Source organism: Lathyrus oleraceus, chromosome 3 (genome assembly GCF_024323335.1).
Source record: "Lathyrus oleraceus cultivar Zhongwan6 chromosome 3, CAAS_Psat_ZW6_1.0, whole genome shotgun sequence".
In the NCBI taxonomy this organism is placed as follows: Eukaryota; Viridiplantae; Streptophyta; class Magnoliopsida; order Fabales; family Fabaceae; genus Lathyrus; species Lathyrus oleraceus.
The window spans coordinates 426,863,640-426,935,728 of record NC_066581.1 but is presented as its reverse complement, the minus strand read 5'-3'; the positions used below and the strand labels follow the sequence as shown (position 1 = coordinate 426,935,728).

Sequence of the window (72,089 nt, the reverse complement as noted above, 5' to 3'; positions counted from 1 at the left end):
ACAACCTTGCAAGAGACAAAGCCAATGCTACTCAGAACCAAACACTACCGAGAAAGATGGAACTTTCATCAGGAGACGAACTCCTCTAGGGAATACCAGAGATAAAACTCTGAGTGGGGAAATGAGGCAATACTGGGGATGGTGTGATCTTAAAGACCAACAGATTCCTCAATAATCATCGAATTCTTCTTGGAAATTGCAAAATAAACCAATCCTCAGGCAAAGATAATTGGACCTGACTCACGCATGGGAGAAACTATTGTTGTTATGCAACACAAATAAATGCAAACGGGGATCTGGAAACCAAAATAAAGGTTTCGGATATCCAGGGTCCAACCATTCAAATCACAAACTAGGGGATACAAAACATGAGCACCTCAACTGGGGAATATGAATTTGCAAAGGGGATCAATCATCAGCTCAACCAGAGCTGAGACCCACCAAATCTATTGGGGAGAGGAATCACTTGGAGAAACTCATCGACCAAGCTGGGGATGAATGATGAACTGTTAGGGAAGAAAATAGTTACCAAACCAACTACTTGGGGATGACCAACAATGCTTCACACTTCAGTACTTACCTGTCCTTAGACTGATGTTGACATTTCTTGCTGAAATCGATTATTCTTAAAGTAAATGCTTTTATTATTTTAAGAAAAATAATTATTCATTAATTTATTTCAAAATTATCATTATAAAAATTCAATTTTATTTAACATAAGTAAATAAGAATATAAATAATTAGATAAAAGCTCAATTTTATTTAATAGAATGGTAGTCCGTGAATGGCGGGACTCTATGGATCTTTACAAAGTTTGAGAATGGTAATTTATATGGAAAATGGTTAAATTGAATATAATAATCACTACTTTTCCTACCAACTTTGAAATCTGCCATGCTCTTGGCTTTGGTTGAGAATGATGAACCAGAACCAAATGACTGCTCAAAACTGCTTCAAAGATTAGGACCAGCCGAATGCAGTTACTTGCCACAATCACTAATTTTTTCCTAGATTGCCCCAAGGTGGGGTACTCAATCTACCAGAATAAAGTTTCTGTTTTATGTCTCTACTGGATCGCCCTTTCGGGTTTTCAATCCACCGAGACACTTATTTTTGCCTAAGCCGCCCTTTCGGGTTTTCAACATAGCGAGTTGTTCTATTATTTTTTTAGGCGAAGCATTTCTTGACTGAATCGGCATTCACAGGACGCATGAACTCTTCACCATCCATAGTTGTAAGAATCAATGCACCACCTGAAAAGACTCTCTTAACAACACACGAGCCTTCATAATTAGGAGTCCATTTGCCCCTAGCATCGGGTTTGAAAGATAGAATCTTCTTAAGCACGAGGTCACCTTCTCTGATCACACGAGCATTGAACTTCTTATCAAAAGCTTTCATCACTCTCTGTTGATACAACTGACCATGACATATGGCAGTCAATCTTTTCATTTCAATTAAATTCAACTAATCATACCTGGTCTGACACCATTCAGCTTCTGTCAATTTCGCTTCCATCAAGACACACAATGATGGGATCTCAACCTCCACGAGGAACACAACTTCCATTCCATAAACGAGAGAGAAAGGGGTTGCCCCTGTTGAAATGCGGATGGATGTACGGTACCCATGCAAAGCAAATGGGAGCATCTCATGCCAATCTTTGTATGTTACATCCATCTTCTGAATGATCTTCTTAATGTTCTTATTCGCAGCTTCAACATCCCCATTCATCTTGGGTGTGTAGGGAGAAGAATTATGATGCACAATCTTGAAGTCTTTGCAAAGAGCTTCCACCATATTAATTTTCAAGTTAGATCCATTATTAGTAATGATCTTACTTGGCACACCATAACGGCATATAATCTGATTCTTGATAAATCGGACCACAACCTGCTTGGTCACATTTGCATATGATGCCGCTTCATCCCACTTTGTGAAGTAGTCAATAGCCACCAGAATGAAACGATGTCCGTTCGAAGCTTTGGGCTCAATCATACCAATCATATTAATTCCCCATATGGAGAAGGGCCATGGAGAGGAAATGATATTTAACAGTGTCGGAGGAACATGAATCTTATCTGCATAAATCTGACACTTGTGGCATTTTTTCACAAACTTACAACAGTCATATTCCATTGTCCTCCAATAGTAACCTACTCTTAACATCTTCTTTGCCATAGCATGTCCATTGGAATGAGTACCAAAGGAACCTTCATGGACTTTTGTCATCAATAGGTCTACTTCGTGTCTATCCACGCATCTGAGTAAAACCATATCGAAGTTTCTCTTATAAAGCACATCATCATTCAAGTAGAAGTTGCCAGCTAGTCTTCTCAAAGTCTTCTTATCTTTCAAAGATGCCCCAGGCGGGTAAATCTGACTTTGAAGGAAACATTTAATATCAAAATACCATGGCTTTTCATCTTTGACTTTTTCAATAGCAAACACATGAGTTGACCTATCAAGACGCATCATAGTCAAATTAGGAACTTCATTCCAAAAATTCACCACAATCATGGAAGCTAAAGTTGGAAGATCATCTGCCATCCAATTTTCATCTCGAGGGATATGATGAAACTCAACCTTTGTAAAGAAAGTTGAAATCCTCCTTGCATAATATCTATATGGTATCAAACCAGGTTGATTCGTCTCCCATTCACCTTTGATCTGATTCACAACCAAAGATGAATCTCCATAGACGTCAAGATATTTGATTTTGAGATCAATGGCCTCTTTAAGCCCCATAATACAGGCTTCATACTCAGTCGTATTGTTTGTACATTTGAAGGTCAATCTTGCTGTAAATGGAAAATGAGTGTCGTGAGAAGTAATAATCACTACCCCAATGCCATTACCATAAGAATTAACAGCTCCATCAAATACCATGCCCCAATGGGAACCAGGTTCTAGCCCTTCTTCAAGTAATGGTTCATCACAATCTTTCATCTTCAAGTACAAAATATCTTCGTCAGGAAAATCATATTGCACTGACTGATAATCTTCAATAGGTTGATGAGCCAAATGGTCAGCCAAGACACTACCTTTAATAGTTTTTTGAGATCGTTATTCAATATCATACTCAGATAACAACATTTGCCAACGGGAAATCCTCCCAGTTAAAGCAGGCTTCTCAAAAATGTACTTGATTGGATCCATTTTGGATATCAACCAAGTAGTATGATTCAACATATACTGGTGCAGACGCCTAGCAGCCCAAGCTAATGCGCAACATGTCTTCTCAAGCATAGAATACAGAGTCTCACAGTCGGTGAACTTCTTACTGAGGTAGTAAATTGCATATTCTTTCTTTCCAGATTCATCTTGCTGACCAAGAACACAACCCGTACTCTCATCAAGCACATTCAAATACATGATCAACGGTCTTCCTTCAACATATGAAGAAAAAATTCAAGGCTCAAGTAAATACTCTTTGATACTGTCAAAAGCTTTCTGGCGATCTTCGGTCCAATCACAAGACTGGTCTTTCCGAAAAAGCTTAAATATAGGTGCACATGTGGCAGTCATATGCGATATGAATCTTGAGATATAGTTCAAGCGACTGAGAAATCCTCTTACTTTCTTCTCAGTTTTGGGCGCAGATATCTCTTGTATTGCTTTGACCTTGGCAGGATCAACTTCAATACCCTTCTCACTGACAATAAAGCCCAACAACTTCCCAGAACGAACACCAAAAGTACACTTATTGGGATTCAAGCGGAGTTTATACTTCCTCAAACTTTGGAATAACTTCAATAAATGCTCAACATGCTCTTCTTCATCACTTGATTTAGCAATCATGTCATCAACAAAGACTTCAATTTCTTTATGCATCATATCATGGAAAAGAGTGGTCATAGCTCTCTGGTATGTTGCACTAGAATTCTTTAAATCGAAAGGTATCACTGTATAACAGAATGTTCCCCAGGGTGTAATGAATGTGGTCTTCTCCATATCTTCAGGTGCCATATTGATTTGATTGTAACCGGAAAACTCGTCCATAAACGAAAAGACTTTTAATTTAGCCATATTGTCTACCAACATATCAATGTGTGGCAGAGGAAAATAATCTTTTGGACTAGCTTTATTCAAATCTCTATAATCAACACACATACATACTTTTCCATCTTTCTTTGGAACGGGCACCCACTACGAATATTCGGAGGTAACAAGAAAACCAACATCAATTTGCTTCTCCACTTCCTCTTTGATCTTTACTGCCATATCAGGATGAGTTATTCTCAATTTCTTCTTGAAAGACGACATTCTGGATTCAACGGCAATCTATGCTCCACAATCTCAGAATCTAAACCAGGCATGTCTTCATAGGACCAGGCAAACACATCAAAATAATCTCGAATAAGAACAATCAACCCCTTCTTAGCTTCTGGACACAAGTGAGACCCAATCTTGACTTCCTTCACATCATCCTCGGAACCCAAGTTGACTAATTCAATCTGCTCTTCAAACGGCTGAATGTATTTTTCCTCATGCTCAAGCAAAAGGGATAACTTATAAGATATTTCTTCATCGTCATTCTCTTCCTCAGCTTCAAACACAGGGAAATCAAAGTTTGGAGAGGGAGTAGGATCGTTGTATTCAATGCGTTTAAAAACCAACCTGCATAAGGATTTGATATTTTTATTTTAGAGAAGGGGAGTGCAAACAAATATTATGCAGATGGAAAGATTATTATTTATTTATGTTTTTTTGTGATTACCATTTTCAGAAAAAGCAAAAGGTAAAAATAAAACATCATAGATGTGGTTGAATAAAATTTTATTTGATTAATGATAATAATAAAATACCCAACAATGTTCACTTCTCCCTTAGGCATGGGAGAAGGATTGTTCTTGAAAATAATAAAACAAATTACTTAGAACAGTGAGTGACAGCAGGAACATCAACAATAACCCAATTGTTGCAAGTCTGGCCATGCGTCACAAAGTTGGCGTAAGATTCGTCTTCATCACTGCTATCCTCAATAATGGCAGCTGAGTGTTGATCATTCTCATGAATGAACCCTCCACTGTGGAATACTGGTTGCATAACCTTGACATTGGCATTGAACGACCCTGGTCAAAATCCTAGCCCGACTCTGTTCTTGTTCTCAGCGACCTCCACAACACCGCCACATTTATCAATGCTGCCAACCTGAATAGCTTCTTGTGCATCCTTCAAAGAAGACATGGGTGCCCCAGCCTTCTTCAAATCATCAGCAGCAGACAAATCTTGGAATGGTGTTCCAACTTCCTCCTCAGCATCAACATAAGTGAAAGATGACAAATGGCTCACCAATAATGCCTTCTCTCCACCACCAACAACAAGCTTTCCGTTCTTCACAAATTTTAACTTCTAGTGAAGAGTAGACGTCACAACTCCAACTTCATGAATCCATTGCCTACCTAACAAGTATCTATAGGCCAGGTGGATATCCATCACTTGGAAAGTAATTTGGAAATCACTCGGACCTATCTTTACCGGAAGGTCCACTTTTCCGATGACAGTTTTACAAGAACCGTCAAACGCTTTGACAACTATGCCGATATACCTCATCGGGGCGCCTTGATAGAAGAGTCTTGATAGAGTTGACTTTGGCAACACATTCAATGATGATCCTATATCAACCAAAACATTGGACAGAATGTGCTCCTTGCAATTCATCATAATGTGTAGCGCCAAATTATGATTCCTACCTTCCTCAGGAAGCTCTTCATCACAAAAATCAAATTATTACAAGAAGTAATATTGGCAACTATGTGGTCAAGCTGATCCACAGTAACATCATGTTCAACATAGGCATGTTTCAACACTCTCTGCAATGTTTCTCTGTGCACTTCAGAATTCATTAACAATGATACCATATATATTTTTGACGGCGTCTGGAGCAGCTGCTATGCAACATTGAATTCACTTCTCTTGATCAATCTTAACACTTCATCATTATCGTTAGTCTTCAATTTGCTGGATTCACCAGACTGACACATTGGAGCACTAACTAGATTCACTACAGGAATCTCTGCCTTCTTACCTACGGAAATATCTTCTACCCCATTCGGAAACACTGGACTGAAGAGACGACCACTACGGGTCACCTTTGCAATATCAGCAATATTCACCACCGAGTCTGCAACTGGTAGAGGAACCTCTTGACCATTCTCAATCATGGTGGCATTATACTAATATGGCACAACTTTATTGGGTGAGTAGGGGACGGGGCCCGCCAACCTTATAACTAACGGCGATACTAATCTATTGACATTATTGATGTTGCTCCTATCAAATTGAATGACTACCCGCTCAGGGGTTTTGAATATTGGTACAATTCCGTTCACATCATTACCCAAATGTCGAGACTGGAAAATTTGGATAAGACCTTCATCCATCAGCCTTTGAATATCCCTCTTGATAATTACACATCCGCGAGGGTTCACGCTACATATCACACAACCATCATGGTCATGTTCGCAATCACTTACTAAGAAAATATCTTTATGCATTTCCACTAAAGATCTTCTGATATAGTGGATATCATAAATCTTAAACTCACCAGGATAACCGTCCACCATGTTCATTGATGCGTTACCATGAGGAGGCAAAGAATTTTCTTTCACGTTCGGTGCTATGTCCTCAAAGGACACCATACCACTCTTCACAAGTTTCTGAACTTCGTACTTCAAAGGATAACAATTTTCAATGTCATGACCAGGGGATCTCTGGTGAAAAGCACAACAAAGATCAGGCTTGAACCACCATGGTAGTGGCTCAGGAACTCGCGAAGGGTTTCTCGGCTAAATAAGATTTTTGAGTACCAAGGACGGGTACAATTCTATGTATGTCATAGTTATAGGGTCAAATGAGACATTCTTCCTCTCAAAATTTTGTTAATGATTATTGTTGTTGTTGTAGCTGGTTCTTTGTTGCGGTTGTTACTGATGTTGTTGCTGAATTGGAACTGATTGATTGTTGGAAAAAATTGGAATTATTGAAGAAACTTGGTGTTGATATTGATGGGATTGAGAATTTTTCCTGACATGAGGCGTCCCCTGCCTCCCCACTGACACTGAATTAGTTTCTCCTTCCTTCCTCTTAGAGAAATTACCACCGTATTTCTTGCTAGCTGACGCCTCTTCTTTAGTCAACTTCACAGACTCCTTCTTATAGCCTCATTCCCATGTTTACCATTTCGGTAGAATCATTGGGGATACTTGCAATCATGAGTTCGTAGTAAAACAAACTCAGCGTCTTCAGGAAAATTAAGTTTCCTAGGTACTCCTAGGGAGCCCTTTGTTGTGTGCATATATGTTTTGTACAAAAATGATATTTACAAACAAATGGAGTGAGGAGATGAGAAAAAATTCATTAATTATATTTTTGTGTTTGACAAGACCTTCGGACTTATGCCTACGTACCAACATAAAAATGAGGGATCAAAACCTCGTAGTTCGTGATACAAATTTCAAAGTGGATGCATTGCTTTTATCAAAAATTAAGTTTGAAAGGCACAAAGGCCTAAAAATGGTTTGAATGAGTTATTTCTTTTTTGGATTTTTAAAAGTTTAGGTCAAGTATAGTTAAGTCTATTTACAAGTTTGATTAAGAAAAGAAGTTTGAAAATGCAATGGCATAAGGCCAAAGTTTCTAGTTTGCAAAGTGATCAAAATTTAGAAAAATAACAAGTTCAAACAAAGAAGTTTTTAAAAGGGGGGAGAGATTTTGAAATTAAAGAGATGGGGAGGAGATGAAGAGACTAATCCTATGCACAAAATTAAAAGTTAAGAGTTAAAAAGATCTGACCGATAGGTAGCAATCCAATAGACAAGAATGTCAATAGAAACTCAAATTCCCTTGGATATTAGAATCAAGCAACAAACAATGCATACAATATTAACTTGAAGAGCAAGGCATCAAATAAAGATAGCCACATCCAAGCTTTAGCCATTCCATGATCTTCTTCAAATTTGCCCATGTAACAGATGAATTCCACAAGTCATAGGTTTAAAATAACAGCTTCACAGTGATCAAGTTGCAGATGAACTCAAAGGGATCTTGAGTGATGTATCAGATGAAGTTTCAAATTGCAATCACTTGGTTTCACAAAAAGTTGGCATTGTCCAAGTCCTTTAACATATGGAGGTTGCCTAAATTCTAAGTCCAATTTGTCCAAGATCAAGTCAACAGTCCACACAAAAGTTTTTTAGGGTTTTTGTTCTCATTATGTACATTAATGGTCCAGGATCACACAAACAAACAAAATATACACAAGCAAGATATATCACACAATATGGTCCAAATGGACAAAAGGGAAAATGACATTAACATAAACAATTAGAATGGTATGAATAATGGCGAATGAATAGAACTTAAAAATTAAAGTGCATTAAAAATAAATGACTTGAAATAAAATGTTAGTTGTTAATGAGTTAGAAGTTAATATTGTTTTGCTTTTACTTTTCATTTTAAGTCATTCTTTGGAGAACACTCAACCCACTTATCACAAGCATGGATCCTTGAACCAAGACATCTTCCAAAGAAAGGAAAAAAGGCCAAGTTTCCACACAATACCATGAAAGAGGGAAGACTTACAATCTCAATAACTTGAATGCTATGCCTTTTTGTGTCACAAATTTAGCGTTATGTTAAGCAATCGTAATTGGACTTATGTAGAAGTCACAACTATTTGAGGTCGGGCAATAGAATTTTGGTGTTAATGCATGTTAGAGACATAGTATAATGGACTATGCTCATGAAGCATACCACACACAAAAAGGATAGGCAAAATAGGTGGCCTAATCTCATCCATACTTATGTTGATTTTACAGTCAACTAGCCTTAGGACTTAGAGATATCATAGACCAAATGAGATGAATGCATAAGGAATGGGAATGAGATGAAGAGGGAGGAGAATGGATCAAAACTCAAATTGGTCAAAGGAGGACTTTTACCAAATTAATATCATCCATTCATTTTGGGAGATAGAATGTACATTCCATCAATCCCCTAAATCCAATGATATTAACTTGACAAAGTCAAATCAACCTTGACCAAGGCCCAACAACAAAAGTCAAATCATACAAGTCATCACAATAGGTCAACACAATTAATTGGCATTTATTCAAATTAAAAATACTAAAATAATACATTTAAATTAAATATGGTTTATCAAATTCCTAAAACCTCATCAAAACACCAAAGAAATGACCATGAGATTTATCATAGGTCAAACAAGGTCAAAGGACCTTGGAGAAAAAATTTCAGAATTTTTAAAGACTTAAAAGTATTTTTAAATAATTAAAATTAATCACAAAATCAATTAAATCATGAAAAATATTAATAATGATCCAAAAAATAATTTAAATTCAAAATATGAAAGAGGAAATTATTTGAAATTATTTGGTGTAACTCTCATAGTTTTTGGATCAATATTAAAATTAATATGAATTAATGAAAATAAAAGAAATAAAAGAAAAATCAGAAAATAACAAAAAAACATGGACCACTTGATCTCCCTCATTAATTGAGGTGGCAGATCAAGTGGATCATCGTGTGTGTTCCTTGGTGCACTGCAGTCAACGCGGCATAGGCTTGGTATTTAAAAGCAACGCACGAGATCAAAACATTTCAAACTCATATAATGGCTCTGAACACTTCCAGCTCATCGCCGGAGCCAGAGGTCGGTCATCTTCTCCGATGACCCTGGCCGAACTTGTTCAGTCATCACCACATCATAAATGACAAAAGAGGACATGATCTGAAAGATAAAATGGTGTAGATAACGAATATCACCTCAATTTTAACTAACTCCACATATATAGAAAGATATGAGGAGTTGAATTTTGAGGTGTGTCAATTGAGTTGCTTCGATTTGACCTCTACGTAACTCAATCTTCTTGCCTACATTGGTAGGACTTCAGACAACCAAAGATCCAAAAGAATTGATGAGAATTGAGTGAGAACCGAAGAGATGAAGTTTTCTGAAAATTACCTTCAATGTTGTGCAGAACCTGATGTTGCTTGTTTCAAACACAATCTGACCACACTTGAGAAGCTTGCAGGAAGTGATTAGCAAGGGTGCAAGGCTTTGGATCCTGGAGTTTTTGAATCTCCAACAGTTGAGATTCAAACTCAATTTTCAAATTGAAAATTCTCAGGTTTTCCTTTAGAATGAGAGAGTTTAAATTGGGGGGCAAAGATGGCGAACAAGGGGTGTTTGAATTGAGCACAAAGGTCATGTATTTATAACATGAGGGAGCGATATTTGCACACTTGAAATTTTGTCCAAATTTAGCAATGTGAATGGCACGAGTGCATGGTCATGTACAGGCCCATGAGGCAATGCATTAAGGTCCAAAATCAATCATGTTGAAGTCTAAATGAAGCTTGATTGGCAAGGCAATGTGAAATGAAATTTGTACATTTGATTTCCTCCAATGATGCAGCTCTATTAAAGCCATGCGCAGCCCTAGCAAACCTCATCCAAAATGCATGAACTTGAGTTCTTTGGAAATCTTGAATCAAGAGGAACAAGTTTTATGTTGAACACTTTTTCATTTGGTGCTTGGATCATGGTGAATTTTGAGGTGGAAGTTTGGAAATTTCAACATGTTGAAATTTTTTCTAAGTGTAAAGTCATATATCTCAATATTCCACCTTACTTAACTTTTTATGTGAGCTTCAAATTAGAAAAGTGTCTTCATCAAAGTTGTATCTATTTCAAGGCCATTCAAAATGGTCACCAATTTCATGTCATTTGGATTTATAATGATAGAGTTATGCATTTTTGAAGTTTGGAAAAATAACTTGTTCAATGGTATAGGTCAAAAATAACCTATAATGTATCCTCATATCACATGCTCATAAAAGTTGAATTTGCTTCCACTCCAAACATAAAAGTTGAAGTAGACATCTTGAATTTGATTTTGAAACTTGGAAATCTCTCATATCATAAAAATAGAGCATGTTATGGCCTTGGGAAGTTGACTTTCAAATTAGGGTTTAGACAAAATGACCTATAATGTTTCAACATAGAAGATGACTTTCCAAGCAAACCTAGTTCTAGGTATTAACATGAAAGTCGTTTGGAATGTCATTTAGAGTAACATTTCTCTTGGAATCATTTTCATATGGTGAAAATTGTAGGAGATAGGGTCTAGGGAGACCCAGTTTTGATCAGATGAATTCATCTGGCCAACCACCATCAACCAACTTGCTAACCTTCAATTATCTAGACTTTCTTGGCTAATGGTAGATCAAAGTATGCATAAGATGATGAATTTTGAAGTGTCCCTTGAAAAATTTGATCAATTGGTGAGATAGTTTGTTGGAGAAGTTACTCAAGATACCCAGTCAAACTAGGGTTTCCAAGGCAAATCACCCTCAAACTCTTGAAGAAACTTGGTCAATAAGTAGGAATCATTGGGACTCATATATGATGCTCATAACCATTCTTGGATCAATTCATGGTTGTGCTCCTTGTCATGAGGGTCTCAAACCCTAGATATGAACTTGATAGATCAATGGTGATCATGCCCTACCTACAAAAGAGTTAGGCAAATACAAAGACATATTTTTGGTATTTTAGTTAGTAAAATGATAAAATACAGGTATGATACAATCACATGGTGCTTGGTGATCTCTCCCAAAACAATCCCAATGAAAGAGGGGTAAGGAGGATGCCAAGGTATGATCCCATTGCTAATGCATATAATGAAATCACATTAGGGATCTTAGGGTCAAAATTGGGGTATTACAATATTTCTTGACAAAGTCCTCGCATATGTCATTGAAAGTACGAATGCTAGCACTGTCCAGACCCGTGTACCATCTCAGGGCGGCTCTAGTTAAACTGTCTTGGAAATAGTGAATCAACAACCGATCATTATCAGTTTGAGTAGACATTTTCCTAGCATACATAACAAGATGGCTCAGTGGGAAAGTATTCCCTTTGTACTTTTCGAAGTTTAATTTCGTCGGAATCTTAACATTGGGAACCAAACAGAGTTCAGTAGCACTCTTTCCAAATAGATCCTTCCCTCTCAGAATTTTCAATTCTTTGTGCAGCTCAAGGAATTGATATTTCATCTTATCCATCTTCTCATATACATTTGGACCTTTAGACGACTCAGAGTGGTAGATAGTGTCCTTAACACGAGGAAGAGTGTGAACGACAGGAGGTGGCACTGACATGACCGGGTTAAATGCCGGCAGAGAAACAAATGTGGGCGCATACCCCTCTGGTACGAAGTTTGGTGGCATTCCCCAAGGGAATCTAGCAGGCATAACAGGAATGGGTTGGCTGGAAGCAGCAACAAGAATGGTTGATGGAACAATCTCAAAAATGGTAGTCCTTTGAGGAGGAGGACTTGCAGGAGACGATGACGACTGATTCTGAGCAGTAATCACTAACTCCATTAGTGCCATAAGTCTGGAGATCTCATCCTTCAGATCTCTGTTCTCTTTCTCTAGATGCTTCATTCTATTTGGTTGATTAGCACGAGTATTATAGTGGTGACTCAGCTTGGCTGATGCACAGAAGAAGACCTGATAAGACATCTGGTGAAAGAAACCTGTCATGCAAATTATGCATGTAATGCAATGTTTTGATTGTTTTTAATTTCAAGGAATATATGAAGTCTCATTTGTAAATATGTATTAAAATAATAATAATTAATAGTAACAATTCGATTGACCATAAAACCACTTTTTATTCATGAAAATTGGAAGGATTACACTGAGTAAAATTTCAAAAACCATAAATACAAGAGAAAAGGAAACTATCATCCTAAGGATCCCTAGCAACTACATTAGATGATCTGGCTATAGGTGCATACTTCCTTTGGATGCGTCGAATCTCAGACTCAAAGGATGTCTTCATCCGAGCCTTCTCAAGAACTAGTTGATCAACAATCTTCTTCCAAGCACCGGAAGGTTGAGGCGCGCTAGAGGAAGATAAACCCTCTGACTCTCTCTGTCTCTTCACTACACGGTCTTCAAGAATCTCAATAAGTGCATCCTTGTCCTTAGACTCAGGCTAAACTTTTCATGCTTTCGGCTCAAAGCATGGAACCACTCTTCCCACATATCTTTCTCTTGCTTCATCTTCGCAAGTGCGTCTTCCAACTCCTATATATCTTGGTTAGGGAGAGTTGATGGCTCATCCACAACCATTACATAGGTCTTTCACAAGTGTGTGACATATTTAGATCCAAAGCTCTTTTCTTCACCCAAATAGTGTAAGCTTCCAAAGCTACACAGTTGCATGGACCAAGCTCGGATCTTCCTTTCCTATGCATATTATGCCAAGCATGTATCATCCTTTTCTTCAAAAGTTGGGGATATTTACCCTCTTGATAGAATAGACCTTCTAACTGAGTGTTATTAAGTTTATCTTTCAAGGGTAACCCAAGCTAACGACGAGCCAAAGCAAGGTTGTAGTTGATTCCTCCTTGTGTACCGATAAGAGGCACATTAGAGAACTCACCATAACTATCAATAATATTTAAGCTACCTAATGCAGAATCATACCAAACAATATCATCATTAGTGAAAGACATAAGTCTCTAGGACCATCATAGACATTGTCGGTTCTCCACGAAAGTAGGCGTCTGAGGCAAGTGCGAAATAAACCACTTGTACAAAAGAGGAACACAACACACAATAGTTTCACCACCTTAAAAATTCCTCAAATGCAAAGAGAAATACATGTCACCTGACAGAGTCAGAACATGTTCCCAATCAAGAAGAATCTAATGGCGTTAACACAACAAAACCGTTAATGTTAGGGAACAAAGCTAGATCATAGATAAGCATACAAAGATGGCTTCAAAAGCATCAATGTTACTGGCCTGAGCAAAAACAGTAGCTTTACCAATGAGGAACTCAAAAGTAAACCCAAGAATACCTCCTTTCTTCACCAAATGAGCATCAATCTCAGATTTCTTCAAATGAAGAGCTTCAGCTATGATATGAGATATGGGAATCTCCTCTAATCCACTGAAAGGTACTTTGTTAGATACGGGCATACCCAAGATATTGGCATACTCTTCTAATGTAGGCACAAGCTGATAATCGGGAAAAGTGAAGCACTTGTAAAGGGGATCATAAAACTGCACCAAAACACTTAAGAGTCCTTCAACCATATCAGTAGATAATACCGAAAAAAGCTTCCCATGACGTTGCTTAAAATCCAAGGGATCTAATACAAAGGATGACATCTTCCTTAATTCCTTCAAATCAAAACATCTGAAACTGTACTTCTTAGTGTTCCTTCGTCCACAATCCATGGTCTGAAAATATTTATAAATGAGACCTTAGTTTCCTTGAAATTTACTTTTCTATGATGAATGTTATGATGTGCATGTATGCATGAATGCAACAATAAAAAACAAGGGATCACACACAAGGAAAACACAAACAAAGGTCAAGGGGTGGATCAAGTTATCATCAAGATCAATCATCCATTTTGGTGGATTTAGGTTTTCACTTTATCAACACCCAAGTTCCATTAATATTGATGAGACTTTATCAGATTAATCAAGAATCAAAGGGTTTGTTGTGAGTCACGAGCATGGAGTCAGGTTAAGAGCCATCCGAAAGGAGTGTACTAAGGGTAAAAACCTGTAGATCATGTTCTAAACAAAATTGCCCAGAGTCTTAATCCCATCTATCAGATATTATAGGTTAGGATGACTGACTCATCAACCCATAATATTCTCAAGAGAAACTCGTATAAGTGTAGTATCGTGTAACAACTGTTATCAAGTCTACACTTGAATAGTCTCCACACTATGTCCTAAATAAGCCAAGTTGGGTTAAATGTTCTACGGTGCTTAGCTTCTTGGAACCCAAATCAGAGAAAGTAATGCCTATCCACAAATAACTTGTGTGGCATCAGTAACTCCAAAGAGGTCTCCACTGAGTAGATGGGTCTCAAGCCAACTTGTTAAGGACTACTCCACACAAGTTGAACATGACTATACCATCTTCATATCTTAATTGCACTCAAGTTCGGGTTTGAACTTATCTCACCACTAAGAGATCACCAAGCATAATAGACAGATTATATCACACAAACAATATGCAAAGATTAAATATACAAATATATACACATAAAAAATTAGGCTAAACCCACTAAGGACTACTCCCTAGCAGAGTCGCCACTTAATTTCTGTAGCGGTAAATTCATGATCGTCGGGCTATGGATAAACTTGACGTCAATCAAACCAGAGTCTCCACCGTGATTATATTATTTTCAAATTAAAACTAATAAAATACCAAAGATTACAGGTAAGGGGGTTGGTTACATAGAGGTAAGGTGTTAGCACCCAAAGTGTAATAGGTACTCCTAAGGAGCCCTTTTTTATGCGTGCATATGTTTTTGGTATAAAAGATGTTTGATAAAATAGAGTGTAGGGATGAGAAAAGAATTCATTGATTATATTTTTGTGTTTGACAAGACCTTCGGTCTTATGCCTATGTACCAACATAAAAATGAGGGATCAAAACCCCGTAGTTCTTGGTAAAAATTTCAAAGTGAGTTGATGAATTGATTTTAACAAAAGTTCAATAAGAGGGCACAAAAAGGCCAAAGTTTTGAATGGGGTTGTTAATTCTCTTTTGTCTTTTGAAATTTAAGGTCAATATGGTTAAATTTATTTACAAGTTTGGTTTAAGAAAAGGTTTTAAAAATTCAATGGCATAAGGCCAAAGTTTCTAATTGTTAAAACATGTCTAAATTTGGAATCACAAGCAAAGAAAGTTTTTGAAAGGAGGGAGATATTTTGAAATTAAAGAAATGGGAGGAGATGAAGAGGCTATCCTAAGCACAAATTTAAAAGTTAAGAGTTGAAAAGATTTGACCAATGGGATCTAATCCAATAGACAAGAAGGTCATATAGAAACCCATTTTCCTTTGGACTTTGACCAAGCAATAAGCAATATGCAATAAACAATATCCAGACATCATAAAGATTAAGTCATCAAATAAAGATAGCCACATCCAAGCAAGCATTTCAATAGCTAGCAGTCTTTAAATGTCTCCCAATGTAACAAATGAAATATTCTTTGATCAACTCAGAACAAAACAACAAACATGGACAATAATAATAAAATAGAAAATAAGCAAGAAGACAAAGTAGCATATGGATCAATGGTGCTCACAAGTCTTACATCAAATGAAGGCACAATTCAAGATAGCTCAGTCTCAAAATGTTGGCATTGGCCAAGTCCTTTAGCATAAGGAATGTTGCCTAATTCTAAGTCCAAAAGTTCATATCAAGTCTAACATTCCACCAAATATTGTTTAGGGTTTTTGTTGTTAATATGTGTTTTAAGGTCCTAAGACCACAAACAACACAAAGACAAACAAACAAATATATACAATCACAAGATATGGCTCAAATGAGCAAAGTGAAAAGGACTTGAAACATAAACAAGTTGCATGAAATGTAAACAACAATAAATGATAAAGGTACTGAATTTTAAATTGCATAAAAGTAAATGACTTGAAAGTAAAACAATATTAATAAGAGTTAGTCAATGGTTAGTCAAATGTCAGTATTGAGTTTTAGTTGATTAAGTCATTCTTTGGAGAACACTTCATTCATTCACAAGTATGGATCTTTAAACCAAGACATATTCCATGAGAAGGGCTCCAACTTGGATAATTCAACAAGTATGCCACTAGCTCCCATGAAAGGAAAAAAGGTCAAGTATCCATACAATGCCATGAAGAATGGGAGACTTACAATCTCACTTACTAGAATGTTATGTCTTGGGGGTCAAATTTAGCTTTATGTTAAGCAATCGTAATTGGACTTATGTAGAAGTCACAACTATTTGAGGTCGAGCAATAAAAATATAGGTGTTAATGCATGTTAGAGATTTGGTACAAAGAACTAAACTCCTAAAACATACCACACACTAAAAGAATATGGGAGGGACTTATCTCAGTCACACTTGTATTGATTCATGTGACACAAGGTCATTGATGAATCAATTAGCATTTAGACATTAGAGATTGCATTGGTCAAATGAGGGAATGGGGAAGAATAGGGATGAAGATGAAGAGGGAAGGGGAGATAGAAACACAAATTGATTAAGAGAGGAATTTCATCTGATAAAAACCATCCATTCATTTTGGGAGATGAAATGTACATTTCATCAATTCCCTAAATCCAATGGCTTTGATCCAACAAAAGTTAAATCAACCATGACCAAGGACAAAACAGAAAGTCATACATCACAAGACCATAAAAATGGCTCAACATAATTTTTAAACATTTAATCAATTAAAAATCACATTAAAAATGAATTGAAATACATTTTAATTTGGATAAAACCTCAAATCCCTTCAAAACACCAAATAAATGACCAAGGGATTTATCCTAGGTTAAACAAGGTCAAAGGACCTTAGACAAAAAATTTCACAATTTTTAGAAAGTTAAAAGTATTTTTAAATAATTAAAAAGAAGCACAAACATATTTAATTCATGAAAAATACCAAAATTAAACCAAAAAATAATTTTAATTAAGAATATCGAAGAAAAAATATTTAAATATTTTAGGTGTAAGTCTCATATTTTTTGGATTAAAGATGAATTTATCATGAATTAAACAAAATAATGTAAATAAATGAAAAATCAGAAAATACCAAAAATCAAGGCCCATCAGATGTTCCTCATTAATTGAGGTGGCAGATCTGATGGCCAAGCGCACACTATCCATGATACACCTCAGTCAAAGCATCACATGCGTGGTAATTAAAAGGAAAGGCCAGGATTAAAACATTTCAAAGGGATCTGATGGTTTGGAAGGTGCCAACGAACCACCGGAGCCCTAACTCCGGTCATCTTATCTGGTGGACCTCACCAGACTGGTCCACTACAAACCACCACAAAAATGAAAAGTAAGGACATGGTTTTAAAGGAAAAAATGCTCAGGAGCACGAATATGACCTCCATTTCATCCAATTCCAAGTATATTTAAAGATACATGGATTTGAAAATTGAGGTTCATGATTTGAGTTGCTTCGATTTAACCTCAAAGCAACTCAATCTTATTGCCTACATTGGTAGGACTTCAGCAAACCTAAAATCTATCAAAATAGTTGAGAAATAAGGAAAAATCGAAGAAGAGAAGTTTCTGAAATTTCACCTTTGGGTAGCTTCAATTCAGCTAGATCTTGCTTCCAATTTGACTTGGCTTGACTCTAGAAGCTTGTAGGAAGTGAAATGGATCAAAGAGAGGTTTGGACTCTTGGAGTTTCAATCTCAAAACAAAAGGAGATTTGAAACTCGATTTCAAGTGAAATCTTCAAGTTTATCCTTTAATGGAGGTTAGGGAGGCAATGGTTCAAAGCTTAGGCAAGCAAGGTTCCTTCTTCTGATCACCAAGGTCATGTATATATAGCCTAGCAAGTTGCTTTTCACACACTTTCAATTTTTGCCAAAATTAGCAAGTTTGCTTGCATGGATGCATGGGTGTGTACAAGGACCAATTCATGATGCCAAATGATCCAACACTCTGTGCTACCAACCTGAAATGATATCACATGGTCATGCATTATGGAAATGAATTTTGAACATAGATCTTACCAAATGAAACCTTGTAAAGAAGCCATGCACAAGTCCTTCAAATCTTGTCCAAATGAAGTGATCTTGGACTTTTTGGAAAGGTGACATCAAGTGGAACAACTTTCAATTTGAACACTTTTACATTTGGAGCTTGGATCACTATGAATTTTGAGGGGTACGTTTGAGAAATCAAACATATTTGAAGATTTTCTATGTACCAAGTCAGATGACCACTTCTTCCACCTTGAATAACTTTTTCTGTGAGCTTCAAATGGAAATAGTTCCTTCATCAACTTTGTAGATCTTTCATCCCTATTCAATTTGGTCACAAATATGACCTCATTTGGATTTGGCATGAGGGTGTTATGTATTTGAGAAGTTGAGGAAAATTGCTTGTTCAATGGTGATGGCCCAAAATGACCTATAATGTTTCCTCTTGGCACATGCCATTGCAAGTTGAATTTGACATTTCTCAAATAATATAAGTTGGAGAGGAAATATTTAAATTTAACATGGAACTTAGATGGCCTTCATCTCATAAAAATTGAGCAAGTTATGGTCCTTGTAAGTTGACCTCCTAACTAGGGCACAGACAAAATGACCTATAATCTTTCACCATACAAAATGACTTTACAAGCAAACATAGATCTTGATGCCAACATGAAAGTTGTTTGTAATGTCATAAATAGTAAATTTTCTCTTTGAATCATTTTCATATGACAAATATTGTAGGAGATAGGGTATAGGGAACCCCATATTTGACTAGTTGACTTTCTCTGGCCAACCAACTTGGATCAACTTACAAACTTGGAATTTTATTGATCTTTGGGACTCATGGAGGATCACATATGTGTAATATAATTTAATACGAAGTATCCCTTGAAATATTTGATCAAATGTTGAAGAAAATTGTCGAGGAAGTCACACAAGATACCCAGATGAATTAGGGCTTCCAAGGAAAACAAGCTTTAAACTCTTGATGAATTCTTCATCAAAATAATAAATGAAGATCATGGGGATCTATATATGATGTCTAGAACCAATGTGAACCATATCTTGATTCATCTCCTTGCATTGAGGGTCTCAAACCCTAGATATGAGCTTGATGAGGCATAGGTGGATGCACACACTACCTACAAAAGAAACAAAGCTATACATAGACATATTTTTGGTATTTTGGTTAGTAAAGAATGAAAAACAAAGTATGATACAATCAAATGTTCTTGGTGATCTCTCCCAATGCAAACCCAATGAATGAGGGTTAAGGAGGATGCCAAGGTGTGATCCTAAAGCCTATGCATATGATGAGATAACATGAAGGATCTTAGGGTCAAAATTAGGGTCTTACAGGTATTAGCACCCAAAGTGTCCTAGGTACTCCTAGGGAGCCCTTTTTGTGTGCAAGTGTTTTGGTCAAAATGATGTTTGATAAAAATGGAATGGGGGGATGAGAAAAGAATTCATTAATTATATTTTTGTGTTTGACAAGACCTTCGGTCTTATGTCTATGTACCAACATAAAAATGAGGGATCAAAACCCTGTAGTTTGTGGTAAAAAATTTAAAGAAGTTGGTGAATTGATTTTAACAAAAGGTTTACAGAAAAAGGCACAAAGATGGCAAAAGATTTGAATGGGGTTGTTAGTTCTTTTTGACCAATTTTCCTTTGGACTTTTGAGCAAGCAACAAGCATAAGCAATATCCAAGCAAACCATATGAAGACCAAGGCATCAAATAAAGATAGCCATAATATCCAAGAAAACACTCCAATAGCTAGCAATCTTATATATCATCCAATGTATCAGATGAAAATATTCCTTGGAAAATTCTCATAAAATAATCATCAGATAATAACAATAATAACAGTATAACAATCAAGCACATAGACAAAGTATCAAATGAACCAAGAGCACTTAGGGTTTGCATCAAATGAAAGGCATAGTCAAAGGTATCTTAGTCTCAGATATTGGCATTGGCCATGTCCTCAAAGCATAGGGAAGTTGCTTATTCTTAGTCCAAAAGTTCATATCAAGTCCAACAGTCCACCAAGATATTTTTTAAGTTTTTTTTGTTGTTATTAAGTATTTTAATGTCCTAAGACCACAAAAAGGACAAAATCACAAGAAAACAATATATACAATCACAAGATAGGGCTCAAGTGAGCAAGGTGAAAATGAATGAAACATAAACAAGTTGCATGAAATGTAAATGGGAATGAATGATAAAGGTGCTGAAATTTGAATTGCATTAAGTAAATGACTTGAAAGTAAAGCAATATTAATAAGTTAGTCAATGGTTAGTGAAGAGTTCAACTTTTAAAGTCATTCTTTGGAGAACACTCAACCATTCATTCACAAGTATGAATACATGAACTAAGACATCATCCATGAGAAGGGCTCCAACTTAGATAAATCAACAAGTATGCCATTAGCTCTCATGAATGGAAACAAGGTCAAGTTTTCACATAATGCCATGAAGAAGGGGAGACTTACAATCTCACTTACAAGAATGCTATGCCTTTTGGGACAAATTTAGCTCTATGTTAAGCAATCGTAATTGGACTTATGTAGAAGTCACAATTATCTGAGGTCGGATAATAAAAATATGGGTATTAATGCATGTTAGAGGCTTGGACAGAGAACCAAGCTCCTAAAACATACCACACACAAAAATAAAGATGGGATAAACTTATATAATAGGTGACTAACCAAAAAGAGAGACAATCGATACCAAGCATCCGGGTAAACGAAAGACAACTCAAAGGGATAAATTGCAAGTGAAATTCTGGTGTAGTCAGAATTCAGATGTTATACTCCACGTCATGACATCCGATCTAACATTGTACCTAATACAGCAAGATAGTTATTAACCACTGTACTAATATGCACAGGTTCACAGATGTCACGACATCTCATTCTATGTCACCCTAGAATGTATGAACCCCTGGTTCTGTGCATCAGGAAGAAGGACTCAACAGAAATCAAACCTAGCACTCACTTCTGTTGTTTTCTTCCATAGTTATCAGCATGATGTCTTACTGTTGTTTGTGGACATCATCTGTTACATTGTTCCAGTGTGTGTATCTTTTACTTGTATTTCCTGAATTAAAGGTTGAACATGTTAATCTAATTTCCACTTATTAGATTGCTAACAATTTGGCTATTTGTTAGGTTCATTAATTGTAGGTTAGTAGTTGGTTTCCTGGTTTTTCTCTAAGCTTATTGAAACCCTGAGAAAAATACTGAACCAGAAAAACCAATCATCCTACACTTTAGCACCTGCTGTTGGGAATGAATGTCACACCATTCAGTTCGACATCCAGAACCTATGCTGATTCTGATATGTTCCTGGAAACGTGCTGTGCTAAGTTTGCAATACTGTAAAAGACCAACTAGTCTCTACTTCAGTATCAGCCTTCAGTATCAACTGTCAAAACATCCAGTTTGACAGTTTCACTATGATCCTTCAGCCAGGTCTGTTATCCTTGAAAAGAACAGACTTAAATAAGTACTGAACTAAAGTTAACCTACTCATCATTCAGTATGCACTGTCCCTGATGAATGTTACAACTTTCTGATTGACATTCAAACAGAAGTCTATATGCCAGGTCAGTTATCATCTTGATAAGCTAACTGGAATACCTGCAGAGTTCTGACAGTAATAAACACATGCAGAAGGAAAACAAACACAGGAAATTGTTAACCCAGTTCAGTCCAACATGACCTACATCTGGGGGCTACCAAGCCAGGAAGAAGATCCACTATTAGTAGTATCAATTCAGAGTTAAACTCACCCGTTTACAACTCATCACTTAATCCCTACCCAATGCAATCTATACCTAGGAACTCCTAGATAGAAACCTCCAGTTTCCATTCCTATCACTACAAATACAATGTAATGTTAACACACCTTGAACTTGCTTCACAGCTTCATTCAAGAACAAAATCACTCTTGCCTACAGGCTTTGAGTTACAAAAACTCTCAGGATTTACCACTGAGATACACATGGTAACCTTCCCACAGATTGGGAGGTTTACCTTACACACACCCCTAAAAATTCATTCTAAGAGGCTTACATAAACTAGGTTACAATCAGCTATTTATAACCTAATCACCCAACTGGATTTGGGCCTTCAGAAATCGCAGCAGACTTGTTCTTTGCTGTTACAACTTCAGCAGAAAAATTCTGCTACAAACAAGGTCTTCAATCCTAGAATCTCTCCATATATATCTCCATATTTTGAGCCTATATATCTTCTGATTGAGTCTTCAAGACCTCCACATGGGAGTTAGGATATTCACCAGATATCCTTGCTGATCCCAGAATATATACTGAATTAATTAATTCAGTTTTCTACACATGTGCGATGTCACAGACCTGATGTCGTGACATCGTACATGACATGTTGGTCCAGATGTTGAATTTCTTCAACCCAACATATTAAAACAACAGAGATGATTACATTATTTGTTTTCTAAAATTAATGCCAATCCTAAGGAATTAACAGCAAGCATCCGGCAATTATCCAACAACAGAGAATATTCGATTCCACAAAGGGAAATACGAAACTTACTCGACCAGGGAAACACAAAAGGCTTCGACTGAAGAGTGCATGAGATATATTATTCATTACCGGCAGACCGTGAATAACATACTCGCATGGAAGATTATCCACAACCGGTATAAGGGTTAAATAAAGGATAAATCGACCGAAAAGAAAGGTATCGGGATACCAAACTAGGTATATAATGATGACCAATCAAAGGGGAGCAATAACATTACCAACACAAGGGTAAATGAAAGGAGACCCGCTGGGGATAAATTGCAAGCATCCGGCAATTATCCAACTGTACCACAAGGCACAAACTCCGCTGGGGAGAAAAATCAACATTTGGGATTTACAATCTACCGAATACGGGGTAGAAGACCACAAACTCAACTGGGGATAGAAATCACCACAGGGAGACACCAACTCTGTTAGGGATAAAACCACAACAACAGAAATCCACTTAAAATCAGGACGAACCACAAAGGTTACTCTGTAAGGGGAAAAGAGATAGGACTTACAATTACCGAATACGGGGTAATAGCCATACTCTGATGGGAATAACCACGAATTAGGGTTTACATCTACCGAATAAGGGGTAGAAAACCAAAAACTCTGCGTGGGGATAGAACAAATCACAAATCCGCATGGGAAACCAAAAATAAGGTTTATAACAAATTACAAACTCTGTTGGAGAGTAAGAAACAGGATTTACGACTACCCCGTATTGGGTAGAAAACCAACAATTCTTGCCGAGGAATCAAAGGTATATAACCACCAATTCCGCTGAAAAGGCAAAGAAAACAGGACTTACAACTACCGGTATAAGGGTAGAGGCCCGAAAAAACTCCGCTGGGGAACAACCCACTGGGAAGCACAAGACAGTTGACAAATAGCCAATCCGGGAATAATCCGAAAGGACAGACTGAATCAAAAGACGTCCTAATGAGGATGTAACTCAAATAGGAAAATCCATCCCAATATATATGTTGGGAGGAAACGGAAGAAACCGTCATCCACGAGGATATATCTCAGTGGGGAACTGCAGAAGGAAAGATAACAGACACTTTCTGCTTATGGGGTTGACTCTATATGGAGAGATTTAACACCCGTCAATCTGCTAGGGGAGATCTATTGGGGATCTGCACCACCATAGCAAGGAATAATCAACAAGAGATACATGGCAAGAAATGCAACATGAATATCTGAATGTTTATGAATATGCATGAATATGCGTGATTTATGTTTGATGAATGCTGACAAAACAGACATATCTAACACAAACAAGTCCAGGAATCAAACGCCCGGTATTATACTTCCAGGGAAAAACCAACTGGAAAGTCAATCTGCGGAGATCTACAGGCTATAAAGCATAGATCTGCGGGTACTGCTGGGGAGCAGAGGATTAGAGATATCAGGAAACACCAAATCTCTGAGTGCTGGATCAGCAAACAAACCAACCTGGGTACAGAAAGTCACAACGGGCAAAACAGCCACCAAGACGAATCTGTTGGGGAACAAGAGAGAATCTCAAAGATCCGCAGGGGATCTCAGCATCAACTGAGAAACAAAAAGCTTTGCAACTTCAAACAACTCCGGGGAACAACCCACTGGGAGAAGAACATCATCCAAGTAGAATCCAACTGCATAAGCAACTCTACTGGGGAAAATTGCTGTTGGAGAAGACTGAGTCTTCAACAACACTCTGCTTGCAACTATGCTGGGGAACAACCCCATCACAAGATCTGGAGACAGAAGATACAACCAAACCAGGAATATGAACCAAATGTCTTACCTGTTGGAGATCATGCCACCCTTGGGAGAGCACTGAGATATTCTTGAGTATCCTTTCAACCTTACGAATATTCACTTTGTTTAAAACAACAATTTTGAAAAATTTGACTTGTTTAAAAACAATGATATTTTATCAATTAAAACATGAAAAACATTCGTTGAATTGAAACAAATAAGAGTGCAAATAATTGGATAAAAAGCTCAAATTGATTTGATAGAATGGTAGCCTGCAAATGGCAAGACTCCATAGATCTGTACAAATTTGAAATCAGTAATATATATTGGAAGAGGGCTACATTGAACATAATGATCCTTTCTCTACCAATTTGAATCTCGATGTATTCGAAGCTTCAGTTTGACGACGACTCGAGAATCCTCTGACGAAATGACAGTTGTGGAACAGAAAGTCTTGTCAGGATGCAGTTACTTGCCAAATCCCTAATTTTTGCCTAGATTGCCCCAGAGTGAGGTACTCAATCTAGCGGGATGCAAATATATATTTTTTCACTTCTCTTCAATCAAATTCAACTGGTCATAACGACTCTGCATCCATTCAGCATCAGTCAACTTGGCTTCCATCAAGACTCTCATTGATGGGATCTCCACCTCTACTGGGAGAACAGCTTCCATGCCGTAAACAAGAGAGAAAGGGGTTGCCCATGTTGAAGTGCGTACAGACGTACGATATCCATGCAAATCAAATGGCAGCATCTCATGCCAATCTTTGTATGTAACAGTCATCTTCGGGATAATCTTCTTGATATTCTTATTAGCAGCTTCAACAGCCCCATTCATCTTAGGTCTGTAGGGAGAGGAATTATGGTGTGCAATCTTAAATTCAGCGCACAACTCATCCATCATCTTGTTATTCAGATTAGATCCATTATCAGTAATGATCCTCTCTGGCACACCATAACGGCAAATCAGCTGGTTTTTGATAAACTTCACAATCACCTGTCTGGTTACATTTGCGTATGAAGCGGCTTCGACCCATTTGGTGAAGTAATCAATTGCTACGAGAATAAACCGGTGTCCGTTGGACGCTTTCGGCTCGATCATGCCGATCATGTCGATTCCCCACATAGAGAAAGGCCATGGTGACGAAATCACATTCAGGAGTGTCGGAGGAATATGAATCTTATCCGCATAAATTTGACACTTGTGACATTTCTTCACATACTTGCAACAGTCAGACTTTATTGTCAGCCAATAGTAGCCTGCTCTCAACATCTTCTTAGCCATGGCATGTCCATTGGAATGAGTACCAAACGAACCCTCATGGACCTCAGTCATCAATAGGTTTGCTTCGTGTCTATCCACGCATCTGAGCAAAACCATATCGAAATTTCTCTTATACAGCACTTCTCCACTGAGGTAGAAACTGCCTGACAACCTTCTCAAAGTTTTCCTATCTTTCACAGATGCCCCAGGCGGGTAGACCTGGTTCTGGAGGAAATTCTTGATATCAAAATACCAAGGCTTGTCATCTCTCACTTCTTCGATTGCAAATATGTGAGCTGGTCTGTCCAAGCGCATCACAGTAATATTGGGGACATCATTCCACCATCTGACCACAATCATGGAAGCAAGCGTAGCAAGAGCATCTGCCATCCGATTATCCTCTCGAGGAATGTGATAAAATTCAATTTCTGTGAAGAATGTTGAAATCCTTCTTGCATAATCTCTGTATGGGATAAGACCAGGTTGATTCGTCTCCCATTCACCCTTGATCTGATTAATAACCAGGGTCGAATCACCATACACATCAAGATACTTGATTCTCAAATCAATGCATTCTTCGAGTCCCATAATACAAGCTTCATACTCCGCCATATTATTCGTGCATTTGAAAGTTAGCCTTGCTGTAAACGGAATGTGTGAACCTTGAGGAGTAATGATCACTGCCCCAATTCCATTTCCATATTGATTAACAGCGCCATCAAACACCATCGTCCATCTGGAACCAGGTTCTGGACCTTCATCAAGTGTAGGCTCATCGCAATCTTTCATCTTCAAATACAGAATTTCCTCATCAGGGAAGTCATACTGAACAGACTGATGATCTTCGATTGGCTGGTGCGCTAAATGGTCAGCCAAGATACTACCTTTGATAGCTTTTTGAGCTCGATACTCAATATCATACTCAGACAACAACATCTGCCAACGGGCAATCCTCCCAGTTAAAGCAGGCTTCTCGAAGATATACTTAATTGGATCCATTCTGGATATCAACCAAGTTGTATGATTTATCATGTACTGGCGCAAACGCTTAGCAGCCCAAGCCAAAGCACAGCACGTCTTCTCAAGTATAGAGTACCGAGACTCACAATCAGTAAACTTCTTACTGAGGTAGTATATAGCAAATTCCTTCTTCCCTGATTCATCTTGTTGACCGAGTACACAACCCATCGAGTCTTCAAGAACTGTCAAATACATGATCAGAGGTCTTCCTTCTACAGGCGGAGACAATATCGGAGGTTCAGACAGATATTCTTTAATGCTGTCGAAAGCTTTCTGGCAATCCTCGGTCCAATCATGAGACTGATCTTTCCGGAGGAGCTTGAATATCGGCGCACATGTGGCAGTCATGTGGGATATAAATCTGGAAATGTAATTCAAGCGGCCAAGAAAACCTCGGACTTGCGTCTCAGTTTTGGGTGCAGGCATCTCTTGTATTGCTTTGACCTTTGCAGGATCAACCTCAATACCTCTTTCACTTACCACAAAACCCAACAACTTGCCGGAACGGACTCCAAATGTACATTTGTTCGGATTCAGGCGAAGTCTAAACTTCCTCAAACGCTGAAAAAGCTTCAGCAAATGCTCAATATGCTCAACTTCCGTTCGGGATTTAGCAATCATATCATCAACATAGACCTCTATCTCCTTGTGCATCATATCATGAAACAAGGTAGTCATAGCTCGTTGATACGTGGCTCCGGCGTTCTTCAAATCGAAGGGCATCACTCGATAACAGAATGTTCCCCAAGGTGTGATGAATGTTGTCTTCTCCATATCCTCTGGTGCCATCTTGATTTGATTATATCCGGAAAATCCGTCCATAAAGGAAAAGACTTTGAATTTGGCTGTATTGTCTACCAACATGTCAATGTGTGGTAGAGGAAAATCATCTTTTGGACTAGCCTTATTCAAATCTCTATAATCAACGCACATACGGACTTTTCCGTCCTTCTTAGGAACAGGCACAATATTGGCCACCCATTGAGGATATGTAGAAGTCACCAGAAACCCCGCATCAATTTGCTTCTGAACTTCCTCTTTGATCTTCACTGCCATATCTGGATGAGTTCTTCTGAGCTTCTGCTTCACAGGCACGCACTCAGGCTTCAAAGGCAGGAAATGTTGCACAATATCTGTATCCAAACCCGGCATGTCTTCATAGGACCAAGCAAAGATATCTGAATATTCTCGTAGCAAACTGATCAAATCTTCCTTGACAGACCCTTCAAGAAGTGCCCCAATCTTCACCAGACGAACACAATCCTCAGACCCCAAGTTGACTGTTTCCAAGTCTTCGAGATGCGGCTGAATGATCTTCTCTTCGTGCTCAAGGAGACGGGTAATCTCATCAGGAATCCCCTCAACGTCATCTTCCTCTGCCTCAAATACAGGGAATTCAAAATTGGGAGATGGCGTTGGATCATTATGTTCAATGGGTTTTAGGATCAACCTGCATAATGATTTTGGTTAATGAAAAAACTTTAGAATTTAAACAAGCAAACCATTATGCAGATGAAAAAGATTGCTTTTATTCTTGTTTTTATGGGTTTTTTGTGATCACTGATTTCATGCAAAAAAGCAAAAAGTGAAAACAAAGGAAAAACAAATGTTTAACAATGCATTAATTGAATGAAAACATCATTGTATATATGCTTTGCCAAAAATGTCATCACTTCTCCTTTTGGCATGGGAGAAGGGTTTCAAACAAAGTGAACAATTACTCTGATCTATGGATGACCGTAGGAACATCTACAGCGACCCAATTGTGGCAGACACCACCAGGAATAACGAAGTTGTTCACGTCCTCTGCATCCTCTTCCAAGATAGCAGCAGCTTCCTCTTCAGGTTGATCATCATGGATGAATCCTCCACTTGTGAACAAACCTTGCTCATTACATGCCCCAGAACAGTAGCCAATGCCAGCCCGGGATCTATTGTCTTCAAGTTCAATCACCTTCCCTAATCCAGCAACTGCACCACATTCAATGGCCAGCTTCGCATCACGGTAGGAAGTGAATGAAGGAGACTTCTTCTCGATTGGTTCATCGATAGATAAAGCTTGGAATGGCGTTCCAACTTCATCTTCAGCGTCAATATACGAGAAAGAAGACAGATGACTAACCAGGAGAGCCTTTTCTCCCCCTACTACAACCAATTTCTTATTTTTCACAAATTTCAACTTCTGGTGTAGGGTGGATGTCACGACGCCAGCCTCGTGAATCCATGGTCTGCCTAAGAGACAGCTATAAGATGGGTGGATATCCATTACCTGAAAGGTAACTTGGAAATCACTTGGTCCAATTTTGATTGGGAGATCAACTTCCCCAATCACTGTCTTACGCGACCCATCGAATGCTTTCACAACAACCCCACTCTGCCTCATAGGAGGACCTTGATATGACAATCTGGAGAGTGTGGTTTTTGGCAATACATTTAGAGAAGATCCAGTGTCCACCAACACATTGGACATTGCATCAGATTTTCAATTCATGGAGATATGTAAAGCCATGTTGTGGTCTCTTCCCTCCTCAGGGAGATCAGCGTCACAAAAGCTCAAAGTGTTGCAAGCGGTAATGTTTGCAACAATACTATCAAATTGCTCAATGGTGACGTCGTGATCAACATACGCCAGATCCAAGACTTTCTGCAGAGCCTCCCTATGGGGTTCTGAATTCAGCAGCAGAGAAAGAATGGAAATCTTGGATGGCATTTGTAGAAGCTGGTCTACAACATTGTACTCACTCTTTCTGATGAGCTTCAGCATCTCATCAGATTCTTCATCTACAATGCCACTCGGGCCAACTGAAGAAACGGGAGTCTTTTGTACAGAGGAGGATGGTTTGGCAACATCACGTGCCTGATTCTGAATATTCACAGCGGTCCCAACCGGACGCTCAACCGTATCAGAAGCAACAGCCTTAGGAGGCACAGAAAACACACGACCACTTCGGGTCAACCCACTTACATCAGCGACGTTGGTCACAGAAGTTGAAGGTAAAGGCACTTCTACCCCATCTTGCTCAGCGACAGGATTATATCTGAATGGTACGGCTTTGTCAGATGAATAGGGCACAGGGCCTGCAGGTTTAATGACCAAGGAAGGGGAAACCTTCGGCTTGCTGCTATTGTAACGAACAACAACAGGCTCGGGCAGCTTGAACACTGGTGAAATCACATTCACTTCAGGCTCGTCTTTATCAACATTGCGATTCTGCAGAATCTCAACGGTACCCTCATTCAACAGCTTTTGGAGTTCTCTTCGTACTTGATCGCAACCCAAGCGGTTAACCGAGCAGACGCGGCACTTGTCGTGGTTATGCTCTAAGTAGCTGTACTGACACAGCAAACGATGTAATTCAACCAACGACTTCCTAATGTGGCTTACATATCTGACCTTGTACTTCCCAAGGCATTCCTGAACCATATTAACTGACTTCCCATGCGCAGGCAATGGGTTCTTGGTGACATTCGGGCCTGAATCTTCAAAGCTCAGAATCCCACATCTCATAAGGTCTTGAACCTTAGTCTTGAGTGGGTAGCAATTGTCTATATTATGACCCGGAGCACCGGAATGGTAAACACAATATTGATCTGGTTTGTACCACCATTGTGGATTTGCAGGAATGGCAGGGGGATCCCTGGGAGAAACCAATTTCCTTTCCAACAAGGAAGGATAAAGCTCTGCATATGTCATAGGAATTGGATCGAAGCTGATCTTCTTCCTATCATAATTCACATTAGCTTGATTGGTTGTACTGCCACGAGGCTGGTAAGCCTGTTGCTGTGGACGGTGTTGTTGCTGATATTGAGGTTGTTGATATTGTTGCTGATGCTGATATTGCTGATGTTGCTGAGCATTGTCTTTAAAAACAGGTGCTATATGAGCCACCTGGTGCTGATGACCGGCACGACGTGCGGGCTTCCTCTGAGCAGAGGGTCTTCTTTGCTTGGGATGGGATTGCACAGCATGTGCTTCCCCATCCTTCCTCTTAAATGCTCCATATCGTTTAGAGGAAGAGCTCTCATCCTTCGCCAATCGTCCTTCGCGGACACCTTCTTCGAGACGCATCCCCATGTTCACCATCTCGGTGAAATCAGAGGGAGCGCTTGCTACCATCCGCTCATAATAGAATGAGCCAAGAGTCTTCAAAAAGATTTTGGTCATTTCCTTCTCCTCAAGCGGTGGAGTAATCTGAGCTGCCAGCTCTCGCCACCTCTGGGCGTACTCCTTGAACGTTTCCTTGTCCTTCTGCGACATGGACCTGAGTTGATCTCGGTCAGGCGCCATATCGACGTTGTACTTATATTGCTTGACGAAAGCTTCGCCAAGGTCGTTGAAGGATCTGATATTGGCACTGTCCAAGCTCATGTACCATCTGAGCGCAGCACCGGACAAGCTGTCCTGGAAATAATGAATCAACAGCTGATCATTATCAGTCTGGGTGGACATCTTCCTGGCGTACATGACCAGGTGAGCGAGTGGACAGGTGTTCCCTTTGTACTTTTCAAAGTCAGGTACTTTGAATTTGATCGGTATCTTCACACTGGGAACAAGGCACAACTCGGCAGCAGACTTGCCGAACAAATATTTGCCTCGAAGAGTCCTCAATTCCTTTCTCAGCTCGAGGAATTGGTCGTTCATGGCGTCCATCTTTTCATGAACATCTGAGCCCTCAGATGGCTCGGAGTGATAGATGGTGTCGTCTACCCTTGGCGTGGTATGCACGACAGGAGGAGCGGGAACAGGGACCGGGCTAGATGCCGGCATATGAGCAAAAGTTGGCGCGGGAATATCCGGCATAAAACCTGGAGGCATCCCCCAAGGGAACCCGGTTGGCATAGCATTGGGCACATGAGCACTGGCTGGCACAGTCGAAGTGGAGACTTCTGAAATGACCGTCCTCTGGACAGGAGTTGCGGGCGGTTGAGCAGGTTGATTTTGAGCAGCGAGGAGTTGCTCCATCAAAGCGCCAAGTCTGGCGACCTCTTCTTTCAGTTCTCTGTTCTCTTGTTCTAGCTGCTCCATGACTCTCGCAGAATTGACTCGCGTATAATACCGGTGAGTCAGCTTGTCTTCAAAATAAATGAAGAACACAGTTAGGACAAGAAGACCAGAAACAAAGGGTACCTGCTTATGCAAAAATGATGCATGAAATGCTTGTGCAGATGCTTTATTTATTTTCAAGGAACCCTTAGGGTATTATTTGCAATATTTTGAATAGTTAAAGCATTTTAATTTCGTACGGAAAATATTTCATTCAATATATCAAGACAAAGAAGTACAGCATTTTTGATCATTACAAAGAGAAAAGGGAAATAAACATCCTATGGATCCCTAGAAGCTCGGGATGCTGGAAGACGAGAAGTACACAGCTTCTTGATCTCTCTCTCATAGGCCGCTTCCATATCTGCTTTCTCCTTTGCAAGTGGATCATACCTCCTCTTCCAGAATTTAGAAGACTGAGGAAGCAGAGAGGTCCAAGCGTCGTTCGGATCGTCGATCACTCGATGCTCGAGGAACTCAATCATAACGTCCTTCTCCTTAAGCTGCTGCAGCAATTCTTCTCTTTCACGGATCCAAGCACGTGAAAGGTCTTCTTCTCTCAACTCCTCTACACGTTGGGTAGGGAGGGTTGAAGGCCCAGCCACATCCAACGGTGTAGGTCTCGGATGATCATATGGCATTAAGTACACGGCAGCTCTCTGTCTGACCCAAGAGGTGTATGGCTCCAAAGCAATGCAGTTCTTTGGACCCAACTACTCTTCTTGTGAATACTGCGCCAAGCACGGACAAATCTGGCTTTCAGGCCTTGGGGATCTTTACCCTCCTGAAAGAATACACCTTCTAACAGAATGTTATGAGGTTTATCCTTTAGGGGGAACCCAAGCTGACATCGTGCGAGAATAGGATTGTAGTTGATCCCACCACATGTGCCAAGAAGAGGCACATTAGGGAATTCACCACAATAGTCAATGATCTGGACGGTATCATACACGCGATCATACCAGGTGATATCATCATTGGTGAGAGACATAAGTCTCTGAGACCACCGTAGACATCCCTTGTTCTCCTTGAAAGCAACTGTCTGCGGCAAGTGCGAAATAAACCACTTGTATAGCAGGGGTAGACAGCAGACAATAACTCCTCCACCCTTTGCGTTCCTCAGATGCAAAGAGACATAGGCATCGCCCAACAAAGTCGGAACGGGATTAAGAACTGAGAAGATCCTAATAGCGTTCATGTCCACGAACTTGTCGAAGTTGGGAAACAACACAAATCCATAGATGAGCAGCACAAACAAAGCCTCAAAGGCATCCTCACTCATGGCTTTCCCATAAAAGGTAGCTTGATCAATGAGGAACTCGGAAGGAAAACCCTGAATTCCGCCTTTGGTAGTCAGATTAGCCCTAATCAACTCTTCATCTATGTGCAACAAGCTCGCAATCTCTCGAGCGGTCGAAATACTCTCTAGGCCACTGAACGACACTTGATCCAGAATCGGAATCCCAATAAGGTGAGAATACTCCTCCAAAGTTGGCAACAACTGGAAGTCCGGAAATGAGAAGCAATGATACAGCGGATCATAAAACTGAGCTAGAGTACTCATCAACCCTTCATCAACCTGAGTAGTCAGCAGAGGTAGAAGCTTCCCATAGCGAGCTTTGAAACTCAAGGGATCTAATACATAAGATGTCAGATTCCTTAACTCTTTTACATCGGGTTGTCTAAAGCTGTACTTCTTTGTATGCCTTTTTGGTCTTTCCATGTCTGAAAATTTTGCAAATAAACCCTTTTAAGTTCCTTGAAAATTTTCTTTTTTCTGATGACATGAAGTGCAGATGAATGCATGGATGCATGAATGCAACAATCACACTCAAGGATCAAACAAGGCACACCAAACAAAGGTCATGGGAAAGCCCAATGTATCCCTAATATCAATCACCCATTTTGGTGGATTTAGGTTTTCACCTTATCGACACCCAAGTTCCATTGATATTAACGGTACATGAACCGGCTCAAACATCCTTAATATCAACCATCCGTTTTGGGGGATTTAGGTTTTATACTTGATCAACGCCCAGGTTCCATTGATATTAAGGTTGTCTGAACGACTCAACCACGAATCACGGGTTTGTTGAGAGTCACGAGCATGGAGTCTCGGTTAAGAACCACCCAAAGGGAGTGTACTAGGGTTTAAACCTGCCAGACATGTTCTACCAGAGGTTCCCATAATCATCGTTCCATCTTTCGAATATTATCGGAGGAACGAATACTCATATTCCAAAAATATTCTCAAGAGAAACTCTTATGAGTGTAGTATCGCGTAACAATCGCATCAGAACTTACATCTGAACGACCTCCGCACTACGTTCCTAAAAATAGGCCAAGATGGGTTTGGTAAACTACGGTCCTTGGCTTCTGCGGCACATGATTGAAAGAATAATGCCTAACCACAAATAACTTGTGTGACATTATTAATCCAACATGACCTCCACCAAGTGAATGGACTCGCAAGTCAACTGGCTAAGGAATACTCCACACCAGTCAACAAGACTATGCCATTCTCCTATCCTAGAGTGCACTCGAGTTCGGGTATAGAACTCATCTCACAGATCACCAAAGCAAACAGCAATTGTATATCAAGCAATTCAAACATTACAATCAATACAGTTATCCCAAATGGTACAAAAATATATCATATAACAAATAACAATATAGCACACAACAAGGGTGAAAAGTAGGCAATACAACCAAGGATTATGATCCCCAGCAGAGTCGCCACTTTTCTGTAGCGGTGTATTCGTCGCTATATGATTTATTGATTAAACCATAAGCAAAGCATACAATGAATTCGAGTCGCCACCGCACTTTTATTTATCCAAAGGACTGGCTAAAAAGCGAACAAAAGCCTAAGAAGTTTTACGCGTAGAAAACTAATGAAAAGATCAAAGAGTCTGGGTAAGGGGTAAATTACGCAATGGGAAGGTGTTAGACACCCATCACGTCCTAGGTACTCCTAGGGAGCCCTTTTCACACTTGTTGTATAAAATTGTTATTTGTTATGAAATATTTATTGTGCAAACATGAATGGGATGATGAGAAAAGAATATACAATTTTTATTGTTTTTGTGTTCGAACGGATGAACCCGTTGCCTACGTACCTTCCATCAAAGGTAAGCATCAAAACGCCGTAGTTCGGCTAAAATATTTCCAAAAGTTAGTGGATTCAATTTTAAACACAAGCCCTAAGGTCTTACGTTATCCACGGGAGAAAACTCAACCTTATACAAACAACAAGTCCACCATGTGAGAACAGCTTCAACTTGCTAGTGAGGGGTTAACCCTATAATAAGCAAGGAAGACTTACAATTCAATCAACTAAGGACAAATAGGTGAGGTTAACATCAACCAACTAGGATAAATCAAACCTATGGCTAATGTATGAAAACTTAACAAGAATGGACAAAGCCACAAAACAATTGAATGGGTGAAGTTAATTGATTATGAGTATTCACAAAAGGAGGGTCAAAATATGATTAAGATTAATTCAAAAGAAGTATTATGAAATGGAGTTTGAAAAAGTCAAGGACTTGGGGTCCAGGTTTTTAATTTAAAAGCATGAAGATGTTTGCACAATATTTATCTCAAGTTTTGAAAGTAATGTGTGAAAAGGTTTAGGACAAAATGGATGAATGGATGAAGATGGAGTGTAAAACTTCCTAGAAGGTTCACCTCTTGAAATCATATAGAAGATGACTCAAGTGTGTCCTTTGGAATAGGCAATGAGCAATAACAAATAAGCAAAGCAAAGGAAGAAAGTCAACAAAAGCGGATACCGGATGCCAATTATTGGACTTATACCAATCTCCTAAAACAGAACTGGATATCAGAGGCCACTCTATGGACTTATACCAATCTCCTCAACAAAGAAATAAAAAGTGGATACCGGATGCCAATTACTGGACTTATACCAATCTCCAACAAAAAAGCAAACACTTGGATGTCAGATGCCAATCTATCTGGGCTTACTCTAACCTCCAATATATGATCATAGGAAAACAAATGCCAAATTACACGGACTTACAATTGCATCCTCACATACAACAAACAAATGCATCAAGCAAAGAGATGATGAGTGGCCGATGAAATGGTCTTATACTCACTTCCATATCATAGGAACAATGGCCAATGAATGGTCTTACAATTGTCCTCAATGGGCAAACAACAAAGATATGTCATAAAGACAAATGAAATGATCATGCACTAATGAGCAATTAATGATGATAAATGCACAAAGCATGCAAGCAGACATGTACAAATGAAGTAAGCAATCAATCGATCAGAGGCATTCAGCACACTCTATAACCAAACAATTAGGCTCATACAAAGGGTTAGGCATTGAAGCCAACTGGAATAGGGTTACTGGTGCTCTTAACCTTGACATTGAGAGCCAAGGTGAAGCAGATGAAAGGATATGAGGGGGGTGCCTCATGCTCTTATCCCTGGTCAGGGAGAGCTTCAAATGATAGAAGGTGTGGGAGTTCAGAAAGATGGAACTCTCTCCACAAGTTAGACTCGATAGATCTTGGGTTTTTACTCACTATGCATCAACACATGTGGTGTGAGCAAGGTGAGTGACTCACAGAATAGTAGGAGATAGGCTACATGTCTCTTTTGTCTACCAATTTCCTTATTTAAAGGACTTTTCCTGCTTGGGACAAAAGTAAACAAACGCAAACATCGCCTCTTAAGGAGGACTTCAGACAGTTGCCTGGCCAAGTAACAGGCCAGGTCTTCCAGACTACATGAAGAAAAAGGATTCTACCTCAATGAAAATGCTATCAAGCAAAGCAAAGCAAGTTCTTAAAAGAACTGAGCAACTAATGGTACCTGAAATCAATCAAGTAAAATCAGTATACAAATCAAATTCAAAACCAATATAAGATAAGGATCAACACAATCAGTCAAATGTGCAATGCACAAAGCTCAAAGCATATGAGCTAGATATCCTACAAACCAAACAAGTTAGTTCATGATAATAAATCAAACTCAATCAACTTGCATAAGTTTCTTTAAGGCATTTGCTTCTTAACCTGAAAAACCAAACTCAAACATGAGCAACAAGACCACTAGGACAAGCCTAGGGTCAAAAAGAGATAAGAAATCCAAAACAGCAAGTGAAAGATATCCAAAATCAAGTTCAAACAATTAAGAAACAAACCCAAGTGGTTTCATATCCATATCATTCATCATTATCATTTCACAAACAAATTAGGTCAAAACATGTCATATAGAACCTCAAAGAAGTCAACAGAAAGACTTCACTCAAATCCAGTCACAAACATTTCAATAAATCCTCAAATAATTCATGATCAAACATCATCCATAACATGATAAGCATACCAAATTTCAGCTCATTTGGATCAAAGGAAGTAGGTCAATAAAAATCAGAAAGTCAAAGCAAGTTCAAACCAAACCATACAAAGCATCAAAACATGCACCAAATCAATAAATCATAAAACAGGGACAACACATGATAAATGAATGGGACTAAAACCATGACAAACATTAAGATGTCTACAATTCACATGTCAAATTTCAAGTCCATCCAATAATGTATGAGGATTTCACAAATCAAATACAAACATGTATCACAAAAAGTCAACAAATGACCAAACAGGGGAGAAAATTCCAATCAAATAGGAAATGCCATCAATAATTCCAGAAAACATCACATGTATTCTCAACATCCACAAGTATGTTCATGCAAAAATCCAGACCATTTTGAGTTCAATAAGCATGGTAATTAAAATCATGAAGTTGGACATGAATGGTGTGACACAAATTGTCACACCCCTATTCAAAAAATCATATCTCATCAACCAGCAATGATAAATTCAAAAACTCTACACCAAAATCACCATGAACATGTCTAGTTTAAGCACAAAAAAATTCAGAAGCATTGGATTAAGTATCATCATTTCACAAACAATTTGGCAAGGCATGCATAAAATGGACACACATGAACAAACCCTAGCACATTTTAAAATCCACACATGCAAAAAATCTGGAAAAATCATCATAAAAAACTAGAGGTCAAGAGGAGCATTCCACAAAAAATCCCATCAAATTTGGATTAAAATTGAGTGACTTATGATTTTTTGAAGTTAGCCATACAAAATGAAATAAAAATTACAAAATGAAATGATTTAATTAAATAAATAAACCGGCAATGGCATTTCCGTAATATACCAGTCCCTTAAGTGAAACTCTGCGTTTCACTTAAGGAGGTGTCAAGCGCTCATTGGCTCATGGCAATGGAATAGTGAGTCTTCATGCAAAACACAAACTCAAATGGCCAAACGCGAATTCTGGAAACAGCAGCTAGGGTTTGCATCACTGTTCATCGTGTTCATCAATCGGGATGAACTTTTGTCCCAGATTTGGAATACAAGCATACCATTCAAAACATCTCAACATGCTCATCAATAATCTAACCTTAATTTTCGCTAACTCATGCTAACAAAAGAGAACTAAGCAAAAACAATATTCACATATGAAACTTCATGACAACATAACTCTCAAAATACTCAACCATTTGCCACGATTTAAAGCTCAATGTAATCAGCATGGAAAGACCTTTCTAAAGCATAGCATGATTTTGAGAATGGTGTGATTCGAGATTTTACCTAGCTTGAAGCACAGTGATGAAATAGAGGTTGTTTGACTGTGTATGCACGAAACAGATGCTTCTTAATGCTCCAGATGATGAATGAATTAGTTTTGAAAGTTCAGTTGTCTTGATTCTAGCTCCAAATTTGAGCTGCCATGGAAATGGTTCAATGGAACAGTAACGGATTCCTTGCTTACAGTTGTGATATGATACTTGTTAAAGCTTCCAAAAGGATGGCATATGATGAAACAATCAACCCAAGCTTGAGCTCTTTGAAGATTTCAGCAAAAAGTTCAAATGAAGAAAAAGAGTGTTTTGAGAGCAAATGAATTTTTTGGATCTGTTTTGCAAAGTGTGGCTAGGGCTTTTTGCAGTCTGAAAAGTGAAATATATACTCTGATTAATGTTGCATAACCTTGGTTAATGGAGTGGTAATCACAATTTGCTAAAATGAAGTGTTTTGGTAATTTGCTAAAAAAACCACTCAAGTTGCATGGGGTGCATGTTAATGCACGAAAATGGGCTTTAAGCACATCCAAAATGCAATTTCTGAACATTTGTAATTGGTAAAATATATGGACAATGGTTAAATTGAAAGTTCATTTTTCACCCCTCTCATTTTTAATTCATGCCACTTGAAAAAGGCCAATTTGCTTGGATGATTTTTGGTAAATTGTGATGAAGGATTTGGATAGAGCACATCAAATATGACTTGTAGCAAAAAACCTCACTCAATTTGGCCAAATGGTTTGAAAGTTATGCCACTTTGAAGTTCAAAAATATTTGAGAATGATTTGATCATAACTTGCCAACCATAAATGAGAAATGAGTGTTCTTGGACTTTTTGGAAATGGGAGAACAAGATATTCAACTTTCATGTTGGACAAAAATTCATTTGAAGCTTGTATGATGATGTAATATTGAGGAGAAGAACTTTCCATTTTTGGCAAATTCCAATTACAGGTCAACTTTCTATTTTTGGAAATTTCTTGTCTGACTTCAAATTCTTCACTGTGGATGTTTGACATGTTATATGAGGCTTATATGGACATGAATGAGACCTCTCAAACCAATTCCCACCATCAAATCACTAATTAAATGCACAGTTGACCACAATTGACTTCTGTTGACTTTGCTAGGGTTTTGGTTGACTGAACCATGTTCTGATGAATTCCAAGCCCCTACCACTTGATATCTTGATCCAAAATGATGTCACAACTCATATTAACTCTTGATGAATGATCATGGTGCCCAAATTCTTCAAGAATGGCCACCATCTACCTCAATGACTGACTTTGACTGATTTGACCTAATTTGCTTCATCTGCAAGTAACATGGTTAGATGATAATATTTTTGTACCTTTGGTTAATAGACAGATGAAAAGAAATGATACACAAATGCAAAACATGCTTGGTGATCAAGAATCACACTCACAAGATAACCCACCCACTAGGAGGGAAGCAAAGGTTGAGGCAATGATATGGTATGATATGATGCCATGAGGGATCTTAGGGACAAAATTGGGGTCTTACATTGGCCATGATTTCTTTCCCACCGGCGACGACTTGAATAGTCTCCATCAACTGTCCTATTTGTGCTTGCACTTGGGATACCTCTTCACGTAGGGCAGCTTGGTTTTGCTCTAACTGATCCATAATAGCTTGTTGATTGTGGCACGTGGAGTAGTGATGCCGGGAAGTCATCTTGTTATGTCGGTTTCTGTTGAAGAAAGGTGGATGATAAGTTTTTTTATTTTTGTTTTGAAAATGTTGTATGAATGCATTTTTTTGTTTTATGTTTTATTAATGCAAAGCTCTTAATTATTCGTGTTTTTTATTGCAAGGAACACTTAACAATTTAACATTGCGATCAAAAATATAGAAGTATACAAAAAGTGATTCATAAAGAAGTTTCATTCATCCATTGAAGGGAAATAAGTACAAGTACATATGAATTGCAAAATACAAGTTTTTAAACTGAAAGATGAACATGCAAACTAGATGTCAACCCTAAAGGTAACCATTTGATACTTGTGGAGAGCTTCGATATCGGTGATAAGTTCTGCCATTGTATTCTTATAGAATTTGGCAAAGTGGTAGACTTCTTCAGGGGTGTTCTCAGGGCACATGATTAAATCAACCTCTTTTTACTTTTCAGAAAAGTCTTGAAGAGCATAATTAGTCAAGACATCCATGTTCGTGTATTTGTTCTTCCATTCTTCGTAGAAGGTTTGGAGGTTTTGGATAATGTCATTCATTTGAGCCATTGAAGCTTCCGCCCCACAACACCTCTCTTCCCAATATCTTCAATCGTTTTGTAACTCCAATTAGGTTTGGTCGTAGATTCCCATCTTCAAATTTTTTATTTGCTTGCAAGCTTTCCCATGTTGGAATTGCTCGCGAAATAAGCTTCGACAAGCCTTCTCCCTTTCCAATTTCTCTTTATCCAAAAGATCCTTTCACTCTTTGAGAGTGTTCCTTAGCTCTAGGGTTTGGGTCTCATAATCCTCTCGGGCCTCCTTCTTTGTTGTGTTTGACCTCTCAGCAGTCTTCTCAAAGTCCTTGATAGTTCGGTACGCTTGAACCAACTTGTTGTTACGGAAGTATAGCTCAGAATTAGCTCCTTGTAGAGCACGACCTACCCACAGTCTTTTGCCTTCTACCTCCATTAATCTCTTCTTGCTGACCTCTAATTCCTTGCTAACTTGCTTACCCTTATCTTCCAATTCGAAGTTCCGTTGCTTGGTACAACTAAGTTGGACTCCTAGTTGAGTGTTCTCCAATTCAAGCTCTTGGATCTTGTCGGTAAGCTTGTCCATATCGTTTTGCAGGATGGGCTCGGGTTCGGGAATCAAAGGAAACGATAAAGTATAAAAAAGGAAAGGCATCTTGGCAATTAGAGCTCGCTCTTTTACCCACACAAAGTAGGGTTCCTTGGCTAAGATGTTCTTTTTTCCCCACTCTTGGTTTATTCGGACTAGGTTTATCCAAGCTCTCTTTACTCTTTTCAAGGCTGAATTGAGTGGGTCCATGGTGTTGACAAGGAAAGTTACGAGGTCTCGGTCTTCAAGAGGACTCAACATAGCATATCCCGATTGTCTCTTAAGTATCACGGGGTTGTAGTTGATGCAATCATGTGTTCCTATTAGGGGGATATTTGGGAAGCCTCCACATATAGAAATGACATCCTTGGTTTCCCATTATCTCTTATACCATATTATTGAACTAGAGGAGAGAGAAGCAAATCTTTGGGGCCATGAAAGACTGCTATAAGCAAAGGGTCCTCTTTGAGGCATATGAGTCCTCATACACAAATTTAAGAGAAGAGCACAACATAGAAAGGTTCATCCTCTTTTCTCATGCCTTGTACGAAAGGTATGATAGAAATATGCGAGCAAGAATGGCATTGGATTGTTGGTTAGGAAGATCTCCACTAACAAGTGATCTACAAAATTGTCTATGTTAGGGAATAGAACAATTCCATGTATCAACAATGCTAAGGTTGCGCTACAGAATTCTGGCCTTTCTTCTTTGATCATTTTCTAGGCATGGTCTTCTAGGAATTTCTTTGTAAGAACTTTGACGGTACCTTTGGGTCCCCAATTGGCCACTAATTCATTTGTGTTGATACCCAAGACTAAAGCCTTCTTCCAACTTTGGTAAGTGGTTGTAATCTTTGATTGGCCGGTTGAGAAGCCTCTCAATTTCCTCCAAAGTTGGGGATAGTTGGAAATTTGGGAAAGTGAAACATCTTAGTGGGATGTCGTAGTACTGAGCTAAAGTGGTGAGTGCTCCAAAATCATCCTTTTCAGTTAGGAGGTCCAAGATTTTGCCATAAGTTGTTTGGAACTTATTATCTTTGAGGGACATAATCCTAGAGCTTAGAACCTTCAAGGTATCAGTATGGGGATCTTTGTATCTGAAGGTGAATGTACTCTTTCTTAATGGAGGATTCATGATTCTTTTGCAAAATTTATTGTATTCCCGCGTTAAACAACGAGATGCTAAGAGCTTTGTTTTATTGTAATTATGATGTATGAATGTTTATGAACGCATGGATGAATGAACAGATTATTAGTTTCCACGGAACTCAAGCACGGGGTTCAAAATCTAAGATCATTATGACGGGGAATGTGGTTTAATAATGACTTCTTTTGAACCAAGGTTCTCACTTTTCTTGATCTAGGGCTTTGTGAAATTGGGTATAAGACAATGATCTTAGAGTCATGGACTACCTTGACTATTTATCGCTTATGTAAATTTACTTGCCAGGTGACAGCTCCATCAAGGAAACCTACTCTAAGTGAGATCTTCATATCGACCCTCACGAGAAGAGCCCCTTGGGGACTTATACTACGCGACCATCGGTCTAGGTTGTCCATGGTTAAATGTTGTACAAAAGGGGTGTTAGGGTCACGATTCTAATGAAGATAAGAATGCTTACGCTAAAAGCTAGACGACCATCAATACCTTTAAAAGAGTCTACCGCTAAGTGAGATTCTCGTATCGACCCTCTCAATGAGAGCTCCTCGGGGATCTATACAATTCAACCTCTCCTATCTCAAGCAAACTCTCAGACTCGGGTGGAGAGTCTTTTACACATAGCTTTTTAGCAATCATTGTAGATGTTTTTGATTGGCTGCATTTTGTGTTAAAACACTTACTGTACTCTGATGTCTTGACTGATGTCATGACATGCTTGAGTAGTATGCTGCAGGATTAGCTAATACAGGATTTACTGAATGTCAAACTGAATGTTATGACATTCATCCCTGACATCAGATATTGAATTATAGGCTAGTTAGTTTTTCTGTTATAGTTCAGTATTTATTTCAGGCTGTTTTTCAGGAAACTAACAGCTGAGTAAGAGACCTAGCATATAGCCTATTGTCTGGATGTCAAACTGAATGTTATGACATACATTCCTGACAGCATATGCTAAAGTGTAGGCTAGTTAGTTTTTCTGTTTCAGTATTTATCTCAGGTTGTTTTTCAGGAATCTAACAGCTGTGCTAAAATCCAGGAAACTAACAGATGTGCTAAAATCAAGATACCTAACATATAGCCTATTTGTTAGCACCCTAATATGTGGAAATTAGGTTAACTTGCTTAACCTTAATTTTAGGAAATTCAAGTACAAGGCCCAAGTGTTGCATTATAAAAGGATGACCATCCTACTTTCAGCAATTCAGGGTTTTGAAGTGTGAAGAATTAAATACATCATTGTATTTCTTTGCTGTATTTTTATTTGTGTCTTGTATTAGATTTTACGTGTGAGCCAAGCAATTATCACTTAGATGATTGCATTGGACTAGGGTGTTTATTGAGTTGTAATTGTTGTGTCACTCTAAGCTTTTAAGCGTGAGTGATGTGTTTCTTGATTAAAGCTTTTAAGCACAATCAAGAGTTGTTTGAAGTATAAGTTCAACACTGACTTTAAACTTATTAAAGGTTGTAATCACTGTTGTGATTGAGGGGGAGTGAGTAGGAACTCAGGTCTTAGTTTAGATTGAAATTGCATTGGGTAGGTATTAAGTGATAGGATTAAATAGTTGGTTTAAGTCCTGAATTAATACCTCTTATAGTGGATTTCCTCCCTGGCTTGGTAGCCCCCAGACGTAGGTGTGTGTGTCACCGAACTGGGTTAATAATTCTCTGTGTCACTTACTGCATTTTACGTCTACCTTCTGCATACATTACCTGTCTGCGCAGAATTGGATGTCATAACATCCAGTGTGACATCGATAGTCTGTTACTAGAATTTCAATTGGCATCAGAGCAGGCACCCTGCCTGTTAATTTCTGGGTGAGATCTAGGGACGTTACTTTCTAGTACCATGGACAGGGATGCAAGATTCTCAAATAGACCACCCATGCTGGATGGTTTAACTATGATGACTGGAAACCTCGTATGATAGCCTTCTTGAGGACTCTGGATAGCAAGGTCTGGAGAGCTGTCAACAAAGGATGGGAACATCCAACAAAGACAGGTAAAGATGGAATCATTATGCAAATTCCTGAAGAAGAGTGGGACAAAGAGCAAGAGACATTAGCCCTTGGAAACTCTAAGGCTTTGAATGCACTGTTCAATGGGATAAATAAGAACATTCTCAGACTGGTGCATCACTGTGAACTGGCTAAAGAAGTTTGGGATACTCTCAAAAAAACTCATGAAGGGACCTCCAAGGTAAGGATGTCTAAACTCCAGATGCTGACTACTAAGTTCGAAAATCTGAGGATGAAAGAGGATGAGACTATTCATGACTTCCACATGAATATTCTTGAAATTTCCAACACTTCTGGAGGCTTAGGAGAGAAAATGTCTGAAGAAAAACTTGTAAGAAAGATTCTCAGATCATTGCCAAATAGATTTGCCATGAAGGTTACTGCTATAGAAGAGGCTCATGATATCTGTAATATGAAGGTTGATGAGCTTATTGGCTCTCTCCAAATTTTTGAAATGGGCTTGTGTGAGAATGTTGAAAAGAAAAACAAGAGCATAGCTTTTGTATCAAATACTGAAGAGGATTCAGAAGAAGGAAATATTGGAGGTGATGAAAGCATATCAGAAGCTATAGCCATGCTTGGAAGACAGTTCAACAAGTTCATAAAGAAGGTTGATCAAAAAGGTAGACCAAATGTCATGAACTCTTCATCTAACATCAGTAGAAGATCAAAATATGAAGAAAAGTTCAACCAAGGCAAGGGAATCCAGTGTCATGGATGTGAAGGTTTTGGACACATTAGAGCTGAATGTCCTACCTTCCTCAAGATGCAAAAGAAGGGACTATCTGTCACCTGGTCTGATAGAGACTCTGAGAGTGAATCAGAAGGAGAATCTGCAAAGCATGTCACTGCACTAACTAGTGTCTGTGCATCTGATGATGACTCAAGTGGAGATGAACTTACATTTGATGAACTTGCTGCTTCATATAAAGAGTTATGTGTCAAAAGTGATGAAGTGTGTATCCAAGGAGAAAAGCAGAAGAAACTCATCAAGGAGTTGGAAGCTGAGAAGAAGAAGCATCTGACAGTTATAGATGGTCTAAATTGAGAGATAAACTTGTTGACCTCTAAGCTAGATCAAATGACAAAATCCATCAGAATGCTGAATAAAGGAACTGACACTCTGGAAGAGATTCTAAAGGTGGGACAAAAATCAGGAACCATGTCTGGTTTAGGCTTTGTTAAGGAATCCTCATCTGAATTCAAAAGCTCAAAGGCTGAAGTTCAGAAACTCAAGCAGAAGTCACAACCAATGTCACAACATCATGGACACAGGATGACTAACCATCAAAAGAAGAAATTTCAAAGATGGAGATGCCACTACTATGGTAGATTTGGTCACATAAAACCCTTCTGTTACAGGTTGCATGGTTATCCTAACCAGACCCCTCAAGTCAGACCTAAGCATAATGCCCCCATCAAGAAACAACAATGGGTTGCTAGATTACCTCACACATCTCTTAGGGCATCTACCAGAGAAGACTGGTATTTTGATAGTGTTTGCTCAAGACATATGACTGGGATGGAGAACTTATTGGTGGATATACAACCTCATACTCCCAGTTATATGACCTTTGGTGATGGAGCTAAAGGAAAAATCAAAGGTGTTGGTAAGCTGGACAGTCCTGGAGTTCCAGAACTGAATAATGTGTTGTTAGTAAAAGAACTAACTGCCAATCTCATCAGCATAAGCCAGCTATGTGATCAAGGCTTCAATGTACAGTTCACTAAGGAAGAATGTGTTGTGAAGAATGGAGAAAATAAGGAAGTTATGAGAGGATCCAGATCCAAAGATAACTGCTACCTATGGGAACCTGAAGTCTCAAACTACTCCTCAATGTGCTTCTTAGCCAAGGAAGAAAAGGAAGTGAAGTTGTGGCATATAACACTTGGACATCTACATTTAAGAGGAATGAAGATCATATCCAAGGAAGCAGTTAGAGGAATCCCAAAGCCGCTTATGGATGAAGGAAAAGTCTGTGGAGAATGTCAGGTTGGCAAGCTAACCAAGATGTCACATCTTAAGCTTGGACATCCTACAACATCCAAAACTCTGGAACTTTTGCACATGTACTTAATGGGACCTATGCAGATTGAAAGTCATGAGTTGTCCTCACCTATTATTCCTCAACAAAATGGTGTAGTTGAAAGGAAGAAACAAAAATATGTATCATTACCCACTGCAGAAGCTGAGTACATAGCATCTGGTAGCAGTTGTTCCCAACTGGTATGGATGAAACAGATGATGACTGAGTACAATGTCACTCAGAATGTCATGACATTGGATGCTACTCAGTTTGAAAATTTAAGGGGCAAAGTGGGAATATGTCTTTCTGAGGAATTATAGCAACTAATGATGTTAGGTATTTACTGTTTAATATTTCAAATTATTAAACATTTGAGAGTATGCCTTGATTGGTCAACAAATAATAGCTATTACTCTTGCAACAAGCGTTACCTCTTCCGTCGTTTCAACTTTCAGTCACGCAAGCATTCTCTCAAAGAAACTTTTCATTTCGCCTCTAAGATACTCATCATGTCTCAACAATCCAACTCATCTTCCTCCAAGAACATGTCTAATTCCTCTAGCTCTGAACCAAGCAACCCTAACAGAGAAGATCCTGTTGCTGACTCTGCGAATACCTCACATGTAAGAAGACCTAAAGAAACTGTATCAGGCTTCTCCTCAGCCATCGCTCTTGAGGAACGAACCAAATAAGGTTCCAGGTATGTTCACAATGCCATTGCCACTATGGTGACTGGAATACTGTCTGGTAATCATAAGGTCCTTGGGGTTTCCATTTCCTTAAACACTATTGAACCTTATAGTGTTGCTTATCAAGAAAATATGGAGTCTTTAGGAAAGAATATCTCTGATGATGTTGAGCAAACTGATGCTCATAAGGAGTCAAATGTTGACAAACCCTTAGATAATGTGGCTGGTGAAGAAGTCCGTGTCACTCATGATGTCAGTGACAACCCTAACTGTGAGGCTGAAATAGTAGACCTGGAGGAATTTTCTGATAATGAGTTGTTGTCCTCAGTCCTTTCTAGCATAGCCAAAAGGGTTAGGACTAGGAGAGAAAAGAAAATAGTGGCTCAAAGGTCCCCCAGAAAGAAGATTGATGTTCCAAACTCGTCCAAGACAAAGGTGGCAGTCGAGAGCTCCCTCAAGAGAAAAGTTCATGGTCCAACCAAATCTTGGAGCAAAGGGGTGCCCAAGAAAAAGAAGACCAAGTTTGTTGTTGTTGAGTCTGACTCAGATGTTCCATGTGATGTCCCTGACACTCTGTCAAAGAAGAAGCCAACCACTAGCAAGCTTGCAGCTAGTGTCCCTGAGGTACCAATTGACAACATATCTTTTCATTTTGCTTCAAGTGTAAACAGGTGGAAATATGTTTATCAGAAGAGGCTGGCTTTGGAAAGGGAATTAGCTCAGAATGTCCTAGACTGTAAGGATATTATGGACCTTATTCAAGAGGCTGGTTTAATGAAGACTGTGACTCAGTTCTCAAAGTGCTATGAGATGTTGGTAAAGGAATTTATTGTTAATTTGTCTGAAGAATGTGCTGATGGGAAGTCTAAGGAATTCAGGAAAGTGTATGTGCGAGGCAAGTGTGTAAATTTCTCTCCTTCAGTGATCAACAAGTATTTGGGAAGGCCTGATGTAGCTCAACCTAAGCTTGAGGTGACTGACAACAAAATCTGTCAAGTCATCAATGCTAATCAAGTGAGGAAGTGGCCTCTCAAAGGAAAGTTGGTGGCCAGCAAACTGAGGGTCAAGTATGCAATGCTGCACAAGATTGGAGCTGCTAACTGGGTGCCCACCAATCATAAATCTACAATTGCTGTAATGCTTGGAAAGTTTATATATGCTGTTGGAACCAAAGCCAATTTTGACTATGGATCCTATATTTTTTATCAAACTTTGAAGCATGCAGGAAGCTTCAGTGTGAAGGGGCCTATAGCCTTTCCCTCTCTCATCTGTGGTATTGTGTTGAATCAGTTTCCAAACATCTTGACAGAGAATGATTCTGTGAAGAAAAGAGATAACCCTATGTCCTTCAATCATAAGTTGTTCCTAGGTACCCATGTCCCTGACATTGTCATGACAACAGGTGAGACATCACGTGTAAGCAATCCACCAGGTAAAGCTGCTGTCATTGCAATGCTCAAAGAAACTTGCAGGGATTTAGAGGCAAGGAAGCTGAACTTGGAAAAATTGATTAGCACTTTGGAGATGACTGAAGGTGATGTGCTTGGTGAAGCTGCTGTTGCTGCTACAGAAGGAGCTGAAAGACAAGGTGAAGAGGGAGAAGCAGATGCCAGTCCTGATGATGGCACATATGATGATGCTGACTCTGAGTCAGATGACTAGTACATTTCCTGTGTTTTTGAAATTTGCTTGTCATTTTATTTTTGTTGGTCTGTAATATTAAGTGGTGCTTTGGCAACATTTTTGACAAAAAGGGGGAGTAACACATGTACCCCAGGACAACAAATTTCATTGAAGTTGAAGGTCCTCTAAACAAGAGGTTATGTTGCTGTTTGATATCTACTTGTGCTGCTGCTGTTTGAAGTTTAACTTCTATGTGTGTTGAGTGTGTTGATGTTTGCTATCTACTTGTGTTGCTGCTGTTTGAAGTTTAACGTCTATGTGTGCTGAGTGTATTAGCTAATTTGATTCTCTGCTTGGAAGTGTGTTTTCTGCTGCTGTGAACTCTGTTGTGATGCCAAGTTGTTTTAGCCAAAAATTTCCCAAAGGGGGAGTTTGTAGATGTTTTTGATTGACTGCATTTTGTGTTAAAACACTTACTGTACTCTGATGTCTTCACTGATGTCATGACATGCTTGAGTAGTATGCTGCAGGATTAGCTAATACAGGATTTACTGAATGTCAAACTGAATGTTATGACATTCATCCCTGACAGCAGATACTGAATTATAGGCTAGTTAGTTTTTCTGTTATAGTTCAGTATTTATTTCAGGCTGTTTTTCAGGAAACTAACAGCTGAGTAAGAGACCTAGCATATAGCCTATTGTCTGGATGTCAAACTGAATGTTATGACATACATTCCTGACAGCATATGCTAAAGTGTAGGCTAGTTAGTTTTTCTGTTTCAGTATTTATCTCAGGCTATTTTTCAGAAATCTAACAGCTGTGCTAAAATCCAGGAAACTAACAGATGTGCTAAAATCAAGAGACCTAACATATAGCCTATTTGTTAGCACCCTAATATGTGGAAATTAGGTTAACTTGCTTAACCTTAAGTTTAGGAAATTCAAGTACAAGGCCCAAGTGTTGCATTATAAAAGGATGGCAATCCTACTTTCAGCAATTCAGGATTTTGAAGTGTGAAGAATTAAATACATCATTGTATTTCCTTGCTGTATTTTTATTTTTGTCTTGTATAAGATTTTACGTGTGAGCCAAGCAATTATCACCTAGATGATTGCATTGGACTAGGGTGTTTATTGAGTTGTAATTGTTGTGTCACTCTAAGCTTTTAAGCGTGAGTGTTGTGTTTCTTGATTAAAGCTTTTAAGCATAATCAAGAGTTGTTTGAAGTATAACTTCACCACTGACTTTAAACTTATTAAAGGTTGTAATCACTGTTGTGATTGAGGGGGAGTGAGTAGGAACTCAGGTCTTAGTTTAGATTGAAATTGCATTGGGTAGGTCTTAAGTGATAGGATTAAATAGTTGGTTTAAGTCCTGAATTAATACCTCTTATAGTGGATTTCCTCCCTGCCTTGGTAGCCCCCAGACGTAGGTGTGTGTGTCACCGAACTGGGTTAACAATTCTCTGTGTCACTTACTGCGTTTTACATTTACCTTCTGCATATATTACCTGTCTGCGCAGAATTGGATGTCATAACATTCAGTGTGACATTGATAGTCTGTTACTAGAATTTCGATCATTTTTAACCATTCTTTGTTTCCATCGTCACGGAGCCAAGGTCACAGACAAACAAAGAATAATATATAAAGTTTGTAATAAAAGAATAGAAGAATAAAGACATAAATAATAAATAAACAATATAACCCCCCCCCCCCCCCCCCACACACACACACACACACAAAAAGACAACCTAAACTAGGGTAGACTTGCTTAGGGAAAACGTATCCCCAGCAGAGTCGCCAGTTGTCGCTACCGAGGTTTCAGGAACAACTGGGACTTGACTGTTTTTGAAGAAAGGAAAACAGAAGAGTCGCCACCGAATTTTATTGGATTTCCTCGTTAAGAGAGGAGAGGGAAAATATTCAATAAAACCCTCAAAATAAAAGAAATTCACAAGGGAGTGCACGTGTACGGATACAGATTGGTCTCGCAACTAAGATTGGTTTCAGAAGTTTGTTATGCAAGGCGAATCTATTGGCATCCCTCACGTTCATGGTACTCCATGGGAACCATTTAGTTTTTTGCATGCATTTGTATTTATTATTTATTAGGAAAAGTGTGAAAGAATGAGATTTTGGGTTTTAATTTTTGTGTTTGTCAAGGATTGGGGCCCTTGTGCCTACGTATCATTCATCGGGTGATGAAGAATCAGATATCCATAGTTCAGAGTATAAAATGTTTATGGTGAATGTGTGAAAAACACAAGAAATTTGGGGTTTGAATTGGGTTTTACAAGCAAAAGCTTTTTTCAAAACAAAAAACACCACTAACGAGTTAATAACAAAGAGATAAAAACACAAAGACTTTTATCCTAGTTCGCTTGAACTTAGAGCTAATCTTGTCCACCCGCCAAGGTGATTTTGCCTTATACACAAGGACTTAATCCACTATAATCAACAGATTATAATAAACACAAAGAATAACCTTCTTTGTCTTCTCAAGGATCCAGCTAAACCTTAGTCTCCTTAAGGACTCACAAAGAACAACTTTCTTTGTCTTCTCAAGGATAACCTCCTTAAGGACTCACAAAGAACAACTTTCTTTGTCTTCTCAAGGATAACCTCCTTAAGGACTCACAAAGAACAACTTTCTTTGTCTTCTCAAGGATAACCTCCTTAAGGACTCAAACGAATAGTTTTAAGAATACTTAGTATGTTACAAGATGCTTCTACACAAGAAGATTTTATACAAATGAATAACAAACACTTAAAGAAAACTGTATACAAAGAATGATAGCTTTTCACAAAGAAAAATAGCTTGTCAAAATACTTATGCAAATCAGCATTTTTTTCTAGTTTCCAATGCATGCTTATATAATGTAAGCATGTGACTGTTAGAGGGCAAAATAGGGAAATCTCCTTTTGACCGGTTGTCCATTGTTGGATGGGAAAGGTATGATACTAAGTATTGTCCTTTCACCCACAAATTTAGTGACAGGTGTGATGTATAGTACTATCCTTGTCCACAAAATCAATTAATGGAAAGGTTGTTCTATTTGTACCATGTACTATTTGATCACGTTCCCATTTTGATCTTATCTTCAAATTCATTGGCTTCTGATTAAAGATGATTGAAGCATGAAGTGAAGAAGTAGAGAGTTGGATTCAGAAACTTCAGAACCTTGACAATGTCAGTAATCTGGCATGAGGTCTTCAGTATCTTCAGAATCTTCAGAGTCTTCAGAATCCTCAGTCAGAACCTTGATAACTTCAATTGTTTGGCTTGAGATCTTCAGCTTCAAAAAACAATTTTAGAAGCTTGCCATTCTTCAAAAGTTTGGTGATCAGAGTCACGTCCAGAAGCACGAACTGAGAGAACATTGCAACAGCAACATAGAGTCTCCTAAGAAGCTTCTAATGGGTGAAATAACTCAGAAGCATAAAGAACATCACATCAGTAATAATGATGTCTTTCTGAACTTCTAATACTTGCGCAGAAGAGGATTTAGAGGCACATAGTTCAGAAATAAATGATGTTGCATATCATATGATTAGAATCATAACTGGTTGTTAAAGTTACACAATAATAAACCATTAGGGTACCAAAATTGTTCTCACACAAATACAACATTGTTATCATCAAAACTCTAGGTATAGATGCATAACCAAATCTTGTTCTAACATATGGTTTGGTTGATTTTACCTTTGAGAAAAGGGTTTTCTGAGTGATGTCCTAAGGCACAAAAATAAGTTTGATGGGTTGTGTTGATTTTACCTTGAAGAAGGGTTTATGAAAAGAATGTATGTGATTAGATTGCACTAAAGTATATGGGTGGAGGTGAATATTCTAGACAACAAGTTAAGAGTCTTGTGTCCAAAATAATCAGATTAAGGGTAGGAGAACTCCATCCTTACCCATTCCCCATGAATTAAGGCTCGTGGCGCACAATACTAATTGTAGTTTTATTGTTTTTTTGAGTTTGATTAAGAAAATGTCGCTTGATGTTGGATCAAGGGTTTATTGCTTTGATTATGAAATTGGTGACGTACATGAATATACAAAGTAACCAAGAAATAAAGTAAACTGTCTCATTGTAAGGTAGCCCTAGAGAAAGCCTTGTGTATGCAAAAGTGACCTAAGCTAACTAAGAATAATGGTCTTACAGTCTTGTCTCACTAGGGTAGTGCCATGATGCCATTCTTACAACAGGTGTGTAAGTTACATATGAAATCAAAAGTTGAGGCATAATGTCAAAAGATAGGGTAAGGTCCTCCAAGAAAGGGTCCTAAGTGAAATCCTCTAAGTCCAAAGATTGATTACTAGTGGAATGCATCTTTTTGGTATAATAACTTTATCATGTTTTTGAGTTTTTTTTATCGCATGATGACAATAAATAAATGACAATGATAAACATGCATGAGGAATTTATACAATGATGATGATAATGAGTGTTTGAATGTAAATTACAATATAATAACATAAAATTAAATCACAAGGTAATGATAGCAAGATCGCAATAACAAAGGTTAATAGTATGGATGACACAAAATAAACCATAAGACAATAATAACAAAATCACAATAACAAAGGCTGACGAAGTCAAAGTTAGTGAGGTATAGTTAGTGGTTAATTAAATGTACAAGGTAAACATTTGAGGATTATCTATCCATAGGTCAAAAGACTCAAAATATGGTGCATCAAGGGATAACTTATCATTGATGCAAAGTATTGAAGATGATCTTTTATCATCTAACAATAGATTTGAAACAATTAAAGTTATATAACCTAAAGTCCATCTATCAATGATTTGAAAAATGGAAGATTGTATCACTCAATATTTACAAGTTATCAAGTTGATTAATGATTAAATGAGACAGGGCATAGAAGCCAAGGGATGCACAAACTAGGGTTTCTTGGTCAACAAGTTTCATCAAGAGCCATAGTCATACAAATTAGGGTTTTGGGGTGCAAGAGATGTATTTAGGTGATTAAAAGGGATTATGGTATGAACAAAGTTTGGATATTAGGGGTCCTCAATGGTAAGGTCAAGGTTCAAGGTTGATCATGACTTATACAAGCCATTGAGGATCAAGAACTATGGTTGAGGTCCTTGGGTGACCAGATGAATCTTCACCTGTCTTCAATGAGGGCTCACTATCCAATTAAGGTTTTATAAGTGAGAGAATTATCTTGAGTGATCCTCCAAGATCCAAGGAACTTGAGGATGAAGGTTAGGGTTAAGGTGGTTTGGGTACACCTCAACAAGATCAAAGAGTCTTAAAGCTTCATAGATGAACCTCATGCCTTGAGTTTGTGGATCATTATGGGTGTAGATGCATATGAAATGATGCATGAGGGATGTATGCTCATGTATTAGGGTTATGGAAGGAGATATGAAGGTAGGGTAAATTTGAGGGTATGACAAGCATGAAGATATGGGTCGTAAAGAGAATGCAATCTACTACTTGAGCAAGAAGTTCACCAAGTGTGAGACCAGATACTCACTATTGGAGAAAAAAATTGTGATTTAGCTTGGGCAGCTCGACGCTGTAGCGGGGTATTCGTTACCTTTAGATTTATTGACTAAATCAAAAGTAAATCATACAATTCGAGTCGCCATCGCACTTCTATTTGTCCAAAGGAAAGGTTAGAAAGCGAACAAAAACCGAGAAGTTTTATCAAATCAAAAACTAATAAAAATGTCAGAGATATGGATAAGGGGATTGGTTATGCAATGGGAAGGTTTTAAGCACCCAAAACATCCTAGGTACTCCTAGGGAGCCCTTTCCACAATGTTGTAAGGTAGGTTGGTATTTGTGAAAAATTTATTTGTGCAAATATGATTGGGGAGATGAGAGAAGAATGTACAATTTATTTACAATTTTGTGTTTGAAAGGATAAACCCACTGCCTACGTACCATCTTAAAAAAGATTAGGATCAAAACCTCGTAGTTCGGGGTAAAAATCTCAAAACAAGTTGGTGAATTAATTTGGTCCAAAAGCCTTAAGGTCTTTTGTTATCAAAGGGAGAAAACTCAACCTAAAACCACAAATCCACCATGTGAGGATAGCTTCAACATGCTAGTGAGGGGTTAACCCTATAACAAGCATGGAAGACTCATTGTCCATCACTAAGGATATAGGTGAGTATTATATAAACCTCAAGGATAACTCAAACCTAATAGCTAATGTTTATGAAAAGCTTTGGTAAGGAGTGGCCATTGAAACCACAAAAACAATTGAGTGAGTTGCATTTACCAATGAAAAGTATTTACAAAATATGGTCAAAGTTGACTTAGGATTCAATTCAAAATAAGTTTTATAAAAAGAAAGTTTGGAAAATCAAAAGCATAGTGCTTAGGGTTTCTAATTTTTGAAAACAAAAGGTTAATGTTTGCACAAAAAGTTTTGGCTTGGATTAGAATGGAGGGAAGAAGAAGAATGTCTAAGTCCTAATCATACAAAGATGAAGGAAGAGAAATAAAACCACAAATGGAGTTCCCTTCTTGAGATCATAGTGATGATCCAAGTAGCTCCCATCCTTTAGAATAGCAAGAAAATAGAAAATACTCAAGCAATCAAGCACACAATCAAACAAGCTCCTAGGAATCTTCCAATGGCTTTGTATCTCTCACTTTGGATGCTCAGGACAATGGTTCTTCAATTTGGCTCAAGTTGGAATCCCTAGCACAAGAACACACAAATCAAAAGGTTCCATAATGCATACCAAGAATGGACAAGAGGGAGTTTAGAGATTAGGTCCTTTCAATTCATCTTCAATATTAAGCATTCTAAATGTGTGAGGCCTAGTTGCTCTTTGACATTTATAGCACTCTAAAGGCATGAGGCCTAGTTGCTCTTTGACTCCATTTTTTCATAGGGAATGTCCTAGAATCTAAGTCCTTTTATCCCTTTGCATTTGGTTCACAACAATCAAAACAAAACACAAGCACAATAGTATATACACAATAATGTGCTCAAGTGAGCAAAAGACAAATTGCATTAACATAAACATGAGCTCAAGTGAGCAAAGGGCAAAAGCAAATGAAATAATGTACAAGAAAATTAAATTGCATTAATGTAAAGTGCAAGAATTAAATGACTTGAATTAAAAGTTAATGGTCAATAGTTAGTGTTAGTGTGCCATAAGGAAATTTAGCGCTATGTTAAGCAATCGTAAGTGAACTAATGTAGTAGTCACACCTATCTGAGGTCGGTCAATAAAAATATAGGCAACAAACACAAGTTAGAGACCTTGACTAGTAAGCCAAGCTCCTACAACTTGTCATGCCAAAAGAAAAGAAGAATGATCTTGTATTGATTTAGGTTTTTTGATTGATCAAGAAGCAACCTATCCTTAATGCAAAACCATTCACTTGATCTTTGATCAAGATGAATTAGATTTGAATCAAGGAAGGTTAAACCTCCTCTATATCAAGGCTAACCACCAATCTTTAACTCATTGATCAAAAAGAAAAACGATGAAGAAGAAGATGAATAAGAATATACATGAATTGAACTTCAAATGAAATAAGCAAAGTACATTGACTAAAGATGAATGGGATCAAGGTCAAACAATAGTAAACAGAAGCAAAATGAAACTTAGAAGTCAAGAAACAAATCAAATATTTTTGGTATTTTTCAAAATTAAAATAATACTTGAATTAAAATAAACAATTAAAGGTCAAACTTCAAATCCATTTCAAATCAACTTTGAAAAGTCCAAATGGATCATCCTAAGTTCAATAAGGTCAAACAAAGTTTGACAAAAAAATTCAGCATTTTTAGAAACCAGAAACTATTTTTAAATAATTAAAAATGAATAAAAAATAACCTAATTGAACTAAAATCTCAAATAAATCTCAAATCAATTAATAAATTGATGAGAATATTTTTCATAGATTCATCATCATTCAAAGAGGTTAAGAAAATATTTTTGTATTTTTTTGAATATTGGAAACTATTTAAAATGAATTAAAAATAACCAGAAAAGAGAAAATTCACAAAAAATATCAAATGTCTAAGTAAAAAATATTAAAAATCATTTTTAGAAACTAGAATTAAAAAAGAAAATAATGCAATTGGTCCCATATTTTTTGGAATTAAAATGAAAGAGTTATGATTTTTTGAAATAAAGTGGAATTAAGAAAATAAAATGAATTAAATCCGAAATAACAAAAAACCACGTGCGTTGGATTGAATCTCATTAAATGACCTGGCAGATCCAAAGGCAATGGCATGCATGCGCATCAAAGGCACTAATCAACTGAGACACATCCAACATTATTAAAAGTCATAAGAATGAAAGGTTATGATTAGATCTGGAAAACACATCCAACGGCTCAGATTAAAACTGACAAAGAGACGGTGGTGTACACCACAGTCTTCTCCGGCGAGCTCAAGGATTCCGGTGACATTTGCAGGTATGGAAATATTAACCAAATGAAACGATCCTCATATCATTGGAAAGCTAGGGTGATGTACATCACCCGTGTACCATTGGTTTCTCCTCTAGACTCTCATAGAAAGAGAAATCAGAGAGAGAAAATCATGGTGTTCAATCTGAACTTCATGGATTTGCAAAATTAAGAACACAATTCAAATGCCTCTTATGAGAGGACTTCAGCCAAGCCAATAAACACAAGAAACAAGCAAGAATCAGTGAGTTTCGATTGAAAAAGTTTGAACATCAACCTTGGAAATGTAGATCTGTGAAGCACGATTCCTTTCAACTCTTGATTGCAGTGTGTTCTTGAGATGGAGATGAAGCAAGGCCAAGGAATTTAAGTCCAGTAATCAACCAATGAAGTTGAAAATTGGATCTGAAAAATGAAAGTGAAATTGCATAATTCCTTTAGAATGAGGTTTGGATGGAGTTTCGCAGCATATCAGGCGCCTTGAGGTTGGTTTCGGAGGAAGGTATGAAGCTCTATTTATAGCAAATGTTGGTGGAAGCATGGGAAAATCATGTGCATGAGTGATGAGGGCCTCCATGCATGGGCCTTTACAGGCGCATGGAGGGCCCAAATCCTATTGATTTGGCAAGCTGAAATCACAATGACCAAGTTTGGACGTGCAAATATGATTACAAATGAGTGTGCATGAAGTTTTCAAATGGTTTCTAAAAATGCACATAACTCTTCATCTCTTCGAAAATGCATTTTCCCAAAATGAAACATTGCCTTGTGGGTAATGGTTGGAAAGGTTTTGACATGAGGATCAATTGTTATGTTGAACAAAACTCCATTTGGAAATTGGAAATTAATGAAAATTGGTCATAAAGTTCAAGGTGCAAAACATGTGCATGTGAAATTTTCCAAAATGGACCAACTTCAAGCCCTTCTGTTTCAATGATGCAAGCTCCAAATGACAAATCCTTCAACATCAAAGTTGTAGATATTTTCAAGATAATCAATTTTGACTCAAGTTTTGAATCATTTGGATTTTTGATGAGAAAGTTATGGGCACTTGAAGTTGGACTTTTTCACATTTCAATGCCTTTGATCCAAAGTGACCTATAATGTTTTGCATTATCACATGTATTTCTTTTAGGATTATGAAAATTTGTTCAACATAACAAATGAAGTAGACATCTTAAAATTTCCAATTAATTTTATACCACCTCAAAATCATGAAAAATGAATGAGTTAGGTCCTTGGGAAGTTGACCTAAAATTAGGGTTTCAATCAAAATGACCTATAATGGTTTGAAATGGATGATAACCTTCCAAGCTTCAAATCAATTTTGGATGAACATGAAAGTTGTTCATATGGTTCGGAAGAACATTTTGTCTCTTGGGGTAATCTTCATTTGACAAACACATCAAAAGTTAGGTCTCAATGGATTTTAAAATAGTGAGATGAATTGACTGATCAACTTCTCAAGTCCAAACTTCCAATCTTGATGAATTGATGATTGAGGACACTCAAATAAGCTCAAATATGCATGAAATGTTTAATGAAAGAAATTCCCTTGATTATACTTGATCAGGGGTTGAGGTTGCTTCATGAGCAAGGCACAGTTAATGCATAGATGAATTAGGGTTTCCTTGGGAAACAATCCTCAAGCCCCTTGGTTTGCTTTGATCAAAATGACAAATTGAGATGCTTGGGAGGCATATATTATGAATGAGAGCCTTTGGAACCATTTTTATGCTTGCTTTCACCTTCACCTGGCCATATCATTGAGCATAGGGTCTCCTAGGAGCCTCAGATCTTATGACTGCTCAAGCTACAAAACAAAAGATGTTAGTGACATATTTTTGTGCTTTTGGTTAGTAAACAAAATAAGAAAAGCAATAATATACAATTCAAGCATGCTTGGTAGTCTCAAACCACTCACACAAGTCCCACCCTAGGGTTAGGAGCCAAGATGCTATGATCCTTTAGGCAAATGCAAAATGCAATGGTATGATGCCATGAGGGATCTTAGGGTCAAAATTGGGGTCTTACAAACGCCTAAGAAAATATATGATTTTCTATACAACTTTGTTGATATCTAAAATGGATCCAATAAAGTACATTTTTGAAAAGCTCGTTGTCAGTTGAAGAATTTCTCATTGGCAAATGATGTTAACCGAGTATGAAATCCAATATGTAACCTAGAAAGCTATCAAGGGGAGCATCTTGTCTGACTACCTTGCCCATTATCCCGTGGAGGGTTATCAACCAATGAAATTTGAGTTTCCTGATGAGGACATCATGTTCATTCGAGATTGCAATATTACAGGCCCTGACGAAGGACCCGAATCAGGATCACGATGGACGCTCATGTTCGACGGTGCCTCTAATGCGAAAGGTTAAGGGATAGGGGAAATTATCACATCTATGATTGGTTTCCACATCCCGTTCACCACTAGATTATGCTTTGACTGCACCAACAACATGGTAGAATATGAGGCATGCATCTACGATATCGAAGCAGCCATTGATTCGAGAATCAAGATTCTTGAGGTGTATGGGGACTCTGCTTTAGTGATCAGTCAAGTTCGAGGAGACTATGAAACTTAGGGTAAGAACATGTGGTGAAACGTATTCCCTATTTTGATGAAATCGCTTTTCATTATATCCCAAGGAAAGAGGATCAGTTAGTCGATGCTCTAGCTACTCTGGCATCCATGTTTAAAGTCAAGTTGTAGAATGAAGCATCTGACATCCATATTGACCACTTAGGTAAACCAGCGCACTGTCTAGCAATGGAGGACGAATTTGACGATAAGCCTTAGTTATATGACATCAAGAGATATCTGGAAAAATAAGAGTATCTCGATAAAGCATCCATCGTTGATAAGAAGGCTTTGAGAAGATTTTCTGCTAAGTTCTTCCTGAATGGGGATGTGTTGTACAAGAGGAATTATGATCCTGTGTTGCTCAGATGCATGGATAGACACGAAGCAAGAACGATGATAAGGTCCATCCATAAGGGTTGTGAATGTGTACATGCTAAAGGGCCCGCCATGGCCAAAAAGATCATTTGGGATGGTTTTTATTGGACAACCATGGAGGTTGATTGTTTCAACTTTGTCAAGAGATGTCACAAATGTCAAGTATTTGGTGACTAGATTCATGTTCCTCTAACTCCATTGAATGTTTTTACTTTTCCTTGGCCCTTCTCGATGTGGGGTATAGACATGATTGGTATGATTGAACCGAAAGCTTCTAATGGTCATTGTTTCATTCTGGTTACCATTGACTACTTCACAAAGTGGGTTGAAGATGTTTCCTATGCTAATTTTACAAGACAAGTGGTTACATGATTCATAAATAAAGAAATAATACGTCACTACAGGGTTCCGAGCAAGATTATTACAGACAATGTCAATAACCTCAACAACAAGATGATGAGTGAGTTATGCCAAGAATTCATAATCGAGCATAACAACTCTTCACCATACCAGCCCAAGATGAATGTCATTGTCGAAGAGCTAACAAGAATATCAAGAATATTATCGAGAAGATGGTCAAGACGTATAAATACTGGCATGAGATGCACTTCTATTGGGGCAACCCCTTATTCGCTAGTATATGGAATAAAGGTTGTTTTTCCTATCGAAGTTGAAATTACATCTCTAAGAGTCATCATGGAAGCAGACCTCGATGAAATTGAATGGGTGAAATCGATATATGATCAGTTGAATCTCATTGAAGAGAAGCGTTTGATGACTGTCTTTTGTGGTTAGTTGTACCAAAGATGCCTCAAAAGAGATTTTGATAAGAAGGTTCACCCTCACGTGTACCAAGTAGGTGAACTCATGCTCAAGAGATACTCTTCTATACACTCGGATCACAGAGGCAAATGGACTTCCAACTATGAAGGACCCTTCATTGTCAAAAAGGGCTTCTCAGGATGGGCTCTCATTCTCACCATAATGTATGGGGATAACTTACCGATACTGGTAAACTCAAATATAGTAAAAAAATATTATGCCTAGTGTAAGACCCCAATTTTGACCCTAAGGTACCTCATGTTATCTCATCATTTGCATTGGCTTTGGGATCACACCTTGGCATCTTCCTTACCCCTCATTAATTAGGTTTGCATTGGGAGAGATCACCAAGCACATTTAATTGTATCATACTTTATTTTATTTTGTTTACTAACCAAAATGCCAAAAATATGTCTATGTACAGTTTTATTTCTTTTGTAGGTAGTGTATGCATCCCGCAATGCCTCATCAAGCTCACATCTAGGGTTTGAGGACCTCAATGCAAGAAGATCAATCAAGAGACGATTCACATTGGCTATATACATAATATATGGATCTCCATGATCTTAACTTATCATTTTTATCAAGAATTCATCAAGAGTTTGAAGCTTGTTTGCCTTGGAAGCCCTAATTCATATAGGTATCTTGTGTGACTTCCGCAGTAAGTTTCTTCATCATTTGATCAAATATTCCAAGGGATACTTCATATTATATCATATTATACATATATGATCATCCATGATTCCTAAATATCAAGAGAACTTCATGTTTGTAAGGTGGTTCATGGTGGTTGACCAGAGAAAGTCAACTAGTCAAAATTGGGATTCCCTAGACCCTATCTCATACAATATTTGTCATATTAAAATTATTCCAATAGAAACTTTACTCCTTATTACATTAAAAACAACTTTCATGTTGAAGTCAAGAGCTAGTTTTTCTTGCAAAGTCATTTTTTATGGTGAAAGATTATAAGTCATTTTGTCTGAACCCTAGTTAGAAGGTGAACTTCCAAGGAGCATAACTTTCTCAATGTTTATGATATGAAGTCCATTCAAGTTTCATAATCAATTTTAAGATGGACTCTTTAACCTTCATTCTTTGAGAAACTTCAAATTCAACTTGCAAGGGCATGTTCCAAGAGGAAACATTATAGGTCATTTTGGGCCATTACCATTGAACAAGAGATTTTCCTCAACTTCTAAAATGCATAACTCCTTCATGCCAAATCCAAATGAGGTCAAATTTGTGACCAAATTTAATATGTTTTAAATAGATACAACTTTTATGAAGGAACCTTTTCCATTTGAAGCCCATATCAAACATTATTCAAGGTGGAAGAAGTGAACATTTGGCTTGGTACTTAGAAAACTTTCATTTATGTTTGATTTTCCAAACTTCCACCTCAAAATTCATCATGATACAAGCTTAAAATGGAAAAGTGTTCAACATGAAAGTTGTTCCCCTTGACCTAACATTTCCAAAAAGTCCAAGATTATCTCATTTTTCCAAGGATTAAGCGACTTGCACATGGCTTTTCTTCAAGGTTCCATTTGGATGAATCTCATGACCACTTTTCATTTCCAATTGCATGACTACATGACACACTTTCAGCATTGCTCATGATTAATTTTGTAACTTTTGACATTGATGGGCCTATCACACGCCCATGCATCCAGGCAAGTGAGGATTACTATTTTTGGCATTTTGATGGAAGTGTGAAGAAAGCAAGTGTATAGCCTATTAATACAACCCCTCTTGCTTAGAATTGGGGACACCTTGCCCAAGCTTTAATCCTGCAACCATAACCCTCACCATTAGAGGATAAACTTAGAGGTTTTCGATTGAAAATCAAGTTTCAATTTCACTTTTGTTTTGAAGTTGAAACTCCAAGAATCCAAACCATTTTTTGATCCAATTCACTTCCTGCAAGCATCTGAAGTCAAGCCAAGGCCAAGTGGAAGCAAGATAAAGCAAGTTTCAAGCTCCCACGAAGGTGATTTTTCAGAAACTTCATATATTCGATTCTCTCTCAATTCTTCACCATTCTCTTTGATTTTTGATTGGCTGAAGTCCTACCAATGTAGGCAACAAGAATGAGTTGCTTTGAGGTCAAATCGAAGCATCTCAGTTCATGATCCTCAAAATTCAAATCCCTGTATCTTTTAATATACTTAGAATTGGAGAAAATTGAGGCCAGATTCGAGCTCCTGAGCATTTTTCCTTTAAATCCATGTCCTTGTTTTTCATTTTGGCGGTGGTTAATGGTGGGCCAGTCTGGTGAGGTCCACCGGCGTCCTAGCTTCGGTGGTGAGTTGGCACGCCTCCTAATCATCAAATCATGTTCAAACGTTTTAATCTCAGCCTTCCCTTTTGATTACCACGCGTGTGATGCTTTGACTGAGGTGCATCGTGGATAGCGTGTGTGTGGCCATCAGATTTGCCACCTCAAATAATGAAGGAGATCTGATGGCCCTTGTTTTTTATAATTTCCTTTTATTTTATGAATTTTCATTTAATCCTTTTATTTTATTTTATTCATATTAATTTCTTTTTTAATCCAAAAAATATGGGACAATAACCAAACAAATCATTAAATATTTTTCTCTTCCATATTCTGAATTGAATTTATTTTTTGGATTAATTTAGGTATTTTTCATGAATTAAATATTTTTGTGCATATTTTTAATTGTTTAAAATACTTCTGATTTTTTAAAAATAATGATTTTTTTTGTCTAAGGTCCTTTGACCTTGTTTGACCTAGGATAAATCCCTTGGCCATTTATGTGGTGTTTTAAAGGGATTTTAGGTTTTGACCAAATTAAAATGTATTTTAATTCATTTTTAAATTGATTTTTAATTGATTAAATGTTTAAAAATATTGTTGAGCCATTTTTATGGTCTTGCGATGTTTGACTTTCTGTTTGGGCCTTGGTCAAGGTTGATTTGATTTTTGTTGGATCAAAACCATTGGATTTAGGGGATTGATGAAATGCATATTTCATCTCCCAAAATGAATGGATGGTTTTGATTTTATGAAATTCCTCCCATGACCAATTTTTGTTTCTATTTTCCCCTCCCTCTTCATCTTCATCCCTATTTTTCCCCATTTCCTCATTTGACCAATGAAATCTCTAATGTCTAAAGGCTAATTGATTCATCAATGACCTTGTGTCAGATGAAACACTACAAGGATGATTGACATAGGTCCCTCCCTCTTGATCTCTTCTTTTAGAGTACGGTATGTTTTAGGAGTTTGGTTCTTTGTACCAAATCTCTAACATGCATTAACACCTAAGTTTCTATTGACCGACCTCAGATAGTTGTGACTTCTACATAAGTCCAATTACGATTGCTTAACATAGAGCTAAATTTGACTTTAAAGTCATAGCATTCTAGTAAGTGAGATTGTAAGTCTCCCATTCTACATGGTATTATATGGAGACTTGACCTTTTTTCCTTTCATGAGAGCTAGTGGCATACTTGTTGAATTATCCAAGTTGGAGCCCTTCTCATGGAAGATGTCTTGGTTTAAGGATTCATACTTGTGAATGAATGGTTGAGTGTTCTCCAAAGAATGACTTAATCAATTAAAAAACTACTAATACTTGACGAACATTTGACTAACTCTTGTTAATATTGCTTTACTTTCAAGTCATTTACTTTATGCAATTTAAATTTCAGTCACTTATCATTCATTTCCATTTACATTTCATATAACTTGTTTATGTTTATGTCATTTTCCCTTTGCAAATTTGAGCCATACTTTGTGATTGCATATATTTGCTTGTTGTTTTCATTTTTTTGTGGTCTTAGGACTTTAAAATACTTAATAACAACAAAAACCCTAAAAAAAATTGGTGGACTGTTGAACTTGATCTGAACTTTTGGACTTAGAATTGGACAATATTCCATGTGCAAAAAGGAATTGGTCAATGCCAATATTTTGAGACCAAGCTATTGTAAACTAAGTCTTCATCTGATACAAGCCTTGGGATCTGTTTGAATTCATCTTCTACTCTGTCTTTATGCTCAATTATTATTTTGATCTTGTGTCTGATGCTTTGTTCTGAGTTGATCAAGGAATATATACATGAGAAGACTGCTAGCTTTTGGATTGCTTGCTTAGATGTGGCTATCTTTATTTAATGCCTTGATCTTCATGATGTCTTGATATTGCTCATTTCTTATTGGTTATTGCTTGATTAAAGTCCAAAGGAAAATGGGTTTCTATATGACATTCTTGTCTGTTGGATTACATCCCATAGGTCAGATCTTTTCAACTCTTAACTTGTAATTTGTGCTTAGGATAACCTCTTCATCTTCTCTCACTTCTTAAATTTCAAATCTCTCCCTCTCTTCAAAAACCTTCTTTGCTTGTGCTTTCAAACTTAGACTTTATTTTAATAATTAGAAACTTTGGCCTTAAGCCATTGAATTTTTGAATTTTTGAACTTTTTTTTCTTAAAATCAAACTTGTAAATAAATTTAATCATATTGACTTAAAAATTCAAAAGACAAAAAAATCTAACAACTTCATTCAAACTTTTGGGCTTTGTGCCTTTTTCTTATTAAACCTTTTATTAAAAGCAATTCATAAACTTCTTTGAAATTTTTACCATGAACTACGAGATTTTGATTTCTCATTTTTATGTTGGTACGTACGCACAAGACCGAAGGTCTTATCCAACACAAAAATATAATCAATGGATTCTTTTCTCATCCCCACACTCTATTTTTCTCAAACATCTTTTATACCAAACACATATGCACACATAAAAAAGGGCTCCCTAGGAGTACCTAGGACACTTTGGGTGCTAACACCTTCCCTCTATGTAACCAACCCCCTCACTTATAATCTCTGGCATTTTATTAGTTTTGATTTGAAAACTTCTTATCCTTGGGGTTTGTTCGTACTTTTCCCTTTTCCTTTAGAAACAATAAAGGTGCGGTGGCGACTCTGGTTTTATTGACGTTAAGCTTATCCATAGCTTGATGGTCATGAATTTACCACTACAGAAATTAAATGGCGACTCTGCTGGGGAAAGCCATCTTAGTGGGTTTAGCCTACTTTTTATGTGTATATATATATTTGATGTTTGTATATTCGTTTGTGTGATATAATCTTCCTGTTATGCTTGGTGATCTCTAAGTGGTGAGAAAAGTTCTAACCTAAACTTGAGCGCAATTAAGATAGGAGGATGGTATAGTCATGTTCAACTTGTGTGGAGTAGTCCTTAACAAGTTGGCTTGATACCCATCTACTCAATGGAGACCCTTTTGGAGTTATTAATTCACAAAAGTTATTTGTGCTTAGGCATTACTTTCTCTGATTTGGGATCCGTGAAGCTGAGGACCGTAGAAAATTTAACCCAACTTGGCCTATTTAGGAGGTAGTACGGAGACTATTCAGGTGTAAGCCTGATAACAGTTGTTATGCGATACTACACTCAGACGATTTTCTCTTGAGAGTATTATGGATTGATGAGCCAGTCATCCTAACTTATAATATCCGATAGACGTGATTAAGACTCTGGGAACTTTTTAGAACATGATCTACATGTTTTATCCTTAGTACACTCCTTTGGGATGATTCTTAACCTGACTCCATGCTCGTGACTCACAATAAACCCTTTGATTATTGTTTGGTCCGATCAAGTCTCATCAATATCAATGGAACTTGGGTGTTGATAATGTGAAAACCATAATCCACTAAAATGGATGATTGATCTTGATGATGACTTGATCCATCCCTTGACCTTTATTTCTGTTTTCCTTGTGTGTGATCCCTTATTTGTGGTTGTTGCATTCATGCGTTCATGCACATCGTAACATTCATCATAGAAAAATAAATTTCAAGGACCTGAGGTCTTATTTGTAAATATTTTCAGACTATGGATTGAAGACGAAGGAACACTAAGAAGTACAGTTTCAGATGTCATGATTTGAAAGAACTAAGGAAGTTGTCATCCTTTGTATTAGATCCCTTTGGACTTCAAGAAAAGTCATGGGAAGCTTTTGTCTGTATTATCTGCTAATGTGGTTGAAGGACTTCTGACTGCTTTTCGTTCAGTTCTATGATCCTTTCTACCGGTGTTTCACTTTTCTTGATTATCAGCTTTTTCCTACGTTTGAGGAGTATGCCCATCTCTTGGGAATACATGTATCTAAAAAGGTACCTTTTAGTGGATTGGAGGAAATTCCCAGATCTCATGTTATAGTTGAAGCTCTTCATCTGAAGAAATCTGAGATTGATGCTCATTTGGTGAAGAAAGGAGGTATTATTGGGTTGACTTCTGAGTTCCTCATTGGTAAAGTTACTGTCTTTGCTCAAGCCGGTAGTATGGATGCTTTTGAAGCCATCTTTGTATTGCTCATCTATGGTCTATCTTTGTTCCCTAGAATCTTCTTGATTGGGAATCCTGTTCCGACTCTGTTGGGTGACATGTATTTATATTTGCATTTAAGGAATTCTAAAGGTGGTGGGACTATTGTGTGTTGTGTTCCTCTTCTGTATAAGTGGTTTATTTTGCACTTGCCTCAGACGCCTGCTTTCTTGGAGAACAACCAATGCCTATGGTGGTCTTAGAGACTTATGTCTCTCACTAATGATGATATTGTTTGGTATGACTCTGCATTGAGTAGTGTGTACATTATTGATAGTTATGGTGAATTCTCTAATGTGCCTCTCATTGGTACACAAGGAGGAATCAACTAGCACCCTGCTTTGGCTCATCGTCAATTTGGGTTCCCCTTGAGAGATAAACCTAATAACACTCAGTTAGAAGGTCTATTTTATCAAGAGGGTAAGGATCCCCAACAGTTGAAGAAAAGGATGATACATGCTTGGCATAATGGGCATAGGAAAGGAAGATCTGAGCTTGGTCCATGCATTGTGTAGCTTTGGAAGCTTACACTATTTGGGTGAAGAAGAGAGCTTTGGAGCTAAAGATGTTGTACGCTTGTAAAAGACCTATATATATGGTTGTGGTTGAGCCATCAACTCTCCCTAACCAAGATGTAGAGGAGTTGTGAAAGACCTATATATATGGTCGTGCTTTAAGCCAAAAGCATGAAGAGTTGGAACTTGAGCCGAAAGACAAGGATACACTTATTGATATTCTTGAAGATCGAGCAGTGAAGAGACAGAGAGAGCCAGAGGGTCTATCTTTCTCTAGTATGCCTCAGCCTTCCGGTGCTTGGAAGAAGACTGTTGATCAGCTAGTTCTCGAGAAGGCTCAGATGAAGACATCCTTTGAGTCCGAGATTCGGCGCATCCGAAGGAAGTATGCACCCACAGCTAGATCATCTGATGTAGTTGCTGAGGGTCTTTAGGATGATAGTTTCCTTTCCTCTTGTATTTGTACTTATGTTTCTGAAATCGTACTCAGTGTAATCCTTCCAAAATTTTATGAATAAAAAGATATTTTTTTCCAATTGTCGTTATGGTTATTATTTAACATATTTGTAAAAAGAACTTCATATGTTCCTTGAAATTAAACAAATCAAAAACATCGCATTTCATGCATCATTTTCATAACAGGTTTTCTTCCACCAGATGTCTTATCAGTTTTTCTTCCGTGCATCATCCAAACTGACTCACTGTTATAATACTCACACTAATCAACCAAGGATCATGGAGCATCTAGAACAATAGAACCGAGAGTTGAAGGATGAGATTTCCAGATTAACGGCTTTGATGGAATCTGTCATTGCTGCAAAGAACCTGTCATCACCAACTCCTGCAACTCCTCCCTAGAGGACTGTTATTTCTGAGATGGCTACCTCAATTGTTCCTGTTGCTGCTGCCAGTCAATCCATTCCTTCTATGCCTGCTGGATTCCCTTGGGGAATGCCATCAATATTTATGCCAGAAGGGTATGCGCCAATCTTTGTTTCTATACCGGCATCTAGCCCGGTCATGACAGTGCCACCTCTTGTTGTTCACACTCTTCCTCGTGTTGAGGACACTATCTACCACTATGAGTCGTCTAAGGGTCCAAATGTGTATGAAAAGATGGATGAGATGAAAGATCAATTCCACGAGCTGCATAAAGATTTGAAGACTCTGAAGGGGAAAGACTTATTTGGGAAGAGTGTTGTTGAACTTTTCTTGGTCCACAATGTTAAGATCCCGGTGAAATTCAAGGTCCCCGAATTTTAAAAATACAAGGGGAATACTTGTTCGCTAAGCCATCTTGTGATGTACGCCATGAAAATGTCTACTCATACTGATAATGATCAGTTGATGATTCACTATTTCCAAGATAGTTTGACTGGAGCTGCCTTAAGGTGGTATATAGGTTTGGACAGTGCAAGCGTCCATAATTTCAACGACATATGCGAGTCCTTTGTCAAGCAGTACAAGTACAACGTGGATATGGCGCTTGATAGAGACTAGTTGAGGTCGATGTCTCAGAAAGATAAGGAGACATTCAAAGGGTACGCCTAGAGATGGAGAGAGTTGGGTGCCCAGATAAGTTCACCTCTTGAAGAGAAAGAGATCTCGAAGATCTTCTTGAAGGCGCTGAGTTCGTTTTATTACGAACGTATGATTGCGAGTTCCCCCACTGACTTTACCGAAATGGTAAACATGGGGATGAGGCTAGACGAAGGAGTCTGTGAAGGACTTTTGTCTAAAGAAGAAGTATCAGCCAACAAGGAGTATATTGGTAGTTTCTCCAAGAGGAAGGAGGGAGAAGCTAATTCAGTATCAGTGGGGAGGCAGAGGAGGCCTTATGTCAGAAAGAGTTCTCAACCACGTCAACATCAACATCAAGTTTCCTGAGTAATTCTGTTTTTTTCCAATAATTCCAACAATCAATCAGTTCTAATTCAACAACAACAACCGCAACAAAGAACCAACTACAACAACAACAATAATCATCAGCAAAGCTTTAAGAGGAAGAAGGTCTCACTTGACCCTATTCCTATGACTTATGCAGAATTATACCCGTCATTGGTCCTAAAAAATCTAATCCAACCAATAAATCATCCACAAATTCCTGAGCCTTTTCTATGGTGGTTCCAACCTGATTTACATTGTGCTTTTCACCAGGGATCCCCTGACCATGATATAGAGAACTGCTATCCATTGAAGTATGAAGTTCAAAAGCTTGTAAAGAGTGGTATGGTATCCTTTGAGGACAGAGCATCGAATGTGAAAGCCAATTCGTTGCCTGCTCATGGTAACGCTTATGTGAACATGGTAGATGGTTGCCCTGGTGAGTTCAAGATTTATGATGCCCTCTATATCAGAAAGTCCTTAGTGGCGATGCATAAAGATATTTGTATGGTCAGTGAATGTGAGCATGACCATGACGGTTATGTAATCTGTAGCGTGAACCCTCGTGGGTGTGTTATTATCAAAAGGGATATTGAAAGGCTGATTGATGAAGGGCTTATCCAGATTTTCCAGTCTCGTCATTTGGGAGATGATGTGAATGTAATTGTACCGGTGTTTAAGACCCCTAAGCGGGTAGTTATTCAGTTTGATAGCAGCAGTAATAATAATTTAATAGATCGGTATCGATATCGGTTATACGGTTATCGGGCCCTATTCCGTATGCATCTGATAAAGTTGTACCATACCAATACAATGTCACTATGATTGAAGATAGTCAAGAGGTTCCTCTACCAGTCGCAGACTCCGTGGTGAATATTGTAGATATAGCAAAGGTGACCCGTAGTGGTCATGTGTTCAGTCCAGTTTTCCCTAAGGTGGTAGAAGTTGTATCAGTGGGTAAGAAGACAGAGAATCCAGTCATGAATCCGGTTAGTGCTCTAATGTGTCAGTCTGGTGAATCCAGCAAATGGAAGGCTAACGATGATGATGAGGTTCTAAAGTTGATTAAGAGGAGTGAATTCAATGTTGTAGAGCAGCTGCTCCAAACACCGTCAAAGATCTCTATGCTATCATTGCTAATGAATTCCGAAGCGTGTAGGGAGGCATTGCAGAAAGTGCTAGAACAGGCTTATGTTGAGCATGATGTGACCGTGGATCATTTTTACCAAATAGTTTCCAACATTACTTCTTGTAATAATCTGAACTTTTTTAATGAAGAGCTTCCTGAGGAAGGCAGAAATCACAATCTGGTGCTACACATATCTATGAATTGCAAGGAGGACGCTTTGTCCAATGTGTTGGTTGATACATGATCATCTTTGAATGTGCTTCCGAAATCGAATTTATCAAGACTCTCTTATCAAGGCGCCCCAATGAGGTACAACGGCGTAATTGTCAAAGCGTTCGATGGTTCTCGTAAAACTGTCATCGATGAAATGGGCCTTCCATTGAATATAGGTCTGAGTGATTTCCAAATTACTTTCCAGGTAATGGATATCCAGCCGGCCTACAGTTTCTTTTTAGGAAGGCCATGGATTCATAAAGCAGGAGATGTGACGTATACTCTACACCAGAAGCTAAAATTTGTTAAGAACGGAAAGCTTGCCATTGTTGGTGGAGAGAAGGCATTGTTGGTGAGCCATCTGTTCTTTTTCACGTATGTTGATACTGAAGAGAAGGTTGGAACTTCGTTCTAAGCCTTGTCCATTGCTGATGAAATGAAGAAAACTGGGGCACCCATGTCTTCTTTAAAAGATGCACAAGAGGCTATTCAGGTTGGCATCATTAACAAATGGGGTCGTGTGGTAGAGATTGCCGAGAACAAGAATAGAGCTGGATTGGGATTTCAACCAGGGCCATTCAGCG

The 72,089-nt window shown here is 38.0% G+C and overlaps 1 protein-coding gene across 1 annotated transcript; it reads left to right on the top strand.

Moving 5' to 3' along the window:
• Positions 1-47,585: 47,585 nt before the first annotated feature.
• Positions 47,586-49,211, top strand: LOC127131546 (uncharacterized). The gene is made up of 3 exons (XM_051060463.1): positions 47,586-47,938; positions 48,221-48,444; positions 48,547-49,211. The coding sequence occupies exons 1-3, from the start codon at positions 47,586-47,588 to the stop codon at positions 49,209-49,211; spliced, it is 1,242 nt and encodes a 413-aa protein (XP_050916420.1).
• Positions 49,212-72,089: the final 22,878 nt, after the last annotated feature.

What these genes read in the sequence shown, in the direction of transcription:
- LOC127131546 (XM_051060463.1), top strand. Translation starts at nt 47,586, where the DNA reads ATGGTGACTGGAATACTGTCTGGTAATCATAAGGTCCTTGGGGTTTCC. An exon ending in AAGAAAATAGTGGCTCAAAG is followed by an intron (nt 47,939 to 48,220) that starts GTCCCCCAGAAA and finishes AAGTGTAAACAG; the next exon opens with GTGGAAATATGTTTATCAGA. An exon ending in CAGGAAAGTGTATGTGCGAG is followed by an intron (nt 48,445 to 48,546) that starts GCAAGTGTGTAA and finishes AAATCTGTCAAG; the next exon opens with TCATCAATGCTAATCAAGTG.